Raw genomic sequence first — 72089 nt, forward strand, 5'->3', positions numbered from 1 at the left:
AGAGCAAATAGTTTTTCATTCCAGCAGTCTATTTCTACATAATCTGTATCTTGTCTTCTAAATTGAATTCCAAGTTGCTCTTTAAAACTTGCGTAACACCTATCTTCAATACCGACCCAAGGCTGTAAGGTGGAGTCTTTTTTGTTTCTTGTACATTCTAATGTTATTGCGATAGACTATGATATATCTATCATCATGGTAATTATGCTGCCTGGATCTATTATGCAAGTACACTATATAAATATTGAAGTTTTGAGTTGTGAGTCGAAGAGAATGATCCTGTTGTTTGCATAAGGTCAAATTCTCCTTTGCTTCCATGGTTTCAGAAGTTTTTTTTAACCTCTGTTACAAGGATGCTGTGACATAGGAGAGAATAGGGTTGATTCTGACCATGGACATACATCTTTTCACCCATATCCAAACACAGACAGTTCTGCCATGGCATGTTGGTGTGCAACAGATCATTTTTACACCACAGTGCTACAAATCCTTAGTTGTTAGCAGCATAAAAATAGTCTCAGGCTAGCCAGCAATGTTGTTGCTATTAGCAAGAAAAATTGGTGAGCTATTTGGAGTCTCATTTCATCAAAAGGCAACCCATATGCCCATGGTGAATTATGGGGCCTGTTTCACACATGCTTTAAATGTCAAGGGCAAAAATACATTAATTCTTAGAATGTTATAGCATTGAAACAGGCCATTCAACCCATCCTGTCACTACTAGTATTTTCTCCCATGAGTCACCTAGTCTAATTCCATTCTCCTGTTTGCTATCATACCCTTAAACATCCCTCTTTTTCAAGTAACTAATCTCCTTCCAAAATAATTAATGGAAAATAATAGCTTATAGCAGACACTCGACATTTTAACTACTCGGTATATTTATTTTGTCAGTTCCGATGAAGAGTCATTTGGACTCCAAATGTTAACTCTGTTTCTCTCTCCACAGGTGCTGCCAGACACACTGAGTTTTCCAGCATTTTCTGTTTTCATTTATTTTCTCTAACCGCTTTCATTTTTGTAATTCTCTTAACTTGAGCCCTCTTACTATCATTTGACCAACATGTGAAAATAATCCATCGCTGTTTACCTTTTCTTTTTGAAGGCTATTAGCTTCTCAACTCTAATGAAAAAGCTTTAACTTTGCAGGTAGTGCTTCATAAGTTTAATACAGATCCCTGCCAACATCTTAGTGAACCTCAGTGACAACTCTTCCATATTCTTCGTGCAATGGATTTCACAATATTCCAACTGTTGCTTATCCAAGATCTTATACAAGTTCAACATTACCATTTAACCGAAAAGATACATCTGAAGCATTTGTTTGTCTGCCCTCTACACTGACCTGCTGAGCAGTACCACCATTCCTTGCTTTCTTACATCACTTCCCTGTTTTCATATTCTATGGCCATGATTTAGCCCTCATCAGGCGGGCTCAGCAAGGCTGGGCAGGAGCCCACGATCAGGGCCCGACCACGATTTCACCCGGGCGGGCTAATTTAGGTCCACCCAGTGTGAATCGCGTGCTGCAGCACTCAGCACTGCCTGTGTTGGGAGTGCGGGGGAGGAGGGCGAGCAGGGAACTTCACGCATGCGCGTGGGTGAGCACAGTAAAAGCTCCCTGAGGCACACAGCTGCCTCAGGGAGCTGAAGATTTTGAAAAATAAAAAAGGAAGAATTTAAAAACGTTTAAAACATGTCGCCTGTGACTCTGTCTCATGAGCAGGGACATGTTAGAAATTAGTTTTAAAATTTTTTATTTTTTTAATGACAGATCGAAACCTCATCCCATCCGTGGATGAGGTTGCGCAAAAAATACAAAGGCCACTTGGCCTTTTCGAGTGCCCGCCAACCGCAAGGTTGGACGGGCAGCGAAAAATTTAATTAAATTAGATTTTTAATGGCCTTAATGGGACCTGACTCCCGTGTGCACCTGCCGACCGAAACATCGCGCGAGTGCACAATGATGTCAAGACGCTCGTCTGATGTCATCACGCATCATTTTATGTTCGTTCGGGTCGGGCGCGCGCCCGCCCGACAAGCAGAAAATTCTGCCCAATGCCTCGATACACAAAATCAAGCATTTATATTGCCTTTTATTAAGGTCTTATCTGTATGTTAATGATGGCCACCATTAATGATGGTAATTTCAGCACTCCAAAGTCCTTCTTCTCCTTTATTGTAAAATCTGCATGGCAAGGTAAGGGGAACTCCACAGTACTCCACAGCTGGCATTGGTGCCAATACACTGAGCAGCAGTTCAGGAACTTTCCGGTTCAGGGGAGGGGGGAACAATCAGTTACTGGAAGGGTTGGCCTAATTATGTACAGACTACTGCTGAAAATAGTTTGCTGCTAACTCATGAGGAGGAAGACTGGAATTCTTCAATAAACTTACTCATCCAGATTTGCTCCAGATGTCAGGTGAAATCCTATTGGCCAGGATTTTCTTGCTGGTTTGCAGATGGCCTTGAAGGTGATTCGGCGGGATTGGGGGGGAGGGGTCAATAAAAAATTGCGTGAGGTGGCGTTGGCATGGAATTCCGACATCAAAATGGCAGCGGACAGCAGGTCAAGTGGGAACAGTGAATAGTTTTGAGAAAAAAAGCAATTAAAAGTGTCACGAAAAGCCGATTACAGCCATAAATTACTTCTGGGCATATTGAACCTTTTAAGGAAGACTTGTGTGTTTTTAAAGAAATACAAGCAAGGGCACTGAGCAAAAGATGGCTGATAATGTAAAATGACCACTTTCTGGAAAATTCCCATGTGGATTATACTGGCAGACTGCCCTGAGAGAACATTGAATGTTGCACCTGAAAAGGTGCCATGGCCTTTTTCAAGCAGAAATGCTTAAAACGGAGATAGGAAAGATGCAAAAGACTGAACTTTAATCTCCTGTGGTTGTGGAGACAAAGGACTGATTTACCACATCTCAGCAGTCATCTAAAATCTACCTCTTGTTGATTTATATCTCGGAATGTGTAAAATGGTCGGAGATGAAAGAAAACAGACTTTGGGTGCAAGGCATTTTTTTTTCCTTTACAAGAATAGACAAGGAAAAACTGTTTAAAAAGCTCGCTGCAGAGTAGTGCAGCGTGTTCTTACTTATTCAGTCATGAGATGTGGGCTCCGCTGGCTAGGCCAGCATTTATTGCCCATCCCTAATTGCCCTTGAGAAGGTGGTGGTGAGCTGCTCTCATGAACCAATGCAGCCCACAGTGCTGTTAGGAAGGGACTTCCAGGATTTTGACCCAGCGACAGGGAAGAAACAGTGATATATTTCCAAATCAGGATGGTGAGTGACTTGGAAGGGAACTTCCAGGTGGTGGTGTTCCCATCTATCTGCTGCATTTGTCCTTCAAGATGGTAGTGGTCGTGGGTTTGGAAAGTACTGTATAAGGAGCCTTGGTGAATTCCTGCAGTGCATCTTGTAGATGGTGCACACTGCTGCTACTGTGTGTCAGTGGTGGAGAGAGTGAATGTTTGTGGATGTGGTGCCAATCAAGCAGGCTGCTTTGACCTGGACAGTGTCAAGCTTCTTGATTGTTGTGGAAGCTGCACTCATCCAGGCAAGTGGGGAGTATTCCACCACACTCCTGACTTCTTGTTTGTAGATGGTGGACAGGCTTTAGGGAGTCAGGAGGTGAGTTACTCATCGCAGGATTCCTAGCCTCTGACCTGCTCTTGTAGCCACAGTATTTATATGGCCAGTTCAGTTCAGTCCAACTAGTCACCTCTGCAGTTGCAGGAGAAGCCTCCCTCTCTCTCTCTCTCTCTGTTGCTGGAGGCAAGACTCAACAGAAGCCACAACCAAAAGGAAATAAGACAGGCTCTTCAGCTACCCTGCAGAACTAAATGTCTCTAAACCAACTGCGAAACTGCCAAAGTCAACTCTACTGAAACCACCCAACTTAACGGCTGCAACCTACCACCATCTATGCCTCACAGACAAGCCAAAGACTAATTTGTATATATTTTTAAACTATTATTTGGACTCGTTTCTGACCTGTGTATATGAGTGTTGCACTTTTATTATTTTCCCTCCTGTTTTAGTAACTAATAAACTCACTCTTTCTTTGACTCAACAAAGCCTGGTTAAATTGGATACTTCTAAAAAATAAATACATTTGGGCTGGGAAAAGGTATCCTTGGGGTGGGAGGGGTGGAAGGGATCCCTTTTAAATTAACCTTGTTGCAGCCAACTTAGAGGGTTGAATAAAGAATGGGAGCCAGCTCATTCCTCCTCACCCGGGAGCATAGCAAAACTGGGGTCCCATTCAGGAACTTAACAAACAGGGGGACCTCGCCTGAGGATCATTCGTAGCAAAAGTTAGTTAGGACGATTAAAGTGTCAATTGAATGGTATGTTCCAGACCCATTCCAGTTTGTAGAAAGTGTATGTGCCCACATGGCATCAAAGCCCTGGTAGGTATATCAGGGAAATGATAGGGTGGCAGCTGAGGTCATAACTGCATTCAGCAGCCATCAGGTGAAGCAGTTTGCTTTCTCAGGAAGGCTGGGGCAGTGTGGACAGAGTTTATTGCAGCAAAAAGGAGGAGGAATTCAAATGCTAGAGTTTTGGTGTCAATCCTCCATTGTGCCATCTGGCTGCTGCATGTGGCTGCATTGAAATGGGGCTGAAATAGAGTTGGGTGGGGCATTTGGGGGAAGGATTGCAGAGAGTGCCCCTTGAGGCTAGCTGTGCCCACCTACCATGGGCATCATCCTTCCAGGAGGTGGGTCTTACTGCAAGGAGGAGCACACCAGAAGGAGGGAGGTACAGCCACAGGAATCTAGACAGCAGCAACCTGCGGAGGCAAACTCAGGATAGGGAAGTGGCAGAAAGCCGCAGAGGGAACCGTGAGCAGGCACCAGTGCGGAGAAGAGAGCGCCATGCAACAAGGGTGTACAGGCAGAAGATGAGCCATCTCCAGATATTGGAGCGGCAGTATCACCAAAGACTGTGCCTCTCCTGAGAGGCGATCGCAGACCTTTGCGCCATGGTGGCAGACAGGCTGAGCCACATTGGCATTCATGGTCTCTCGATGCTGGTGCCAGTGAAGATCACCATGGCCTTTAATTTCTACACATCCTGTACATTCCAGGGGCCCACTAAAGACATGTGTGGCATTTCCCAATCAGGGGCGCATCATTGATTCAAGGTGGTGACCATTGCCCTCTTCAGAAAGGCCAGCCAATCCATCAATTATCGGATCAGTCGGGACATTCAGGCCAAGCCAACAAGACGATTCGGGCCATTGCTGAATGCCCGCACGTGTAAGGCGAGGTAGGCTGCACACAAGTGGCCATCAAGGCTCCCACAAATCAGCCAGCGGCCTTCATTAACAGGAAGAGGTACCACTCAATCAACATGAAACTGGTCTGTGACCATCACCAGCAGATCCTGAAGGGTATCTTCAGTATCCTGGAAGCAGCAATGACCCCTACATACCCAGCACTCCTAGGTGCTACAGCTTTTCACTACCCATGTGTGCTTTCAAGGTTAGAGTCTTGGTGACAGGGGCTACCCATTAAAAAGAAGGCTTCTGACTCCAATGAGAAACATGGAAGCAGAGGAGAAATACAACACCAGCCACACAGCAACTCAAGCCACCATCGAGCAGGTAATGGGTCTTCTTAAGATGTGATTCAGGTGCATTGTTCCTGTGAGGCACTTCAATATGCCCAGTGAGGGTCTTCTGGATTGTGGTGGTCTGTTATGCTCTGTACAACCTGGCACTGCAGAGCAGGTAGGCCAGGTGCACGCAATAACACCTTGTGCTGCAGTTAAAAAGATATCCATAAATACAATGGTCCCTCCCAAACAGTCCTTTGGGTGGGCCATGTTACTCCTGCACTTTCACAGGACCTCCAAAAATCAATGGAAATGTTGAGAAAAATAAATAACACCTTTATTACAAACATTTGTACACAAAACCAGTAACACCTTAGCTATCTATTCACCCATGAAGCCCAAGTGCAGCTAGTCTGTTTTCTTAATTATTTTATGAATGCTCCTATGTGGCGCTCCAGCTTCACTGTTAGCTGTGGTGGAGACAACTGCTGTTCTTGCTGCCCTGTAGCCAGGGGTGATCGTGACAGCTGCCCTCTGGCTGCCTGAGGCCTGATGGGCCATGACATGCTGAGTTGCTCATACACAGCTGCAGAACCCTCCACTGTTGTTGTGGCAACTTGAGACCCTAGAGTCATTGGCAGAGGGGCTGAAGAGCTACTGTCCATACCAGAAGTGCTCTGAGAGGAGCTCCCATATATGGAAGGCAGCCGCTCCTCCTCTTTCACAAGGTACACTTGTACCTCCTTGCTAACATGAGATGGACAAGGAGCTGGGGGAGACTCCAGGCATCTCGCTCCCTCTCACCTTGTCACTGCTCTATTGGGCTCATGCTCAATGGCATGCAGGTCTGTGCATATCTCCAGCATCAACTGACTGGTCTGCTGGATCAGTGTCTCCAGGAGAATAGCCAAGATCTTGATGGAGGACGCCATGTGCGCAGATGAGAGGGAAATGGCAGCACTCATGGCCTGGATGGGCTCCTCCAATGTCCAAGCCAGGATGCAAAAACCTCCGGGAGTTCTGCCAGAGCTTCACACACTTCATGCTGAACTTTTAGCATCTGCTGCCTTACAGACAATTCCAGAGGCATGTCATCAGCATGGACATGGCCTCCCACACTCTTTCAACTGTCAATGGCCTTGGCTGTCACAGCCTCCCACTGCTGGTCAGGTGTGATCTTGGATCTAAGTGTGAACACATACTCACCACTGAGACAGTATCTGTGCTGGTAGAGGGTGCAGGGAAATGATTTGATGCTGTACACCCTGAGGTCCCCTCCGGCACAGAGATGGAAGACTGTCCCACACCTGGAGATGGCAACTCTCTGTTCTTCTGATTGTTTTGCATAAGAGAACAGAAAGATAAAAGGGTTTTGCCCTTCCAAACATGAGCCAGCAGAATCGGCTTGTGTTCAGATCGAGCTATGTACAGTGGAGGGCACAGAACTCCATCCACTAAGCATGACCAAGACTTCCTTGAGCAAGTTGATGAAGCTACTGTCCCTCTTGCGGCTGGACTCCTGCCTCTGTGTCCATGATGGAGTGGCCGCCATGCTGTCCTGGCAGCTCAAGAACCTTGTTTTCCATTGGCATTAGGATCACTAGAAATTGGACCCTGCTGCTGCTCTGGACCCTTTCGTTGGGGCTGTGTACCCTCTTCTCCTGCAGGAACATGGAAGAGGAATGTCAGTCACACCACAAGAAATAGCTGTTCACCTTGGGGCCACTTGAATGCATGTCGCATTGAACCACTCTGGAGTGACCTTGCAAGGGCCACCACTAACAGACTCGTGCTCCTTGACCAAGATTCATCTATTCCTTCCATAGGTGATGCTGCAGCCTCACTCCATTGACAGGATGCAGTCTCCCTCCCCAGCTGACGCCCTCACACATATCCAGAACTGACCCCTAAGGGAACCAAGATGTGGTACTCAGCCTGCTGGAACAAAGAAGGTCATTCACACATATGGCACTGCAGCTGGGTCTCTGGATGACCCCACAGCTGTTGACCACCTCTGCAATCACTTCTCATCTTACCCTAGTAGCCAGAAGGAGAATGTTATGTATTTCCTGGGTTGCTGTAAATCTTATATACCTGGTTTATCTGAGAGCAATGTAGATTCAATTTAGTTCCAAATCTATAATAGATTTATTTACGATACTTCAAAGCATCTCAGAACTTACAGGATTTTCTAAACAATCATGGTCTCATTCAGAACCAGTCTTTTGTCTGGAAGCTTCTCTGTTTACTTAAGCTCTCTACCTTCACCCACAGGCCTAAACAATCAAGTATAGTTACATAGATCAGGGAGCTGACTGACATAGGGCGGAATTTTCCGTGTCTGATGGCGTCAGGCGTGTTCAGTGGCGTGAACAGACAATGTGGCGAGAAGGCCAAAAATCGGTTTCATGACATCATGAAACTAATTTGCAGTTGTCTGCTCTGCCTGTCAATGGTGGGCCATCTTTCCCTCTGTCAGACATTGGAAATATCATTGTAATACACCTGCATATCATTATAAGCTCAGCCGCCAGAGTCATCCCCCCATGCTGGATCATCCGAGTCATACCGGTGTGTTTCACAACAGTATATATAAGGAGTGCACACAGCGGGCTGTGCTTTGAGGGGAACTCGGAGGTGAGTGCACAGTAAGGCTGCGCAGCGCTTGCCAGGGCTGCATGTTGGACTTCAAGGTTGAAGCGACTTGGAGGGGGGTGCAAGGGCTGCACTACAGTTGAGGGGAGTTTGGGGGTGGTCAAGGGCTGCCCTGTAGTTGATTTGAGTTGAGCGGGCAAGGCCTGCACCGTGGTCAAGGCAAGTTTGGGGGGGAGCAAGGGCTGTACTGTGGTTGAGGCATGTTTGGGGAGGGGCAAGGGCTGCAATGTGGTTGAGGTGATTTGAGGGGGGTGAGCAAGGGCTGCACTGCATTTGATGGTAGTGCACAAGCACATGCGGGGGGTGGGGTAAGAGGGAAGCTGCCACACATCAGAGAAACCTTGTACAAAGTGACCATTACCCTGCAGCTGAGACAGTTCCGACGCAGACACATTGACATGCTTGGAGTCGGGCCCCTAGCTTGCCTGCCCACTCAAGCAACACAGAGGCATGAAAGTGCCACCAAGTGCTCCTGAAATTTTCACCGCTCAGGCACAGACTGCAAACTAATGAGCTTTTGAGTGGACTGCAGAACAATTGGACAACTGGGCACATTGTACAATCTCCTTGCTAAAGCTGGCCATGGAGCAGTCACTGGTGGAGGTGCTCACAGCCCCTTGTAATGTCATCATTCAGGTTTGGACCAATATCCCTCATGGTTCAAGCTAACAGCGCAGCCTTGCAGTGCGGGTTAGGAGAATGCCTGTGCCTGAGCTGAGAGCACAGCATGCAGTCCAATGGGCAAAGCTGCTGCCAATCTGTCAGGAGGGTGGGACAGAGTTGGGTGGGGTTTTGAGCAGCCATGCAGTGCACTAAACTCTAACCATCCAAGTGGTGGCCAGCACTCTCTGGCATACATTAAGGGGCCTTCAGACTAAACCAAGAGAGGTTCTTAGTACACTCGAGCAAACCCACGCATCTCTCTCTTTGATCCTGTAGGAGGAGTACATCAGGGGCATGGAGCCTGGTGAACCAGCTGTATGCCTCGTGGTGTACAGGGAGTGGAGAAAAGAGCAACAGAGGTGCCTGGCTGGGCAGAGGGAGGAGCAGCGTCCTCAGGAAGAAGGGGCAGCTGGGGCTCCCACACATGCTGCTGAAGAGCCACAGAGAGCCATCACTGGTCGGCGCCTAGCTAGACTTAGGGTTTGTAGTCGCCGCCTTTCATTCCTGCAGATGGCAGAGAATCAGTGTCGCCAAAGACTGCGCATGTCTAGGGAACTGGTTGGTCACATCTGCCAGCTAATGAAGGATTTGGTGCCTAGGGGACACGGAGGGCATCCCCTGCCAATGACTGTGGAAGTGACCGCAGGGCTCAATTATTATGCCAGTGGCTCCCTTCAGGGCTCCACAGGTGACCTGTGTGGGATTTCACAGGCCTCCACCCACAAATGCACCCATCATGCCACAGATGCCATCTTCATGAGGACACACAGCTTTGTACATTTCGCCGGGACCAGGAAAGCCAGGATGCAAGAGCACTGGGATTTGCCCAGATCTCAGGTTTCCCACAGGTGCAGGGTGACATCGACTGTACTCATACCTCTGTGGCAACAAGCGGTCAACAATGTTAACCCAAAGAGCTTTCACTCGCTGAATGTGCAGCTGGTGTGCGACCACCACAAACGCATCCTGCAGGTATGCACACAGTTCCCAGGGACAATCCATGACTCCTACATCCTTAGCAGGTCTCAGATCCCTGATGCCTTCCAGGGTTCACAGAGGCTGCAGAGTTGGCTCCTCGGGGAAAAGGGCCACCCGCAGAGGCTGTGGCTGATGGCACCTGGGCAGTGGCCTCAGACTGCAGCAGAGCGATGGTATAATGAGGCTCATGCTGCAACTTGCACCTTGATGGAGCAAACCATCGGGATGCTGAAAATGCTCCGGTGCCTGGACCGGTCTGGTGGAGCCCTGCAATACAGTCCACAGAGGGTGCCACGCATAGTCATCACCTGCTGTGCCCTATACAACCTGGCGCTGCAACGCAGAGGGGGGCTGGCTGAGGAGGATCTGTAAGTCTTCTCCGATGAGGAGGTCGTCGACGGGTGAGAGGGTGAGGAGGTCCTCGAAAGTGACAATTTTTAAAATTCATTCACAGGATGTGGGCTTCGTGGCTGGGCCAGCATTTATTGCCCATCCCTAGTTGCCCTTGAAAGGGTGGTGGTGAGCTGCCTTCTTGAACCGCTGCAGTCTATGTGGTGTAGGTATACCCACAGTGCTGTTAGAAAGGGAGTTCCAGGATTTTGACCCAGCGACAGTGAAGGAGCGGTGATATATTTCCAAGTCAGGATGGTGAGTGACTTGGAGAGCAGCCTCCAGGTGATGGTGTTCCCATCTATCTGCTGTCCTTGTCCTTCTAGATAGTAATGGTCGTGGGTTTGGAAGGTGCTGTCGAAGGAGCCTTGGTGAATTCCTGCAGTGTATTTTGTAGATGGTACACACTGCTGCTACTGTGCGTCGGTGGTGGAGGGAGTGAATGTTTGTGGCTGTGGTGCCAATCAAGCAGACTGCTTTGTCCTGGATGGTGTCAAGCTTCTTGAGTGTCATGGGTGCTGCACTCATCCAGGCAAGTGGGGAGTATTCCATCACACTCCTGACTTGTGCCTTATAGATGGCGGACAGGCTTTAGGGAGTCAGGAGGTGAGTTACTCGTCGCTCAATTCCTAGCCTCTGACCTGCTCTTGTAGCACAGTATTTATGTGGCTAGTCCAGTTCAGTTTCTGGTCAGTGGTAACACCCAGGGAGTTGATAGTGGGGGATTCAGTAATGGTAACGCCATTGAACATCAAGATGGTTGGATTCTCTCATGTTGGAGATGGTCATTGCCTGGCACTTGTGTGGCGCGAATGTTACTTGCCACTTGCCAGTCCAAGCCTGGATATTGTCCAGATCTTCCTGCATTTGGACATGGACTGCTTCAGTATCTGAGGAGTCACAAATGGTGCTGATATTACGCGATCATCAGTGAAGATCCCCACTTCTGACCTTATGATGGAAGGAAGGTCATTGATAAAGCGGCTGAAGATGGTTGGGCCTAGGCCACTACCCTGAGGAACTCCTGCAGTGATGTCCTGCAGCTGAGATGATTGACCTCCAACAACCACAGCCATCTCCCTTTGTGCAAGGTATGACTCCAACCAGTGGAGATTTTCCCCCCTGATTCCCATTCACTCCAGTTTTGCTAGGGCTCCTTGATGCCACACTCGGCCAATTGCTGCCTTGATGTCAAGGGCAGTCACTCTCACCTCACATTGGGAGTTCAGCTCTTTTGTCCATGTTTGATCCAAGGCTGTAATGAGGTCAGGAGCTGAGCGACCCTGGCGATTCCCAAACTGGGCATCAGTGAGCAGGTTACTGCTAAGCAAGTGCCGCTTGATAGCACTGTTGATGACCCCTTCCATTACTTTACTGATGATCAACAGAAGACTAGTGGTGTGATAATTGGCCGGGTTGGATTTGTCCTGCTTTTGTTTACAGAACATACCTGGGCAATTTTCCACATAGCCGGGTAGATGCCAGTGTTGTAGCTGTACTGGAACAACTTGCCTAGCGGCGCGGCAAGTTCTAAAGCACAAGTCTTCAGTACTATTGCTGGAATTTTGTCAGGGCCCATACCCTTGCAGTTTCCAGTGCCTTCAGCCGTTTCTTGAAATGACATGAATCAAATTGGCTGAAGACTTGCATCTGGGATGCTGGAGACCTCCGGAGGAGGCCGAGATGGATCATCCACTCGGCACTTCTGGCTGAAGATTGTTGCGAATGCTTCAGCCTTATCTTTTGCACTGCTGTGCTGGGCTCCTCCATCATTGAGGATGGGGACATTTGTGGAGCTTCTTCCTCCAGTGAGTTGTTTAATTGTCCACCACCATTCACAACTGGATGTGGCAGGACTGCAGGGCTTAGATCTGATCCATTGGTTGTGGGATCGCTCAGCCCTGTCTATCACTTGCTGCTTATGCTGTTTGGCACGCAAGTAGTCCTGTGTTATAGTTTCACTAGGTTGACACCTCATTTTTATGTATGCCTGGTGCTGCTCCTGGCATGCCCTCCTGCACTCTTCATTGAACCAGGGTTGATCCCCTGGCTTGATGGTAATGATAGAGTGGGGGATATGCCGGGCCATGAGGTTACAGATTGTGTTCGGGTACAATTCTGCTGCTGCTGATGGCCCACAGCACCTCATGGATGCCCAGTCTTGAGTTGCAAGGTCTGTTCGAAATCTATCCCATTTAGCACAGTGGCAGTGCCACATAACACGATGGAGGATATCCTCAATGTGAAGGTGGGACTTCGTCTCCACAATGAGTATGTGGTGGCCACTCCTACCAACACTGTCATGGACAGATGCATCTGCGGCAGGCAGCTTGGTGAGGATGAGGTAAAGTATGTTTTTCCCTCTTGTTGGTTCGCTCACCACCTGCCGCAGACCCAGTCTCATCTTTAGGACTCGGCCAGCTTGGTCAGTAGTGGTGCTACCGAGACGCTCTTGGTGATGGACTTTGAATTCCCCCACCTAGAGTACATTCTGCACCCTTGACACCCTCAGTGCTTCCTCCATGTGATGTTCAACATGGAGGAGCACTGATTTATCAGCTTGAGGGTGGGCGGTATGTTTTAATCAGCAGATTTCCTTGCCCATGTTTGACTTGATGCCACGAGACTTCATGGGGTCCAGAGTCAATGCTGAGGACACCCAGGGCAACTCCCTCCTGACTGTATGCCACTGTGCCGCTACCTCTGCTGGGTCTGTCCTGCCGGTGGGACAGGACATATCCAGGGACGGTAATGGTGGTGTCTGGGACATTACCTGTAAGGTCTGTTTCCGTGAGGATGACAATGTCAGGCTGTTGCTTGACTAGTCTGTGACACAGCTCTCCCACTTTTGGAACTAGCCCCCAGATGTTAGTAAGGAGGACCTTACAGGGTCAACAGGGCTGAGATTGCCATTGTCACTTCCGGTGCCTGGGTCGATGCCAGGTGGTCCGTATGTTTTCATTCTTTTTGGTGACTTTGTAGTGGTTAGTTACAACTGAGTGGCTTGCTAGGTCTTTTCAGAGGACATTTAAGAGTCAACCATATTGCTGTGGGTCTGGAGTCACATGTAGGCCAGACTAGGTAAGGACAGCAGATTTCCTCCCCTAAAGGGCATTAGTGAACCAGATGGTTTTTTACAACAATCGCCAATGGTTTCATGGTCATCGTTCGACTCTTAATTCCAGATTTTTTTTTTATTGAATTCAAATTCCAACATCTGCCCTGGCAGGATTTGAACCTGGGTCCCCAGTGCACTACCCTGGGTCTCCGGATTACTAGTCCAGCGTCAATACCACTGCCACCATCGTCTCCCTTGATGAAGGTGCTGAGGCCATTGCACTGGCCAGACGAGGCAGGTGTGCTCAGGAGGCCCTCATAACTGTTAGATTTGTGAAGGGTGATGACGACATGCAGTGAGGTGACATCATAGATCCTCACATTGCATCTGTGAATGTTTGACTCCAATCTGGCTGACGGCAGCTCACATACCCTCTGTGATAACGCTCCTGTCATGGAGACTCCTCCACCGTGCCTTGCAACCTGAGGAGTGCAGCGGTCATCCCTTCCTGATGTTCCTGAGTTCCCCTTTGCAGTTCCAGCAACTCAGGTATAACCAAGTCCAGAGGCTCGTCATCTGACTCAAACTCAGCAGATTTTTGGCCTCCAGTGGTCCTCCGGGTGCCGGAAACCTGGGAAGCCCCTGCTGTCACCATCATTAGACAGTGCGATGTGACAACCAGTTTGTGATCCCGAGGCTACACTGAAGCAAGGTCCCACCGAGGTGTGTGTGTCTGTTCTGGTGGGCGTGGGTGAGCGCTGTGATGGGTCTTTAATGAAGGTGCCTTTAGATTCCTCTTCAGAGGTTTATTTGGGTCTTGATTGGAGGCCCTGAGTCATGGACTCTGTCAGCTGTCTCCCAGATGTGCCTGTGAAAGCAAGGAGAGATAATTAGTGCATGGCAGGGAACTGCAGTACAGGGGAAGTGACTCACAGCATGATTGTTTGATGGATGTTGCACTGTTGGATCCTCATTTGGTAGAGCACCGCTGACCTCACCGTCAGCAGAGGGGCGGTCCAGATTCTCGCCAGCCAGATGAATGACTTAATTTTCAAAGTCCTCCATAGCATCCAAAAGGTGCTTGAGGGCCGTGTCACTGAATCGCCGGGCTGCAGTCTTCTTGCCTTTCGGGGCCATGTCTTCTGTGCAGCAGTCCTGGGCTGGGAACACTGAGAGGTGTGTGGGCAGCTGCATTTTAAATATGGTGACCAGCGTGATAAAGCAGCAAGGTGATGACATGGCGGGCGAATGAGAGCCATTGAAGCGGTGTGTTTCCCGGGAATACATGATTAATGAGACAGGATTGGGATGATATGTGCAAAAACCCGTCATTGTTGCCAGCAGGAAAACATTCTTGTTCCCGCCTGCTACCCCACTTAGTGCAAATCCGGGACAATTCCGACCATACTCAAACATAGGTCAATCAAATCATTGAACACTTCAGAGCACATGCAATGCATCATCACTGAGGTGTGGGGTCACCTGGGATCTTCCTTCTGCCATGCCAACAAGTGCTTCATTCCTCAGGCCTGCACCATGCCCATCTTGCTGACCTCTTGGCTTTCCTCAATGACAGGGCTGGAGATTTTGATGGGATGACTGGTTGGAGTGAAGCAAGTCATGATAAGGTGGCTGACTAGAGTGAAGCAGGTCTTGATGGGATGGCTAGCTAAACTGAAGGTACTTTGTGCTTAGAGTGCATTCTTGAGACTTCATCCTTTACTGTAGGAGTGGAACACATTTGCCCAGCAATTCTGATGCACTGCAGAGAGCCTTTCTCAGCATGGAAGTGCACAACCTCATGCTCTGTTAAAAATGTGTTTCAATTAAGCAAAAGAAAGGGAGAGGCATGATATTTAAAGGTTATAGAATGTTTAAAATAAATCTAGAATTTGACCTGCCTGTTATTTAGTGAAGGTTGTCATGGAGATGACTGTTTTCTGGTTTAGGGTGTGTGTTCTGGGTACCTCAATGAAGGTCAAGACATAATGTTCTTAATTGGTGAAAACTATCATGATGATTTATAAAGTTTACAATAGTCACAATTTCTCTGACCTGAAATTCTCTTACATTGTAAGTTTGTGGAATTCTTCAATTTTCACTCTCATCTGAATTGCTGCTCATTCTTCAACAAAGGGGCTTATATTGGCTACTCACAAGCCAACCTGCAGAATTTGCTCATCTAAGGCAGAATTTAAAATTGTGGTCAGTGCTTCTGCTACCTCCTCCATGATTCCCTTTGAATGTCTGGACCGAGTGATGCCAAGAACCAGTGACTTACCTACTTTGTGAGTTTTACCATTTTTTTCCCCCAAAGCAAAACCTTTCTCAGTTATCACTGATGATTGTTGCATATCCTCCTCCAATATGCCTTCCATCCCACTTCCACCATATTTAGAAACACGGACGCAAATTATTTATTTAACATTTCCCCCATTACCTTCATATGCCACAAATGGATTCTGCTTCTTCCTCAAACAACATCAATTTCTCTTTAATTATCCTTTTACTGTTAATAGGTTTATAAAACCATTACTATTTGCCTTTATAATAACAACTAGCCTTTTTCCAAATTGCCTTTTAGCTCTTCTAATCTGGTTTCTTACCTCCTCACCCCGCTTTCTTTTACAACCTTTCTTGTAAAGTAGCAAAAGGATGTTCAGTCGTATTTGAATGCCTCTGACATGAGTTAAATTCAACACCTTTTCAAATTCACTTCAGAAACAAATAGAAGTTTCAAGAATAAGCTTTGCTGTTTTCAAAATGAAGAAATACACTGCAATACTACCAAAACAAAAATGCACTGGCTGGGGGCTAAATTGGATTTGAAATCGGATGCAGGGATTGCAATCCTGTGTCCATTTAAAGTGATACAGGCAGCACACAAACTTCATACTGCCTGCTTATTATGATTATGGCATTCAGCCCAGCACCGAGCACGTTGCTAAGTGGCTGCATGCCTCATTAGGAGCCCGGGTTTGTGCGAGACTAGAATGATTTAAAGCTAACCTGCATTATTTAACGTAACACTGAACCTCTTAAAGGGAATGTGCACTCTGCTACAGCTACTTTAGGAAGAGTGGAAGACCAGGAGGAAGCCAAGGAAATGGCACAGCTCAGAAAACGTGGCCCGGAGTACTTGGATGCCATGCTGGAGGCCCTGCAGGAGATGAAAAGGGGGAGAGATGTTCTCTTCCCTCAGAAAGCCAGGAGGCCCTCCAGGCACATACTGAGAAGGCTGTGGGAGCAGGTAGTCACAGTGGTCAATGTCAGCAGTCTAGTTGAAAGCAGTGCCAAAAGAGGTTTACTGAGCTCACATGAGTGGTCAAGGTCAGTGAATAGATACACACATGCCATCTCCTACCGTCTGCACCAGTAGCCTTGCACACTGCTCAATTGACCACACCCCATTCACCCACTACCAACAATTTCCATCAACCATTCTCATTCATATGTTTCAGCTCACCCTCACACACTTAAACACTGTTGGAAGCCGCACATTCACATTTCTCACACACTGCCAGCTATTCATATGTGGCAGGCGCATAACCCAACCACATTGCACTGCATTCACTGACACACTTTCCTCTCTTTTGAAGTACAAGTTGGCCCATTAAAGACAACAGCATCAGCTCCCTATTTGGGGGTAGGGGCAGCAGCCACAGCTGGACGTACTGACCCACATGAGGAGAGGGTGCTGGGGATAATTGAAACAGCCATCACTGAGGCCTTGACCTGCCACTCCCCATGTCCCTTCATTCCCTGAGAGTTCAAAAATCTGTGTCTCAGCCTTGGATATCCTCAATGATGGAGCATCCACAACTCTCTCGGGCAGAGAATTCCAAAGATTCACAACCACCTGAGTGAAGAAATTTCTCCTCATTGCATTCCTAAATGATTGACCCCTTATTCTGGGACTAAACCCCCATGTATTAGATTCCCCAGCCAGCAGAAACAACTTCTAAGTGTCTACACTGGCAAACCTCTTCAGAATTGTGTATGTTTCAATGAGACCACCTCAAATCCAGACAATATAGGCCCAATTTACTTAGCCTCTCATTATAAGTCATCCCTGCCATCTCAGGAACCAACCTAGTGAACTTTTGCTGCATCAGTTCCAATGCAAGTAGATCTTTCCTTAGATATGGAGATGAAAAACCATGCACAATACTCCAGGTGTGGTCTCACCAAAGCCCTGTACAACTTGTAGCAAGATTTCCTTATTCCTGTACTCCAATCTCCTTGCAATAAAGACTAACTTGCCCTTTGCTTTGTGTTCCTTGTATGAGTTCCTCTCAATGTCATAAAGTGTCCGATGGCTGATATCTTAGCTTCTATTGCAGCAGAAGCAGAAACTGCCCATCAACCAAGTGTTGCAGTGGAAGGTGAGAGAGGTAATTACATTTCAACTCGCTGCCATGGAAACTCAGGCTGCTGCCAACCTGGCTGCAGATATTCAGTGTCAAAGGTTCTCAGAGCAGTCCAGTAACCTGCTCTGCGACAGATTACTTGGATAGCTGAGGGGAGTGAACATGTGAGCACAAACCTGCAGTCCTCTCTCAGGATGGCAGCACAGCCAGTGTCAGTGTCCTTGCTGTTGCCTGTCAACCAGCCAGCCCAGAATGCTGCCCATGCTGGTGTGCTATAGTCCAAAGTCAGACCTTCAAGGTCCAGAACTGCTGGAGAACATCCTGCAAGGCTATCTTTAGTCTCCCCGACTGAAAGTTAGCAGCCTTTCATCAGCCATGCTGTAAACAGTAGGGTAGCCCTACATAATACGAACATATGAATTAGGAGCAGGAGTAGGAGCACAAGGCCAAGCAAATTTAAATGTAAGGTAGTCATTCACCATCAGCTGTCTCTCCGTTAGAGGATGCTGTCTACACAGTATCGTGAGTTTCTGCCGTGAGTCTTAACGTGACTGAACAGGCCAGTTTTTGACTAACAGATCTTTGGGTACATGGGACAAGATATCCCACATGGTAGTGGGATCCAAAGTGTTTACTTCCTTTTCTTTCCTTCTCTACCGGCACTCTGCCTCATCATTAAGACATTGTGACTCATTGTGGTGCAGCTTGATGGACAAGTTGGTGCCATTCTGAATGACTGGTAGGAACTCCTGGTCATTAATATCAATGCTACCACACTTCAAGGAGAGCTTCAGGTGTCTTTGAAACATTTTCTTCATCCTCATTCGGAATGTTGGCCATTTCAGAGTTGAGAAATTCGGCCTGTCCTTGAATGTCAAAGTGGCAATACTCACATCAACCCGCACCTGGTCAGCCAAATATATCACCTCCCAATTACAAATAAATCCAATGGAGAATTCAAGATAAACTTCTTTATATACAGCATAGTTAGAATGTGGAACTCACTACTAGGGTGTATATATTCAGGAGAATAGCATAGATACATTTAATGGGAAGCTAGATAAACAAACGAGGGAGAAAGGAATAGAAGATTATATTGATGGAGTTAGATGAAGTATGATGGGAGGAACTTTGTATGGAGCATAAACACCAGCATTGATCTGTTGGGCCAAACAGCCTCTTTCTATGCTGTAAATGCTACGTAAATAAAATTTCCTGCCCTGAGCCATTAGCATGGCAGGAGCTTTCACTAGAGACCATAATGGTAATAAATGCCCCAGGTAGGATCAGCCAGGAGACCCTGAAGCATGAAAATCATAGTGGAGAAGAAAGAAGGATCTTATCTGCTGGCCTACCAGATCTTTGGGTTGAGGGGGATACTGGGTCCTGGTGCAATATGACTGCTAGCTTTTTGTAAGTTGCTTCAGGGTGTACTTGATAATGCATAGAGCACGATTGAAGAAGTGCATGTGCATGTAGAATTGAAGGAACTGCACCTACTGACCAAAGATTTAGTTCAAGCATTCTGTGAGGGGACTAAGACCTTACACAATATATTTTTATAAAATATATATCAGATCCCTCATGGCTATTTCTAAAACTTTAAAAACTGGACAAGGGCCTTTTAAAATGGCTGAAGCTAGGTCTGTTTGTGACCCTCAAACAAAAGGAGCTACCATTGCAGTATTGAAGAAACTTGCACCTCATCATCTCTGAAGAGACACTAACGAACCCTCCTTTGGGCTGCAAAGACCAAATTTAAAGAGAGCTATACAAAGCCCATTTGCATTTCATAACCCAGCCTGGCCAACCGAAGTCTCTTTGCCTGCTATGACAAAGTGCCCCGCAACCTTCCTTTCAATTCTTAATGGTTAGGACATTTAATAATCTTGGGGACCCAGATGAGGAATACACATCCATTGTCAAAGACAATGTGGAGAGGTGGGAGTCATGTGACATGGACCTATAAATTGTGTAACCAGTATTATTGCCTTGCCGCACTGCAAAATCTCAGTCTGCCATTTTACCATCTAACTAGCAGCATCACAGAAAATGGGGTCTGCCCAGAGTGAATACCTGGCCCCATCTATACTGCCATGTCCATACAAATCCACCCAGCATGCAATGCATGTTCCTCCAGGGTCCCGTTGCTGTAGGGCTCCAACATTTTCTGTTCCTCAGATGTTCGCGATGTGAGCAAGGCCCTGATGGTAAGTCCTGATTCTGTACTTCACATTTGTCAAGACATGTTCTGCTCTAGTGTGTTTTCCTGCTGACGTGGGCAGTAAATTTGATGTGGGGGGATGATTCCAGTGAGCTGGGCTTATAATGATATGCAGATATATTAAAATGAAGTTCCCAGCAAGCGGCAGAGGGAAACCGGCCACCATTAATGGGCAGAGTGGACGATTGCAAACTGGTTTCACGATGGCATGAAACCGATTTTTGGCCTTCCTGCCATATTGTCCGCTCACGCCCATCATGACGCCCAAAGCAACAGGCACAGAAAATTTTGCCTAGCAATTTTCTGGTCTCACACTGAGACGGTCTCTCTTCTCCTCTGACTGGCCTGGAGAAAAGCAGTTTCTTAAAACACAAAGAGGGTTAGTTTACACATCACATGATCTTCTCTCACAAATTGATCAGTTACTCAGACATGGCCATAACAAGCTGATTCCAGGTCCATTGTAGAAACAATTAGATTATGGAGGGTAGAGCTGCTTTTTCAGCTGCTCCCATTGACCAAAATGATTAAGTCTAATGGTTTGTTCCACACCCAGCTCAATACACAGGTGATGTCTGGATGCTTTGTCAATGTTTCAGGAGCTGGGTCATTCACACTCATCTAAGCTGACTATCGCTGGTGGGCTAACTCTAAACAGACTGACTCCATTCTAATGGCTTTGGAATTTGTAGGATACAGCTATGCAAATGTTTATCCATCTTAGAAGCTGCTGTTTTAAGTCATTTAAAATGCTGTTGTTCAGTCTTTATACTGATACAGTGATTTCAACCCACTCAATAAATAGTTATTTTCGATATAAACATGAGCTTAACAATGCTGTACATTCAAGCTTCATAAAGCACCACTAAGCTTAACATGAGATACTGTTTAGATGCAGTATACGGCATCTTGTAAGGTTAAGAAAATTTGACGCCACTTACCTTGGCAACCTTCTTATTCCAGCAGATTCTTTTCTCACTTATATCCAAGCTCAGGTGAGACAACATTGACATTAGAATGGAATCAGTCTGTTTAGAGTTAGCCCACCAGCGATAGTCAGCTTAGATGAGTGTGAATGACCCAACTCCTGAAACATTGCCAAAGTATCCAGACATCACCTGTGTATTGACACTCCCATCGAAATAAATAAGATCAATTTGATAGCCATTACAGAGACATGGCTGCAGGATGACATAGATTGGGACCTGAACATAGAAGGGTATTTGACATGTAGGAAGCACAGGAAGCTAGGAAAAGGTGAAGGGGTGGTTCTGTTAATTAATGATGGTATTAGCACATTAGAGAGGGATGACCTATGTTTAGGAAACCAGGCTGTAAAAACAGTTTGGGTAGAGATGAGGAATGATAAAGGCAAGAGATCACTTGTGGGAGTGGTGTACAGGCCCTCTAACAGTAGACATACAGTAGGACAGAGTACAAAGGAAGAAATAGTGGGAGCTTGTCAGAAAACTATGTCAATAATCATGGGGGATGTTAATGCAAATAGACTGGGAAAATCAATGGGCAAAGGTAGCCTAGATGAGGAGTTCATAGAATGTTTTCAGGATAATTTCTTAGAACGGCACATTCTGGCACCAACCAGAGAGCAGGCTATACTAGAATTGGTATTGTGCAATAATATGGGATTAATTAATGACTTCATAGTAAAGGCGCCCCTAGGTAGCAGCATTTTACATTCAGTTTGAGAGAAGAATGGGTCCAAGACTGGTAAATAAGGGCAATTATGAGGGCATGAAAGCACAGCTAGCTAATGTGAACTGGCAAATTAGGTTAAGCGATAGGTCAATAGAGATGCAGTCGCAGACATTTAAGGGGATATTTCAAGATACACAGAATAGATACTTTCCAACGAGAAAGGAAAATTCCAAGGGGAGGACCACCATTCGTGGTTAACTAAAAAAGTTAAATGTAGTATCAAACTTAAAGAAAAAGTATATACTTGTGCAAAGATGGGTGGCAGGTCAGAAGATTGGACAGAATATAAAAAACAGCAAAGAATGACCAAAAGATTGCTAAGGAAGGAAAAATTAGAGTATGAGAGAAAGCTTGCTAGAAATATAAAGACAGATAGTAAAAGTTTCTATAGATTTTTTTAAAAAAGCTTTAACAAAATGAGCATTGGTCCTATAGAAAGTGAGCCTGAGGAATGGATAATGGAAAATAAGGAGATGGCAGATGAATTAAACCGATATTTCGCACCGGTCTTCACTGTAGAGGATACAAGTAACATCCCAGAAATCAGGAAATGGAAGGAAGGGAGGAACTTGGGGAAATTATAATCACCAGGGAAAAGGTACTGAGAAAATTGTTGGAGTTGCGGGCGACAAGTCCTTGGGTCCTGATGGACTTCATCCTAGGGTCTTAAAAGAAGCGACTAGTGAGATAGTCGATGCATTGGTTTTAATTTTCCAAAATTCCCTCGATTCAGGGGCAGGCTCCATCAGATTGGAAAATAACTAATATAATTCCTTTATTCAAAAAAGGGGGAGACAGAAAGCAGGGAACTGCAGGCCAGCTAGCTTAATATCTGTCATAGGGAAAATGTTAGAAGTTATTATTAAGGATGTTATAGCAGGGCCCTTGGAAAAATTCTGGGTAACCACGCAGTGTCACCATGGTTTTATGAAAGGGAAATCATGTTTAACCAATTTATTGGAATTCTTTGAAGAAGTAACATGTGCGGTGGATAAAGAGGAACCAGTCAATGTACTGTACTTAGTTTTCCAGAAGGCATTGGCAAGGTGCCACATCAAAGGTTATTGTGGAAAATAAAAGCTTATGGTGTAGGAGGTAACATGTTGGCTAGGATAGAAGGTTGGTTAGCTAACAGGAAACAGAGGTTAGGCATAAATGGGACATTTTCTAGTTGGCAAGATGTAACAAGTGGTGTGCCACAGGGATCAGTGCTGGGGCCTCAACTTTTTACAATTTATATAAATGACTTGGATGAAGGGACCAAAGGTATGGTTGCTAAATTTGCTTATGATACAAAGATAGGTGTGAAGAGGACACAAGGAGGCTACAAAGGGATATAGATAGGTTAAGTGAGTGGGCAAAGACCTGGCAAATGGAGTATAATGTGGGAAAGTGTGAAATTTAAAAAAAGCATATTATCTAAATGGTGAGAGGTTGCAGAGCTCTGAAATTGAGAGGGGTCTAGGGGTCCTAGTGAATGAATCGCAAAAGGCTAATATGCAGGTACAGCAAGTAATTAGGAAAGCTAATAGAATGTTATCATTTATTGCAAGGGAAATTAAATGCAAAAGGAAGGAGGTTATGCTTCAGTTATACAGGGCGTTGGTGAGACCACATCTGTAGCACTGTGTACAGTATTGGACTCCTTATTTAAGGAAGGATGTAACTGAGTTGGAAGCAGTTCAGGGAAGGTTTACTAAACTAATACCTGCATTTGGCAGGTTGTCTTTTGACAAAAGGTTGGACAGGCTAGGCTTGTATCCACTGGAGTTTAGAAGGCAACTTGATTGAAGCATGTAAGTTCCTGAAGGGTCTTGACAGGGTCGATGTGGAGAGGATGCTTCCTCTAGTGGGAGAATCTACTCCTAGGGGCCACTGTTTAAAAATAAGGGGTCGCTCATTTAGGACAGAGATGAGAATTTTTTTCTTTCAGAGGGTTGTGAGACTTTGGCACTCTCTTCCTGAAAAGGTGGTGGAAGAAGAGTCTTTGAATATTTTTAAGGCAGAGCTAGATAGATTCTTGATAAGCAATGGAGTGAAAGGTTACCAGGGGTAGGCGGGAATGTGGAGTTGAGGCTGCAATCAGATCAGCAAGATGTCATTGAATGGTGGAGCAGGCTCGAAGGGCCGAGTGGCCAACTCCTGCTCCTAATTCGCATGTTTGTACTCTTAGTCACTTCTATTTAAACTGCTCCGGCACTGGTCTTGACAGCAGCGTGTCCCTCAGAACTCCTCCGAAACAGACTGCCAACAAATCTTCACAGAATGAAGCAATTTTATTTTATTTCAATGGCTGCTGCCGTCCCACCCCCACTCCCACCACTACCCCTCCACTTGCATTTTGTACGTTACTAGCAGCCCTTTAAGTGCTGTTGAGCCAAACAATCCTCCAATGACTGTAAGTGCTGTCAGAGACATTGGGTGAATGTAGTGTGGGTGGCAGGGGGCCCAACATCAGTCACCAAAACTGGCAGCACCCTCACCAACCCAATCTCCGGGAGCCCCAAGGGAATGATGTCCCTCATTGATAACAGGAATCATGCCACCAAGGCTCCCTACTCCATGGTTGAAACTTAATTTCAGGTCTTCCCCCAGTAAAGCATAAATCCCACCCCTGAGAGCTGCCAGCCAATCAGAGGCCAGAAGCTCTCCAATACTGGCAGCGCACGGGCCGCAGTGGCTGTTGTTGGTAATTCACCTAGGCCTTCATTAGGGTCAACTGTGGGATCCCTGGGGAAAGGTAAGTGGCAGCGGGATGGGGGATGTTGGGAGGGTGTCGTTGGCAAGGGGGGATGGAGGAAAGGGCAGAGGGGTGGCTTTCACTGGGCACTCCCCTTCCCAATGCCAGATCCCTCAATCAGAACGAAGGTCCCCCCAAACAAGGCTGCAGGCAAACCTGCATGGCAAGACCCCGCCTGCCACTGGTTGAATACCAGTGGTGGTGGGATGAGGCCCTTAAGAGGACATTAATTGCCCATTTAAGGGCCTCAATTGGTGTCCCGGGGGATGACCACCCACAAGCCGTCCCCGCCCCAGACTTAATCAGAACCCCAGACTTAATCGCACCCTCCCACTCGATCAAATGCCCCCCATCTCTGAACTTGCTTCATGGGGGGAGGGGATTGGGAGGTATTAAATTCTGCCAATTAGGTAAGATTATTGCTACTATATGGTAGTGTAATCCTTCATAGTCCATCAAAGCTGCTTTGGCCCCTAAAAGCAGAAGTGGTGAAAATTGCTTCTCTTCTCGTCTTGCAAACTTGACTTGACTTGAAAGGAAGTCAGTTGTCTATCCCCTGCCTACTGGTAATGAGGAAAGGGAAGGACAAGGAGGAGGAGAAAAGCCGCATTTACTTGTATCACTTACTTACATTCCTGAAGTAGAGCAAATATAAAAGCTAAAGTAGAGTTTATAGAATAGTCAGGTATTTTGACAATGCTGATCTTCAATATGAATTGAGATTATTTGGTTAGTTAGTTTTACCTGGGTAACAAACAAACAACAGTTTTTCCCCACTAGATTAAGAGACACATGGTTTTTATCAAGCCACTGTTTGAGCCCAGATAATCCATGTGTGATAATATTAATGTGATGTCAGAAAATGTTCCAGATAAAGTAGCAGCCTCAGCAGCATACATAAACCCTGTTTGCAAGCTTCAGGCAAATCATTATGAGCTGAGCAAATAAATGTAGACTCAAAATAGATCTTTGTTGGACATCTGCCAATATTCATCCAAGTGCAGTCCTAGGTCCATCTAAAATTATCCTTTTAAGTTGCCAGAATGATAAGGTTTAGCCAATAAAATACTGTCAGTTTGCAACTTAAGTACGCAATCTATGACCAACGCATAATATGGATAAAAAAATAAATGTCACTTTAAGACTGCTATTAAATGAGGAATAAATGTGTTCAGTAAATTCAATAAGATATCCAAGTGTCGAGTATTTTAATCTTAAGTGAGATTGATGATGTTCTGAATAAAACATAAAAACATAACAAATAGCAGCAGGTCACATGGCCTCTTATGCCTGCTCCACCAATCAATAAGATCAGATTGTTCTTCAACCCCAATTCCACTTTCTTGCCCAAACCCCATGTCCCTGGATTTCCTCAGAGTCAAAAGAAAATCGATTTCAGTCTTGAACTTTTTTTTATTTATTCATTCATGGGATGCAGGTGTCATGGGCTGGGCCAGCATTTGATGTCCATGGTGGCCTAGTGGTAATGTCACTGGGCTAGTGAAGGCCCAGGCAAATTCTCTGGGGACTTGTGTTCAAACCCTACCATGGCAGCTGGTAGAATTTAAATTCAGTTAATAAATCTGCAGTTGGAAGATTAATCTCGGTAATGGTGACAATGAAACAATCATCAATTTGGTAAAAACCCATCAGGTTCACTAATGCCCTTTAGGGAAGGAAATCTGCGATCCTTACCTAGTCTGGTCTACATGACACTCCAGATCCACAGCAATGTGGTTAATTGCCTTCTGAAATGACTGAGCAAGCCATTCAGTTCAAGGGCAATTAGAAATGGGCAACAAATGTGGTTGTTGCCAGTGACACTCACATCCCATGAAAGAATAAAGAAAATTGTTGTTGAGAAGATAGTGGTGAGCTGCCTTCTTGAACCGCTGCAGTCCATATGGTGTAGGTACACCCACAGTGCCGTTAGGGAGGGAGTTCCAGGATTTTGACCCAGCGACAGTGAAGGAAGGGGGATATATTTCCAAATCAGGATGGTGTGTGGATTTGGAGGGGAACTTGTAGATGGTGGTGTTCTCAATGCATAGTGACAAATTTTGATGTGCAGGATCTCTAAGAAAATGTGTTGGCCACATCATTTCTAAATCTACTATTATGTTGTTTTCCTGTGGGCAGAATTTTCCGCTCATCGGGCGGGCGCATGCCTGACACGTGATGACGTCGGGCGAGCGTCCCGAAGTCATCACACATGCGCCTGTCATTAATTGAGGCCAGTTAAGCTCCTTGACAACCTGATTGATGGCAATTTAACATTGCCTGTGTGATTTTTCGCTTGATGAACGGGCAAAATGGGCAGTTGGGCAGCCCACAATTTGCAAAACCTCATCCATGGGCAGGATAAATAGGGTCAGCAGCATTTCCAATGTGAGTAGTGAGGAATTTTGGAGACAGTTTGCAACTGGTTGCTTCTCGGTACTTGGCAGCTTCATCTTTGTTCGGGGTTTCATTCCTAGCATTTCCATGCGTCATTTCAGGACTCATTGCTGTCCGCCAGGCCCCCGGAGGATTCAGACCATGTGGACCCTTCCAGGTATCAAACAACCTTCCCTTACTCTGGTAATGAGGATTGTGGTTCTGCTGGAGCAACCTCCTCTGAGGAGGAAAAGAGGGGTTGAAGGGAGAGGAGGCCATGTATCCTAATGCAGCTTCCAGGGGAGGGACCTGTGGGAGAAGAGGCGCTGACACCAGGGGCGCAGGACCAGCAGGTAGTCCAAGGCGGAAGGGGCCGCAGAAAACGCCACTATCCTGCTGCCAGGGTTTAAAGGCAGCGATGCAGTTACCTCATGTCCAAAGTGCAATGCCGAAGGAGTCTCTGCCTCTCAAATGAGACAGTGACCTCCACTTGTCATATGAACAAGCCTGAGATCAGCTCCGACTGTGTGGGTCGACACCCCATGCCAGTGGCTCTGAAGGTCAAAGTGGCCCTCAACTTCTATGCCTCCGGCTCTTTCCAGGGGGGATCTTTGTGTAGTCTCCCAATCAGCTGTCCACAGTTACATCAAACTGGTGACAGAAGCTTTGTTCAGGTGGGTATTGACTTTCCTTCATTTCAGTATGGATGAGGTCAGCCAGGCTGAGTGACCCTGAAGCTTTGCAGTGATTGGTGGGATCCCCCGCGTCCAGGGTGCCATCGACTGCACACATGTGGCCATCAAGGCGCCAGCGGGTCAGCCGGGTGCCTTCGTTAACAGGAAGGGATTCCACTCCATGAACTTGCAGATAGTGTGTGACCACAAGATGCAGATCCTGCAAGGCTGTGCAAGGTACCCTGGCAGCTCCCATGACACGTAAATCCTCTGACACTCAGGTGCTGAGGTTCTTCAGTGCTACAGCCCGACTGGATGGCTGCTGAGTGACAAGGGCTATCCATTGAAAAGCTGGCTCATGATGCCTCTCCGCCACCCAAGAACAGAGACAGAGCAGCGGTACAACAGGAGCCAATCCTCCAGAAGGGCGGTGACAGAGAGGACCATAGGTCTTCTCAAGATGCGCTTCCAATGCCTGGACCATTCAGTGGGGTGCACTGCAATACTCCCCAGAGCGGGTGTCACTGATAGTGGTTGCATGTTGTGCTCTCCACAATCTGGCGCTGGCAAGGGGGGACCCACTGGAGGAAGAGGATCTTGATGCAGCTCCACAGGCCACAGCGGATGATTCCAGTAGTGAGTCAGAAGAGGAGCATGGTGAGGGCGTGGAGCTAGTCCTCGGTAACCTCCAGGGAGGCAGGGACACCAGGGACACCTTGATCCAACGCTCCTTAAACTAGGCTGCCAAAGAAGCGCTACCACCTCATGCCAATGCTGCCGCCACCATCCTGGATCTCAGAAATTACCCTTTCCCATGCCCCCAAGAAACACTCAGTGCCCGTGCAATAAAGTTTCAAGCCACCCACGTCCAGCATTATATGCTGGTGTACTCTGCACCTACAAAATAAATGAAGCATACTCAGGCCAATAACACAAAAATAAATGTAATGTAATGTTGGAATTCACAGATTAAGAACAGAACAATATCAGGTGTTGATGGTCACACCATTAAAAAAGGTAAGAAAAAAATGGGAGAACAAAAGATCACCCGGGACCAGTCCTTGTACTCAAGGTGCTTTGATCTTACGTTTACGGATGCTACGTCTAGGCACTCACCCCTTGCTGGCACAAGCATTGGAGACAGCCTGCTGACTCTGCTGTCTCGTTGGCCTTGATGACCTTGGCAGTCGTCCTCTGGCCAGTGGAGCCTGTGATGGCCCTGCCTGGGAGGGAGCGGCCAGTTCCACGGCTGGCATCTTCCCAGTCACCACAGCCTCATCAGATGCCATGGTCATTGGCAGAGGGGCAGAGGAGCTGCTGCCATCATCCAGAGCACCCTGAGAGGAGCCTGCAGAGATGACAAACATCTCGTGCGCCAACGTGAGGTCCTTGGGGAACTCCCTGCTCGCCATTGATGGATGGACACCTAGCTGGGATACTGGGTACCTCATCTATCTCACACACGGACACTGACCACCTGAAGGGAGTGCCTCTATGAGGGCTTGCAGGTCCAAGAACAACCCCTGGAAACCCTGATTCTGTTCCTGGAACAGCCTCTCCATGAGAGTCGCCACTGTCTCCATGGAGGAGGCATTGCTGTCAGCCATGAGGGTCAATGCAGTGCTGATGCTCTGCATGGACTCCTCTATCGCAGAGTCCATGGCATGCTTACCCCTCATGGATCTCCGCTAGACCCACCCGCACACCCCGCTGGGCATCTGCTGCCGAATGGACATCTCCAAAGTCTCATCATCTGTCTTTGACTGAGCATCGTCCTAGTCCCCAGCAGTCCTCCGACTGCCGGTGCCCTGGGCACTCTCTGCCTCTGCCTGCATCTCAAACGAGTGTGAAGTGCCCTCACCAATGTGCACCAAGATACTAGCCGCCAAACTAATGCCCACTGAGGTGCTGGCATCTGATCTGGTGCCTGGTTCAGAGATTGGGTATGACGCTGGTGCTTCTGGATCCGGGTGGTCCTTCGGTATCAGGGGCAGCTCCTGGAGATCCTGAGATTGGCTGCTTGGTGGCAGATCTAAGGGAGAAGAAGGACATTTCAGTAGTTTAAGTAATCACACTGTCACTGTGCATGCCAGGCACCCTGGTGAAACAATGGAGATCTGCAACATAGTGCCATCGTCTTTCAATGATCATTGGGGACTCCAGCCTGGAGGCTCCCATCAATGATGAGACTATACAAGAATACTTGCACCATCCGAAACTCTTACCTCTCTTCACTGCACTCTTAACTCTTCATATGACACCCCAGCCTCTCCACAAATGGTTGACTGAGGTGTGTGGTGCCTCTCGAGCTCCAAATCCTACTGGAGAAGATCTGGAGAGGATGAGAAGGTGTGGGGTTCCTCCGCCTGTCCGTGACCTCTCAATATTGTTATGGGTTGTCTTCTCCTGAAAGGACAGAGGAGCATTGATTACTGCACTCTCTACCTGCAGCGCCATTGCACATCTGAGTCGTGGCCCTCAAGCCACAAGGCACTCAGTCCAAGCAGCCAGGGCTCAGCCCCTTGGCCAGCTCCAGCGTCATTGACAGTTGGCACTCAGACTCTAAAACCCTGAGCTCCATGGGGAGCAAAATTCTGCCCTATGTGTTAATCATTTGAGACCTCAAAAATCATTAAACTACACTTTTTAAGTGAAAAATATTAGTGCCAGTAGGCAGTAGATATTTTGTTTTGAATTGTGTGGTATTTTGAACCACTAGTCTTCAGCATAGCTAGAATTTCATTATGCAACAGTTTAATTGTTTAATCAAGCCTATTAAGAACATGAATTACAAAAAACTTTACTTACTTCTGACTAGGGGTTGGTATAGAAAGGGACCACTGTTTTTCTTGATTTATATTAATAACCTAGACCTGGGTGTACAGGGCATGATTTCAAAATTTGAAAATAATTAAGACTTGCAAATATTGTGAACTGTGGGGAGGATAGTGATAGGCACCAAGAGAATATAGACAGGCCGGTGGAACGGCAGACACGTGGCAGATTAAGTTTAATGCAGAGAAGTGTGAAGTGATACATTTTGGTCAGAAGAACGAGGAGAGGTGGCATAAAAGAAAGGGCACTGTTCTAAACAGAAATGCAGGAGCAGAGGTAATTGGGTGTATATGTGCATAAATCATTGAAGGTGACAGGGCAGATTGGGAAAGCAGTTAATAAATTATATTGAATCCTGGGTTTTATAAATAGGAGCATAGGGTGCAAAAGCAAGTCAGTTATGAAGCTTCATAAAACACTGATTCAGCCTCAACGGGAAGGATGTGAAGGTTTTAGAAAGGGTGCAGAAAAGATTTACGAGAATGGTTCCGAGGATGACTTCAGTTATGTGGCTACATTAGCATAGGTAGGGCGGTTCTCCTTGGAGATGAGAAGGTTGAGATATTTTCTAGACATGTTCAAAATCATGAAGGAGCTAGATAAAATAAATGTGTAGAACTTGTTCTCATCGGCAGAAGGTCGTGAACCTTAAGGTGATTAACAAAAGAACCAGAGGTGACATGAGGCAAAACTTCTTTTTGCAACAAGTGGTTTGGATCTGGAATGCGCTGCTTGGACATGTGGTGGAGACAGATTCAATTGCGGTCTTCAAAAGGGAACTGGATAATTATCTGAAGAGAAAGTTTTACAGGGCTACAGGGAAAAGGTGGAGGAGTGGGATTAGCTGAGTTGCTGTTGCTGAGAACTGACGCAAAGACAATGTGCTGAATGGCCACCTTCTGTGCTGCAACCATTCTATGATTCTAGTATAGATACATTCAGGGAACTTGATAAAACACAAGAAAGCAAGAAGCTGAAGGTTACCCTGATAGAGTGATCAAGAATGGTGGGAGGAGGCTTGTGTGGAACATAAACTCACTAGTAAGCCTCTCGACAGAAAATGCTGGAAGCAACCAGCCTGTGATTGGATGAGCAGCTTCACAGCATTTTTCAAATATAAGTAAGTTAAATGTCTAACAAGTTGGGCAAGCCTGCTTTTAAATAGAAGGTGCTGGAGCAGGTGCGCTCCAGCAGCACTACACCCCTGGGTGTTCCCATGCATCTGCTGCCCTTGCCTTTCTAGGTGGTAGAGGCTGCGAGTTTGGAAACTGCTGTCGAAGGAGCGTTGGTCAGTTGCTGCAGTGCAGCTTGTAGATGGTACACACTGCTGTCACTGTGCATCGGTGGTGGAGAGAGTGAATGTTGAAGAAAGTGGATGGTGTGCCAATCAAATGGGTTGCTTTGTCCTTTATAGTTTTGAGCTTCTTGAGTGTTGTTGGAGTTGCACTCATCCAGGCAAGTGGAGAGTATTCCATCACACTCCTGACTTGCGCCTTGTAGATGGTGGACAGGCTTTGGGGAGTCAGGAGGTGAGTTACTCGCCACAGAATTCCCAGCTTCTGACCTGTTCTTGTAGCCATAGTGTTTATATGGCTGGCCCAGCTCAGTTTCTGGTCAATGGTAACCCCCAAGATGTTGATATATTCATCGACTGATTATCCACAACTCTCTGGAATAGAGAATTCCAAAGACTCACAATTCTCTAAGGGAAGTCCTAGTGGTTGACTCAGAACAACAATGGTAGAGGTTAACAGGATTTACTTATCTGCCAGTTCAGAAAAGGAATAGTATTAGTGGAAGAGAATCAGGAGGAAGCGAGAGATTTATGTAATATTTAATAGCACCAGCATGCAAAGTGCAAGAGTTTTAAAAACTGGTACTGCAGATTTCAATAGTTTTGAATCTAAACCTCAAGCCAAAATGGGGAACTTACTAGGACTGTTCTTCTTTTGCTATGTAGGGAGACAACTCTTTGAAGGCAGGGTTCTCACAGAATCCATTGTGCTTTTGTAAGAACTCTTAAAACTGACATTGTCTCCAGGGCTGGCGAGTCTCCAGGGAAGGAAAAAATAATCTCCAGGACACTGTGGTGTGCTACCCAAGAGGTCATGTGAAAGAACCTCTAGGAATATGTCTAATCACACTTAGCATTTGGGTAGGATTGCATTTCTGAGGTGAGAGGGCATAAGATCTCACACCGGTGACGCCTGATATGAGTGTGTTTGCAGGCCTTCCTTTAGTTGTGCCTGAACCAATTGTTGCAAACGAAACATTTAATATGGTTGTGTTACAACTCTATTTCTTTTGAACTTACTTATTTCAGTAGTTTCATAGGAGTTCTCATGAGTGGATTTTGTTTCCCACAATCCAAAAATTGTGGGATTATGTTGGTGAAATGGTAAAAACAGACACCGGGTGCTATGGTGATAAAATGTGTGAAAGAATGTTTTAGAACTTGATTTTGAAACTTGTTGATTGTAATTATGTTATAATCTTGCTTAGAGGTGCTCAACAGACACTTGCCGGTTTATCACTCAAGGGCTGATTAGAAGCCATTTCCATGGCAATGTGTATGGGAGTTCCAAGGATCCACTTCCACTGAAGGTGTGGAGCATTCCAAGGAGAGGGTGCACAAGTTCTCTAACCTAGCACTGGAGGTGCTGGAGCAGAAGGTTCTGAGGAGGAGGGATATCCTGAATGTGCAAGGGGGAAGGAGCCTGCCTCGTCCTCCTTTTGCTCTTTCTCCTACAGCAGCTGGTGCTGCTATGCCTGGCTTTGTGCCCCTCCCATTCCTCCTACAGGCTATGGAGGTACTCTGGCAAGATGTCCATGACCAAATACTTGATTTCTCCTGGTGACTCCTAATAAGATATCTGATATGACATAGTAGCACTTAGTCTTTTCAGGTGAATTCCTCAATAAATTTTCAAAATAATAGTTGACAGACTTTTTAAAATTCATTCACAGGATATCGGCTTCATTGGCTGGGCCAGCATTTATTGACCATCCCTAGTTTCCCTTGAGAAGGTGGTGGTGAGCTGCCTTCTTGAACCGCTGCAGTCCATGTGGTGTAGGTACACCCACAGTGCTATTGGGAAAGGAGTTCCAGGATTTTGACCCAGCGATAGTGAAGGAATGGCAATATATTTCCAAGTCAGGATGGTGAGTGACTTGGAGAGGACCCTCCAAGTGGTGGTGTTCCCATCTATCTGCTGCCCTTGTCCTTCTAGGTGGTAGTGATCGTGGGTTTGGAATGTGCTGTCTAAGGAGCCTTGGTGAATTCCTGCAGTGCATCTTGTGGATGGTACACACTGTTGCTACTGTGCGTCGGCGGTGGAGGGAGTGAATGTTTGTGGATGTGGTGCCAATCAAGCGGGTTGCTTTGTCCTGAACGGTGTCAAGCTTCTTGAGTGTTGTGGGAGCTGCACTCATCCAGGCAAGTAGGGTGTATTCCATCACTCTCCTGACTTGTGCCATGTAGATGATGGACAGGTTTTGGGGAGTCAGGAGGTGAGTTACTCGTCACTCAATTCCTACCCTCTACCTGCTCTTGTAGCCACAGTATTTATATGGCTAGTCCAGCTCAGTTTCTGGTCAATGGTAACCCCCCAGGTGTTGATAGTGGGGGATTCAGTGATGGTAATGCCATTGAACATCAAGGGGCGAAGGTTGGATTCTCTCATGTTGGAGATGGTCATTGCCTGGCACTTGTGTGGTGCGAATGTTACTTGCCACTCGTCAGTCCAAGTCTGGATATTGTCCAGGTCTTGCTGCATTTGGACATGGACTGCTTCAGTATCTGAGGAGTCGCGAATGGTGCTGAACATTGTGCAATCATCAGCGAAGATCCCCACTTCTGACCTTATGATAAAAGGAAGGTGATTGAAGAAGCAGCTGAAGATGGTTGGGCCCAGGACACTACCCTGAGGAACTCCTGCAGTGATGTCCTGGAGCTGAGATGACTGACCTCCAACAACCACAACCATCTTCCTTTGTGCTAGGTATGACTCCAACCAGTGGAGAGTTTCCCCCTGATTCCCATTGACGCCAGTTTTGATAGGGCTCCTTGATGCCACACTCAATCAAATGCCGCCTTGGTGTCAAGGGCAGTCACTCTCACCTCATGTCAGGAGTTCAGCTCTTTTGTCCATGTTTGAACCAAGGCTGTAATGAGGTCAGGAGTTAACTGGCCCTGGCAGAACCCAAACTGGGCATCAGTGAGCAGGTTATTGCTAAGCAAGTGCCGCTTGATAGCATTGTTGATGACACCTTCCATTACTTTACTGATGATTGAGAATAGACAGATGGGGCGGTAATTGGTTAGGTTGGATTTGTCCTGCTTTTTGTGTACAGGACATACCTGGGCAATTTTCCACATAGCCAGGTGGATGCCAGTGTTGTAGCTGTACTGGAACAGCTTGGCTAGGGGTAGCGCAAGTTCTGGAGCACAAGTCTTCAGTACTATTGCCGGAATATTGTCAGGGCTTATAGCTTTTGCAGTGTCCAGTGCCTTCAACAATTTCTTGATATGACATGGAGTAAATTGGCTGAAGACTGGCATCTGTGATGCTGGGGACCTTCGGAGGAGGCCGAGATGGATCATCCACTCGGCACTTCTAGCTGAAGATTGCTGTGAATGCTTCAGCCTTATTTTTTGCACTGCTGTGCTGGGCTCCTCCATCATTAGGGATGGGGATATTTGTGGTGAAGTCTTAACATACTCTTCCAGAAAGTCTCCTGGTATGTTTGAAAAGTCCTTTTCAAATCCCCAGCATTAAATGCACAGTAAAAGCTGAGCTTGCCTTTAAGTAGCAACCTGAAAACCTCAGCAACTTCTGGTTTATTCCTATTCAGCTGGTGTAAGGAGAGGATTTGGTTCAAGTGCTATCTGCTAAAATGCAGTGCATCCTCTTTAATGAGCACTAGCAGGCAACTTAAGTGGCAGTATACCCTCTAACCATCCTCCAGGCAGCTGTCCCTAGTGCACATTTTACTCCTTTACCAAGATGGTGTCTTACGTTAAATGTACGCTCAACCAACATTGCAGCTCAAGACCCCATCCTGACCACCTTGGACACTTTTTAGAGCCTAAGGTATTCAGGGAAAATTGCACCCTATATTTTTTTTGTAATCTCCCCTCTATGAGCTTTCCTCTATTGCCATTGCTTCCCAAGCCAACTTTTCAGGCAGAAATGAAAGAGTTGGCATCCTGTGCAATCCTAGTGCTGTGTTTCAAACTCTACAGCCAATGCACCACTAAGGCTGCTTAATTCCACCACCACAACAATGCCTGCCTCTGTTCCTACCTCAGCCCCACTGTTGCTAAAAGACTCTTTGTCACTTCTAGGCCCAATATTCCAGTGTCCACCCTAGAATCGCTATGAGTATAAGTTGGTCAGCTTTTTGTCAAATTAATGATTGTCTTAAGTATTGTATCCAGGCCTGCTTGAAATTGGGTTGACACTGTCACATCTAATGGACACCTCTTTTTCAATTAATTCCTACAGTCTCTGAATATTTTCCTTGTATCACTGAAAGATAGTGTTCAAGATGTCAAATGTGCAGAAAGTTCAAGCACTGGTAATGGAAACAGAAATTGAAGCATCGAAATGTTTTTAAAATATGATATGACAATTATGAAAGCATTTCTCTTCTCACATCTGCTTCTTTTTAAACAGAGGGTGGCTCAGTTAAAGCAAGTACTAACAGCAACTATCACAATTATGAAACTGAAACATGAACTGACATTTGTTCAAGGAAAGACAGAATGCATAACACAACGACAAAAGGTAAGCTAATCCTGTCAGGAACTTCCAACACTGCAGCATTATCCACATCTGAGTCACTAGATTGTACATGGGTGCAGGGCTGGCTCTGCACAGGGACAGTTTACCATGAGTTCTTTCTTTCAGAGGTTGGAGTCATGCTGTGCAACATCAGTAAAAAAAGTATTAACTTACTTCTATCAAATTCATTTACCTGCTATTCTAACAAAGGCATAAACTAGTTCATTTTAAATAGATAAACACCTTTATTAAAATAAGCAACGTAGGGAATTTTATTTGATTATTAAGCTGTTCATTGCTAATTAGCACACTGCAATTTCAATCCCCAAGAAATTATCAGTAAATTTTCACGAGTTTGCAACTCATTTATAACAATTATGTTTATCTAAACATAATAGATTGATTCACCAATATAAATGCTGGGGAAATTCTCTTTATTTCACAGTGTTACCGGAGAATAAAATGGTAAAAGGCAGAGATTGTCAATCTCCCCAAAACAGACACTGAAAAAAGCAGAAAATAATGGCTTATGTATGGTATTTCTTAAAATTATATAATACTTACTGTACTTGGGCATAGCAGAAACAATAACTTGGACAGCCTGTATCATATTACATGATAAAGATGTCACCTTTATTATTACTGGTAGGAAAGAACACACATGAGCATTATAACCAAGTAAAAGAGACTGTGTAAATCACTTATCCTGTTGGCTGATGGTATTATAACCTTGTCTGGTCTACAGTATTTTTCTGGAATGATTTCCATGCAATCTATATATGATACAAAGTTGCCTGAAAAAAAAACATGAGCAGAAAAGTTTAGATGTGAGAACAGCAACAATACAACCACTATATTGTAAAAATGCAAGGAAAATCAAAAACTGTAAACCAATCAAGAATGAAATTCTAAATGATTACAGAGAATTACAGTAGGGAGAGTATCTGGGGAGTAAATAACAAAAGGAAAGGTCTGCAATAAGATAGAAGACAGGATTCGTTGAATGACAAAAGGAATGTTGGTCTTGAAGTCAAATTGGTTTGAAAACTATGGGTGGAAGTGTTCCAGACTTGCACTAAGTGTGGTAGCGGGCGTAAAACAACATTTTACTTACCAGCCGCGATGGCAGGTTTTCACGCTGTATAGTCCCAAACCCACCACATTATTTATGCATTCCTGGGAAACACGCCATTTCCACAACAGCCTGCCACACCATCACCTCGCTGCTTCATCGCACCAGGCACCACATTTAAAGTACAGCTGTGCTCAGTTCTTCCAGCCCAGGACTGCAGCAAAGAAGACATGGCCCCAAAAGACAAGAAGACTGCAGCCCTTGAACACCTTTTGGATGCCTTGGAGGCCTGCTGTGACGTCCTCTACCCCAACTCTGGCCACAGGAGGGGCAGCTATGTTACCACTATGGCTTGGAAGGCGGTGGCAGTGGTGATCAGTGCCAATGCTGCACAGAAAAGTTTGGCCATCCAATGCAGATAGAGGATGAATGATCTCAATCGTGCAGCTAGGGTATGGCAAGCATCTCATCACTCTAAACTCACACACTCAAGCCTATCACACATTTACTGGCATCTCATTCACTGCCAGCTCAAGGGACATCACCACCCATTCTCACACACATACCCTCACATGTCTATCTGGCCTCATCTCCTCTGGAGACTGCCACCTCAGGCATCACCATCTTGAAGCCGCTTGTACAGATCAACATGTGCCCCCCATGCACACCCTGAGTTACAATCCTTCCCCAGTTCAGCTCTCGTCCTGCAGCCTCTTCCTTTGCCTGAGGCCACTTCTACCCCTTCGCCAAGTAAGCCCTAGTCCTGTAGTCATTGAAAAGCCACCCACATATGGCTGATCTGGTGGGTAGAGACCTTCCGTGTGCCCCCCCTAAAAGTGATGTGGTGCTGTCTGTGAAGCCTGATGCTGATGGCTGCGAGTGCTGACCAAAGCAAGGTAGGCAAACAAACCTTGAAGTCCTGAGCGAAGTGCAGCTCGCCAAACGCATGTCGCTTATGTGCTGTTGTGAAACACGTTGGCGTGTTTTCCCGCCAACGTGGGCGGATGATCCAGCAGGGGGACGATTCCAGTGGGTTGGCCTAATAATGATATGCTGATGTACTGTAATGAGGTTCCCAATGTCCAATGGCAGAGCACACAGCCCGCCATCAGCGGGCTGAGTGGACGATCGCAAACTGGTTTCACGCCATCATGAAACTGATCACACCATATTGTCCGCTCACGCCACCGAACATGCCCAACGTCAGCGGGCACAGAAAATCCTGGCCTATGTATCAAAATAGTTCTTATAATGCAATGGTAAGCAATAGATATACATGTCATATGTATTCCATCGTATAAGCAGAGACCATTGAATGTAGAAATAATATATATATACAGTGGATGTGCAATAGAGAGATAGAGAGGTTAGAATGTAGGTGGAGGTCTCAATATTTTTGTTTGAGGTACTTGTTGACAAGCCCAGGCTAAACTATTTTCACTGTGCTTTTTCATATAAATGTGTTATTAAGTACAATCTGCAGTTATGTTTGCAGCACTGTAGGCAATAGAAACTACTTATCAAGAAATGAAAAGAGAAAGACCTTCATTTCTACAAATACTCACCATATATGCTAATCAATGCAAACCCATCCATTGCCCACCCAGCTGCAAGTAATGTTAACTTTCGGAAAATGCTATAAACTGAATTCTTTGGGCAGGATGCAGGCAACCATGATCCCCATGTGACATTGCTAACTCATACACACCCTGATACTTCCCAATGCTGTGCTCCATCAGGAATTAGACGTGTTCCTTCCTAAAAGATTGTAGCTTACCCATATAATCATTGGCAAATCTGTTCCAGGGGCAACAATCTTCTCAGAAAGGCAATGCCTTTCAGCACCTGGTCCATGCTTTTTTGAATCAGTACACCCTTTGACTTTCTCTATCCGTTTTGAATAAAGTATTCAAATCTACTGCATCTAATAATTCTGATATCAGATATCCTACAATCAGGTTCTGGCTGAGTCTACATTTCTCTGAAGTGATTAAAACTAATTCTCCAAGTTTGTCCTTATAATTAGGAGATCAAAGTTTAGGTATCATCTTTGTAATTCTCCTGTAGTTCAACATCCTATCTACAGCTTCATAACATCCTATCTACAGCTTCATCACCAGATCTATGGAACAAAACTAGCTGTAATACTGCATCTGAGGACATAACACATTTTTTATAGCCAACCATAATGATCCTAATTTTGTAATTTGTTGGCAACAGAACTCCCATGAACCTGGTTACGTTCCATAAATTTAATATTGCCGTATTAGCTATTAATAAATAAATTGCACAGTTTGAATAGGTGTAACCCTATTTTTGTGCTATCATGGTTACAAATGACAATTAAATGCATTCCTTTTCCTCCGTACTATCTCAAAGGCACTCAATTTTATTTGGACAATAGTTGCAAGGGTATGTGCAGCCATATTCAGTACCTTTGTTCCTTATGTGTGTGTCTATATATTAAGGCTGATTTTAAAAACATGTTAACAGTGATATGCCTCCCCCATCAAGAAATTGTGGGTGCCTTTCCACATTTCTTGTCCCCACAATTTTCAATCTTGCCTGTAGTTGAAATTTGTAAAATGCAACCTTATGAATTTGGGCACGCAATTTAACTGTGCAGGAAGCACAGCTAAGACCCAGTGGTGACTTCACCCAACAGGAACACATTTTCCATCAGTGTCTTGCATGTTGATCAGCAAACTGAACACTGGGATAAGCTTTCCTTTCCTGAGCTAGGGTTGCTAGGAGCATTTTGTAGCACCTCAAATGCTGTCCCAACCAAGATAACCTAACCCAACCCAGACCAGGAATCAAAACTTAGATCTTCTGCTCAGTGTGGTTACATACAGCATCAGATGATGCTTTCACCAATAAGAAATGGATCTTTGTTTCCTCTTCTGTAACTGCAGTCAGATATGGCATGGTTGGATATTTTTAACATTCCTTGACTTATTTTCTGCAACTTGTTTGCCAACTAGGCAGCATTTTCAGAATCTAACAAACTCATTACAAGGCCTCTCTCTGGGTGCTGTTGTTTTTCTCCCTCAGTATTAAAAATGCTATCTTCTCTTCTTTATTGAATATATCTTACTGTCTGTCTCTTCCCTCATCTATCCTTTTTTATCATTGTTCATTTTATGCCCTCATTCAGCTTTCCTTTATGATTTTTTTCTTTCCATTTGTCTTACTTTTAATTCTGCTTTGCTCAATTCTCCCTTTATTTCCTTGTCACTGCTGTTTTTTTTAATCTTTATTTTGCTTTCTTTCTATGTTACAGCTCTGGTAATCTACCAGCTGCATCTCTTGGCACATCCTGACTCTAATTACACAAACTTCCAGCTGCTTCCTTCCTTGTCTTTATGACTCTATCCCTGCTATGTCTCAGTGATTCCTTTTCCCACTTAAAGGTTCTGAATTTATGGTCTGCTGATTATGCCTGTTGCAGCCTCTAGGCCCTGTCATTTTCCCTCTGTCAGCTACAGGGTAGATATTCCATAATTGGCAGGAAGCAAAGCACGGGCCACCTGGCATCATGTTCTGCATGGACATTCCCACCCTAACTTCTGGATTTGGCCCTGATTCACTGAAAGCTCGTGCCTTTTCAGTCAGCTTCTTTGCGAGCTCACATGCAAAGAGACAGGATTTAGAGTACTGCTGCACCCACTTAAAGGGTTGCAACACCCAGTTGGCAGTAAGAGTCTGGCCTGAATTTTCATGAAGATGGAGCGGGTCTCCGGCTTAGCCAAAATGGCATCGGAGCCCAGAATCCGGAAGTCCCATCCCTGAATCCAGCACCTAACATTTTCTCCAGGGAGGGAATTGGGTCGTTTGTAATTTGTACATCCCTGGTTCAAACAAATCCAATTTTCCCTGGTGGGGTGTCCAAAACATAACTTGTGGGCTTGAGACCTTTCAGGAGAAAGTCTAAAGCTGCCAGAATTCTTTTTGTAGGTAGAGTGCCCTTTTGGATAGGTCCAGGGTCACCTTTGGGAAAGGTCAGGTGATCTTTGAAAGAGGTCAAGTTGTCTTTTGGGTTGTTAAAAGTGGACACGAGTATGTGTAAGAAGTGAATAAACTCATTGGACTGTCAAACTCATTGGAAGTGTTAAGCTGTCAAGGCATTTAAACCTCCTGCCTTTAAATGTTTTTTTAAAAGCCTAGAGTTTAAAAAGTAGTGCTTACTATTTCACACTTCCTGTTGACATAAGCTTGAGGGTTGTCATTATATGGGTTGTGCTGCGTAACTGATTTCACAATCTATCATTATCACGGTGGGGTCCCTGTCAGTTTACAGTTTGATTGACAGCTCCAAGTAGTTATAAAGTCTTCTAATGTGGGGCAATGAATACAAATGCGTGTTTTTATAAGGCACGAAGCACTTGAATGAAAAGCTTGTTTTTATAAGGGATTACGCATTTGAAATAATGTATATGCAGTGAATAGGTTTTTATGAATGAGTGCATTTAAAAAAAATATTGGTGATCAATGGGCACTTCGAATTTTGTTTTATTTCATCTCATCATGGGGTCTGCCAATGCTGGATACTGGGTGAGTTGGCATGGAGGGTGTAAAGGCAAAGGGTGTTCAGTGGAATGCATGGATTGGCATGTGTTGGCCCTAAGTTGGCATGGGACTATAACAGGCCAGGGGTTGGGTAGAGGGGCATTGGTTGGCATGGGAGCTATGAAGGGCCATGGGGGGGGAGGGAAGAGGGGAAAATGTTGATATAGAGGCTATAAATGGCCATTGGGGGATGGGTAGAGGGGCATAGGTTGGCAAAGAGGCTATAAAGGGCTCTGGGTTTGTGTCGAGGAGCATAGATTGGCATAGGGGCTATAAAGGGCCATGGAGGGGAGGGAAGTGGGCAAAACATTGGTATAAAGGCTATAAGTGGCCATTGGGAGGATGGGCAGGGGCTATAGGTGGCATGGAGGGTACAAGGGGCCATGTGGGTGGATGGGGGTCATGAGCTGGCATGCGTTGGCATGAATAAGGCATGAGGAGTGTGCAAGGAAGTGTGAGGGGTGAGGGATAGATGGCTTTTTTTTGTTTTATTACTTTTTTTCACAGCAGGAACGAAGTGCCTGAGCCCCAAGGTGGGCCTTTCGCACAGTCTGCCTCTGCACTGGCAGCACATGTGGCTGCCTCCGCACTGTTTCAGAGGGTTGCGGGCTCGACTCCTGTTAACAGTCATCTCCCACCACGCCACACCCCCTCCCTAAACCGCCCCACCGACCCGCACCTCCACCTCCCCACCCCACCTCCCCTCCACCTCCAGAACGAAAAGTAGACCACCTGGGATACTTTCTTCTGAGTCGAATTTCTGGAGCTGGTAATTTTCCTGACTTTATGCTCCCAAATCAACAGTGCAAATTCTGGCCTATGTATTTATGACACTCTAGGGTACCATCCCAAGAAGAAAGCAAGTCAGGCTGCCTGGGAGGTCACGCTACCCAAAGTTAATGCTTTCTCCAGTACCCGACTATGCTCTTGGTCACAGACCAGCTGCACAGTTTTGGAGAGAAGCTGTTCCTGTTCATGCAGCTGTGGCATTGGTTGGTCGCATGGACACCATTATTGACTACAGTACTTTAGGAAAATGTACTGCCGAACCTTACTTGCTTTTATTGGCCCTGTTCTACATTGTGTCAATCATCTGCTTCATGCATCTATTCCATGCTGTATTATATTGCAGATATTCCCTGTAATAGCCTGGGAGGAATTTGAATAATAAAAGTTGAGGCTGGTTGTGATATTTAGAATCATTGGCTGTGTCCCCCCCATCCCAATCTCCACCTGCTGAAGCATAGCCTATGAAGACAGTTCTAGTATGTGACTTTCAGGTAGCTGTGTCTGGGCCCAGTTCCTCAAGCAACATCTGATATGACCATTCTATTTCAAGTTAAAGCAAAACTATCTAGTATATTTTCTTTGATTGCCTTCTTTCTCTTCGATCAACTCAAGTAGGTGGGAGCACTAAAAATAGCATGCACAAAAATTGCATATCCTTAAAAAATTACTCATGATTTCATCGCATCATCATTGGTGACCATGTCTTGAGTTGCCAATGCCATAGACTCTGGAATTTCCTCTCACTATCTCTGTCTTTCTACCTCTCTCTCCTTTTTTAAAACGCTCCTTAAGCCTGTCTCCCTGACAGGTCCTAATATCTTTTATCCCCTTATGTGGCTCAGTGTCAAATTTTGTTTGTTCCTGCTCCTGCCTTGGGGTCCATTGCCAAATTAAACGTGCAACATAAATGTAACTTGTCATATTGTTCTCGTAAATTATACTGCCGCTCATGGAATGAGTGCCAGTGAGATTTTCTGCTCGAGATGTATAAAATGGAGAGCTTCATAGCAATGTTCTCCTTTATGTATGATTAATGAATTCTGTGTGGAGACATGGAATAGGAAATGGGATGGTGCACATTATGAGCAGGACCCAGTGGCTTCAATAAGTCTCAATAATTTTCTGATTCCTGCTCACATGATAACCATAAATGGAACTGTTTCCCTTGGCCTGTTCCAGCTGATTATCACGGATGCACTACATCAATTTCCTGATACTATTGGCATGCCCAGAATAGCTGCTACTGGATCAGCCAAGTCGATTTGAAATATTACTCACTGTGCCAGAATGACTCCAGAACTAATAAATCAACATCTACATTTTGTTTTTATTTATCTGTACTGAGCTAAGTTTTGAAGACAAATCTTTACTAAATATGTCTATCATTTAAAATAATTGTAGATGGAGTGGGAGAAGTTCAGAGCTGAATGCCTATTGACATAAGCGTATTGATTTATATGCAATACAGGCTGATAAAGCAGTGATATTCAGCTAGATCTGGTAAAAGAAGATAAGTGTACTGGTTTATTATTCCCTTTAATGATGTTCAGTACACCATCTGGAAAGATAGCCAGCGATACCTGAATAGCATGCCTGCACAAATAACAGGGGCACAAAGATATAAAGCAGAAGTTTGATCTCGTAAAGCATATATAATAGCTTAAAATTACAGACTAGCATTATACAGAATAAGTTCTCATTATATAAAATTCTAACTAAATGAATCAGATATGTGCACACATGAAAAAGATCCTGCATTTGGCACATTACATTTTTCTGCTGTGGAGTTTTCAGCTGTAGTATTTTGCTTAGGAAAAGTCATCTGTGCGTATAAAGGGCAATGTGAATTTGTAATGAGTTCAAAAATTTTATCGGAAAATCACACAAGTGTTAAATGTTGCTAAAGAAATAAAAATTTGCACATGTGTAACACAGCAGCAGCCAAACCAGCATATCTTGAGCTGCATAAAGCTCTTGTGAGGTTGAAATGTGAAATAGGTAGCTGCCTCATTAGTAAATGCAAAATGTGGTCCCCATGACATGATTAGGACTCTGAAGCAATTTTAACTGTGCGAATCAAAGGTGACGAATCTACTGAGTAAAGCTTTATGAGATTGGTTTCACAAACTGACCAACATGACTGGAAACTGAATTTAAAGGGGCACTCACCTGCAGGCACTCAAATTGTTTGAGTGGTGTGCTTATAGTAATTAATATATTTCCAAGATTTTGGATGTTGCTTCTATCAGGTATTTCCTTTTACTAATGCTTGATAAGTACTCACTATTTATCATGGACGCTGTTCTTGCTTCATTTCTTTGGATGGAGGAACAGTGGCGGATAGGGTTGCCAACCCCCCCCTCCCAGAATGGCTGTGAGCCTACCGGATTTGTCATCATTCTCCTAGTGGCTATTAAAGGCAATCCAAGACACTTTCAAATGATTTTTCAAGCAAATAATGCTCATAATGCATACATAGTCTCTGGCCAGCCATCATTCATCGAAAATGGTGAATTGATTGCATTTGTCTTGTCGTGACATAAAACGTAAACTGACAGGCACACATACTATGCTCATGAATGCTGCTGTGCTGCCTGTTTTCCTGTTGGCACTGAGCCACGACCTGGAGGAGAGGAGGAGGTAAAATTAGGAGCAAGCGCTGCTGCAGGAGCACCCTAGTGTTATAGGGTTGGTATGTGTCTGATTGATTTTTCTATCGGGGCGTTAGGGTTGCCAACTGCGAATAAATGTATTCCTGAAGGTCATATAACTTGCCCCCAAGTTCCAGCTATTGGTCGGTCAACACATCCATCCTTGTGACATACTGCCTTCCTAGGCCAACTGGAAAGCAAAAAATCTCATTTCCCAGTTGGATGATGCTTGACTATCAGCCAAACAACACTTTTCCGCCCCTGTTTTCAATATTTTTATGTCCGGTAGAGAAATGTTCAAAGAAAATGACAAAAGAGAACAATTTTTTTTTACTGCCCCAATGAGTTTTCTCCAGGGTTACAAACAACAGTGTCCTGGAAACTGATCTTCAATTCCTAGAGACTCCAGGTCAATCCTGGAGGGTTGGAAACCCTATTGAGTGTCCTGGCTTTAACAGTGTGAGAAAATATCCTAAAAGTTAAACTTGATTCACTGACAAGGAAAGTTTACAGCATTTGTCACTAGTTTCTGTTTGTTTTTACCTCCGTGTGTAGGGTTGGGGGTGGGGATGGGGGCGGGAGCTCCTCAGTCTCTGCCCCCTACAATCCTCACAGGGCAGAGCTGGGTGCTGAGCCATGGATGGTGCTGGAGAATGGGGACATTGATTCCGGGACATCGCCCCCTCCTTTTGCTCACTGTCCATGGCTCACTGCAATTCAGCCTTTGGGGCTGAGGCTCTGAGTTAATGCCGGTGGTCCCAGGATGGAGATAGGATAGAAGTTAATCCTATTGGGTTTTGTTTTTGGGATGGGGGAAAAAGAGCCTGATTCTAATGGGATTTTTGGGGAGAAACCTGTTCTATCGATGCTGCAGATTTATATTGATCCCCTGAGGGCAGAGAGCACTGTGGGGGCATCTTCAATGGTTTCAATGAGTGTCTGTCCTTGGGGAATTGATGTAAGTTGGCAGTGCTGGTAGAATGTGTTTCTCCCTGTTTATCTTTTAGGTGGAATCTGATCCTAATGGGATTTTATTTTGAGGGGAGGAAAATATTGATCTTCATGGGATTTTAATCCAGACAGAAATTGATAGCATTTATTTGTTTTTCAAATTTCTACTTTAGGACAAGCCTCAGGGCAGTTCATTGAAATCCTGCTTTATTGCAAATTTACACAAAGCTGCAGTGGTTGGACAATGTTGAATTCACAAGTCTGCTCTGTATAAAAGGGACATGTTTACCACTCAGTACAAACAGGGATGTTTGCAACAGGGATCTTTCTTCACTGATTCGTTTTCCTCTCTTACAATCCCTTCGAACTCCCTTGTGCCACACTGCTGGCTTTCCATGATGTCACTCCGGCTGACATCTCCTGGAATATGTCCAGCCAGAGTTGGCAACCCGATGGGAGAAAGTGAAGCAGCAGCAGCCTCAACAACCAGGACAAGCAACATTCTTTTATGAAGTAGTGGAGAGGGTTGATGACATTAGTTGATGTTGTGTATATGAACTTACAAAGGAGAGGAATGCAGGAAACTGCGTCAGGTTAAGATGGCGGGTAGAAGTCTTACAAAAGCAAAATACTGCAGATGTTGGAAATATGAAAGAGAACCGAAGATGTTGGAAATACTCAGTAGGCCTGGCAGAATCTATGGTGAGAGAAATAGAGTTAACATTTCATGTCAATGACCTTTCATCAGAACTGGCAAGTGCAAGTCTTACCCTGACTATGTACAAACTGGAAAGGGAAAAGCTACCTGCAAGACACTAGTATAAATACCAAAGAAAAGAAGGCAAAGACCTCTCTTGGCATCCCATCAAGACCAATAACAACAACTTGCCATATATAGTACCTTGAACACAGTAAAACTTCTCAAGGTGCTTCACAGGAGCATTTTCAAAGAAAATTTGACACTGAGCCACTTAAGACGATATTAAGTCATGTGACCAAAAGTTGGGTCAAAAAGGTAGTTTTTAAAGAGTGTCTAATAGGAGGAAAGAGAGGTAGAATATTGGAGAAGCTTAGGGAGAGAATTCCAGAGCTTAGGGCTGAGGCAGCTGAAGGCTTGGCTTCCAATGGTGAAGCGATTAAAAATGGGGATGCTCTAGAACTCATAACCAAAGAACTGCAGCTATCCTAGAGGGTTGTAGTGTTAGAGGAGGTTACAGAGATAGGGAGAGACATAGCTATGGAGAAATTTAAAAAAGGAATGAAAGTTTTGAAACTGAAACTTTGACAGACAGGGAGCTATTGCAGGGCAGTGAGCACAGAGCTGATGGGGGAACTGGGGCTTGGTGCAACTTAGGATGCAGTCAGCAAAGATTTGGATGACCTTAAGTCTTTGGGAGCAGAAAAATGTGAGGCCTGCAAGGAGTGTGTTGGAATAGTCAAGTCTAGAGGTAACAAAGGCATGAATGAAGGTTTCAACAGCAGCTGAGCTAGGGCAGGGTTGAAGGTAGGCAATGTAACTGAAGTGGAAATAGATGATCTTAGTGATGGTGTGGATATGTGGTTAAAAGTTCAAACAGAGTCAAATAAAAATGCCAAGGCCAGGATTTTCCTGTCAGTGAGTGGGGGGGCGGGGGGAGGGGGGGGCGATGCTGGCTCACCGGCATGTAAAATGACACGCAGTGACATCGGGGGGAAACTCCAGATGTCACCTCGTCCCATTTAAATTTTCAGGTAGGTGGGGGCTCAGCAAAATCAGCTGTGCGCCCGCCGACCTGTCAATGGCCAATTGAGGCCATTGACAGAGTCTTTTAAGTAATTAATGGACCTGCCCGTCCAGCCTTAAGGTGGCGGGCAGGCCAGGAGCCCTGGCGGGCATTAGAATAAGCATGAAACCTCATCACGGGCGGCATGAGGTTTCATGTAGGTTTTAAAAAATGTAATTAAAGTGTATTTAAAAGTGATGAACATGTCCAAACTCATGTGACAATGTCACATGAGGGGACATGTCAGGTAATTTTTTTTTCTATTTTTCAGATTTTTTATTGTAGAGCCGATCTCCCTGAGGCAGCGCCTAGCCTCAGGGAGATGAGTGCGCTCTTTCGTGCACATGTGCGAAAGAGCTCACTCTCGGCTCAGGGAATCCCCCTCCCCCGCCCACACAGGGAGCGCATAGCGCTTCTTTGCAGACATCACGCTGGGTGGGCCTTAATTGGCCGGCCCACATAAAATGGCAGCACTTCCCTGATCGGGCGCACCAATTGGAGGCGTGCCCGCTCCTAAACTTCCCCCCCCCACCCCAATGGGGGGAAAATTCTGCCTAATGTTTCCGCCCAAGAAGTGACTGCAGATCAACTCTATCACTAATAGTACAACTTGGCCACCCTACAACAGATGAAATCTACTCACAGCTATTACCAAGGGCAACAGCCTATACCCAATGCCTGTAAATGTAATGTTTCTTACCATCTTTACACTGTTACTATTTATGAAGTGTTGTAATGAAACACGATTCTAACAAAGAGTAGTTGAAGCCATACACAACTGTGAGGTGGAATTTCATTCTAGTTGGTGCTAATTGAGTGACAGTGAACCAGCAGCCCATTTTGCATTCAGTCTGATTTTCTTTTTCAATGAAGAAAATTAGTCTAGCATTCAAGCAAATTTCTAGCCATAACATAAGAACACAGAAATAAAAGCTGGAGTAGGGTCATTTGGACCTTTGAGCCTGCTCCACCATTCATCATGGATGATTCTCTACCTCAGCTGCACCGATCGACACTATCCCCATGTTCCTTAGTTTCCTTAAGTACTCAAAAATCTATTGATCTCTGTCTTGAATATATTGAACGACTGGGCATGCAGAACTTACTGGAATAGAGAATTCCAAAGATTCACAATCCGTTAAATGAAGAAATTTCTCCTCATCTCAGTCCTAAATGGTCGACACCTTATTTGGAGATTATGACCCTGTGCTCTAGATTCCCCAGCCAGGAGAAACATTTTCTCAGCATTTACCCTGCCAAGCTCCTTAAGAACTTTATATGTTTCATTTAGGTCACCTCTCATTCTTCTAAATTCCAGAGAATATAGGCCTAGTATACTCAATCTAACAAATAAATAACTTGAATTATTTCCTTTTGTTTGCTAATTTTCTGACATTCCTCCTTTCCTGCTGAAGTTGACCCCTTGTTGGGATATGACTCTGATGCTGCTGATGGTCCATGAGTACCTTATCCAAATTGCCATTAGTAACACATAAATCTCTCAGTGAGTGTTGTCAGGTCATTCAAATGCAGGGCCATCACAGTGTACCGCAATTATGACCTCACTTCCACTCAGAAATCTGGGCCAGTTTCCTCCCTCCAAACTCAAGGGTATTGTGCAACCAATTTTAGCAACCTACCCCTCCCTGACCAAGATTAGTTTAATGTTTCACGACATAAAAGATTATGCAAACATTTTCCTATTGCCATCTTAAATAACATAATCCAACTGTTCAAAGTTCATAATTATTGGCCTGCAATCCAATTTTTTTAGGAGAGCATTTTGATTTGAATATTATTTTCCTGTGTATTGCTTATGCACAAAGGATCAGCCAAGGTTTTGGAGGCGAAATCATTCAAGCACAGGAGGTGATAATGTGACTACAGACAGATGGAAAACTGCTGTTGCAATTTATAAATATACAGAAATTATGGGAAAAAAACTTCCCACACATAACATGGTACAATGAAAATTAGAACCATACTCTCTAACCAACACAAAGTACTTTAGCTAGTACCATCTGAAACAGAGCTGAGTTATAACCCATTCCACATTAAGTATTAGCTTGTCTCAGCGATAGTGTACAAAGCAGTCTATTTCCAGCCTCACTCACACTCTCCTGCCTCAGCAACTAGATTACTGTTGGGCCACTGGTGGCTAGTAGCCTGGCAGATCTTCTTTAAATGAGCTGCCTCTGAAGGCATGAAAGACTTGGGTAGCTCACCCAAATAATATTAATGAGGCCTGAGGGCCAATTTTGTACTGGTTTTGGGCCTCCTGTTCGGAGGTTTGCTTTCTTTGCTTTCTATTTGGTTTCTTTACAAGCCAGGGTCATAACAGAGTTGGCCTTTATATTTATATTTGTTGTCTGCTGAAAATCTAGGTAAATTTTCTGCTTGGAGATTTAAATGAAATAATAATCAGTTTCTTAAAACACAGACCTTATTGTATCCATGGGGAGGATTTTGCCCTCGTCGAGCGGGCTCGGCAGGGCTGGGCGGGAGTGGTCGGGAAGCCGACCACAGCCCGCGATCGGGCTGGACTGCCATTTCACACTGGCGGGCCAATTAAGGCCTACCCAGCGTGAAACATGTGTGGCAGCGCTCAGAGCTGCCTGTGTGTTGGGGGGGGTTGCGGGGGGGTGGGGGAGGCGGGGGAGGGGGGTGGGTGGGAGGAGGTCGAGAGCACAAGTTTGCACATGCATGTGGGTGTGCACTTGAAAAGCTCCCTGAGGCACAGAGCTGCCTTGGGGAGATGAAGAATTTAAAGCATTAAAAATAAAGATTTTAAAAATGTTATGAAACATCTCCCCTCATGTCACTCTGTCACATGAACAGGAACATGTTATTAATGAAATGAAAATGGACACAGGGAGTATCAAGAAAGTTTTCAGTAAAGGAAACAGGCTGAAAAGCTGTACTGTCCCTCTCTCTCTCTTTTGGAAAAAGTGTGTGTCACCCGGTTCGAGAAGTCAACTATCAGAAACCCACCAGCAAACTGACACCTCGTAAAAATTGCAACATCTTCTACATCTGACCCCATCCATGAAACCAGTTATCCCAAATCAGCCGCAAAATTTAAAAATCTACACCTCCAGGACAATCAAAGGACACAACCGTATATTCTTCTAACCTGTTTTTTATTTGACTTTAACTAGTCAACACCTCTAACTAGGTGGGCGAGGGAAGCGACCACGCATTCGGGAAACCTGTATAAAGTGACCATTCCTTTGCAGCTGAGACAGTTCAGATGCAGCCACATTAATATGATTGGAGTCGGGCTTCTAGCTTATCTGCCCACCCAAGCAACACAGGGTCATCAAAGTGCCACCAAGTGCTTTAAAGCTTTTAACCCCACCACCGGCACAGGCTGCAAAGTCCTGAGCGTTTTAGTGGACTATAGAATAGTTGGACGACTGCACATGTTGTACAATCTCCTTGCTAAAGCTGGCCATAGAGCAGCCACTGGTGGAGACACTCACAGCCCCTTGCAATGACATCATACCGGTTTGGGCCAGTCTCCCTGATGGTTCAAGTTAACAGTGCAACCTTGTAGTGCGAGTTAGTTTGCTCAGAGCGCAACATGCAGTCCAATGGGCAAAGCTGCTGCCAATCAGTCAGGTGGAGTGGGGTGGAGGTGGTGGGGTTTCGGGCAGCCAGGCAGCACAATAATCTCTGGACATCCAAGTGGTGGTCAGCACTCTCCAGGATGCGTTAAGGGGTCATCACACTTAACTAGGACAGGTTCTTAGCACACCCATGCTAACCACATGTCTCTCTCTTTTATCCTGCAGGAGAAGTACATCAGGATCATGGAGTCTGGTGAACTAGCTATATGCCTGATGGCCTACAGAGAGCGAAGACGACGGAGGAGAGAGCAACTGAGGCTCCTGGCTATGCAGAGGCAGGAACAGCAACCTCAGGAAGAAGGGATGGCTGGGACTCCTGAACGTGCTGCCAAACAGTCACAGCAAGTTGTTGGAGGCCGGTGCCTAGCGATACCCAGGATCTATAGACGCTGCCTTTCATTCCTACAGATGACTGAGAAACAGCCGAAGACTGCGCATGTCTAGGGAACTAGTCGGTCACATCTGCCAGCTACTGCAGGACATGGAGCCACTGGGATATGGAGGGCATCCATTGCCAGTAGCTGTGAAAGTGACTGCGGTACTCAATTTCTACACTAGTGGCTCCTTTAAGGCTCCACAGGTGACCTCTGTGGGATCTCACAAGCCTCCACCCACAAATACATCCATGAGGTCACAGTTGCCATCTTTGTGAGGGCACACAACTTTGTGCATTTCGCCTGGGACCAGGAAAGCCAGGATGCAAGAGTGATTGGATTCGCCCAGATCTCGGGTTTCCCACAGGTGCAGGGTGTGATCAACTGCACTCATGTGGCGCTCAGATCTCCATCACAACACACAGTGAACTACATCAACTGCAAGGGGTTCCATTTGCTGAACATGCAGCTAGCGTGCGACCACCACAAACACATCCTGCAGTTGTGCGCATCATTTCCAGGGAGTGTGCAGGACTCCTACATCCTCAGTCAGTCACAGGCCTCTGACATCTTCCAGGATCCACAGAAGCTGCAGGGATGGCTCCTCGGGGACAAAGGCCACCCGCAGAGGCCATTGCTGGTGACACCCGTGCGGCAGCCTCAGACTGCAGCAGAGCGACGCTATAATGAAGCTCATGCTGCAGCTTGCAACATGGTGGAGCAGACCATTGGGATGCTGAAGATGCAGTTCCAGTGCATGGACCGGTCTGGTGGAGCCCTGCAATACAGTTCGCAGGGGATGTCATGCATTGTTGTTGTCTGCTGCGCCCTTTACAACCTGGCGCTGCAATGGGGAGAGGAGCTGGCTGAGGAGGAGGTGGAGGAGCTGGAGGCCTCCTCCGATGAAGAGGACGCCAATGGAGATGAGGGTGAGGAGGTCCTCAAAGACGACAATGATGGGGATGAGATCCTCACACAGGCCAGATGAGGCAGGCACGCTCGGGAGGCCTTCATAGCTGCTAGATTTGTGGAGGATGATGACGACATGCAGTGAGATGACCCCATAGATCCTCACATTGCATCTTTGAATGTTTGACTCCAGTCTGGCTTATGGCAGCACGAATACCCTCTGTGATAATGCTCCTGTCATGGAGACGCAGTGGAGGCCCTAATAGTCCTTCGATTGTAGGAGGATGATGACAACATACAATTAGAACACTCCATAGATCTTCACATAGGCCCTGAAAATGTCTGACTCCTGTCTGGCCAAGGGTAGCTCGCTTGCGCTCTCTGATCGGGGTCATAACATGGAGATGCAGGGTCATAACATAGAGACGCAGCCATGAAACTTTGAAACATCTGATCTTTTGTCTGCCTTCAGCACCTGACCCCTTCAGGCGCACAGAATCACTGGTCACAGATGCTGAAGAGATGGGGGTCAGCCCCACCTTAAAGGTGCTGAGAGCACAATGACAGAATGAAGGATCTCTGTAACACCTGCCCACTACATTCTGGCAGCAATGACAAGCACCCCCAAAGTGCAGGCATCAGTAATGTTTCCAGGGAGTATGAGGCTGGACCATCACTTTGGTCTGAAGGCTGCACAGAGCACAGGGAAGAGGTCCTAGACTGAAACACCTGGCTTTATTTTGTGCAGAAAGGTTTCACATCTGCGTGACAAGAACACTGCTCATCAGAACAAGGAGCCATAGGCAGGGAGACATTCTTGGGAGTTTATTGACAATAGTGAACGGTATGTACAAGTGATTAACACCCGTGTCCAGGCTGTGCAACTAATTATTCTTAACCTTCCTAACCCTGCCACTATGTCTTGGTGCTCCCCGGACATCCACAATGGAGGTGGAGGCAGCCTGCTGACTGTGACGCCCTGTCTGTGATAATCATGACGGGCGGCCTCTGGATGGTTGAGACTTGGAGGGCCCTGGCCTGCTTTCGGGGTCCTGCTGTGTGGCAGTGGCACCCTCCTTGGCCTGTGGAGCTGGAGCTCCTGAGGTCACAGGAAGAGGGGATTCGGAAGACCGGACATTCACAGAGTCACCTGGATGGATGGCCCCAAGGTGCACCAGCTGATCCTCCTCCCTATGGGTGCCTGAGTGCCCCAAGCTGGTTCCTTGAGGAAAGGGGGGAGCTGGAGTGAGATTGAGCTGCCTGGCACCTCTCTCGTGTACGTGCCGTTGGAGGCCAACCAGGGCATCAGCGATGGAGTTGAGCCCACGCAGCAGTGCAGGAGTGAAGTCCTGGACCAAGGTCTCCATGGCGGCTGCCATCCTACCAGGGTTGACCTCACTGCATTGGCATTTCAGCGCTATCACCTCCGAGTGAAGGCGCACGGACTCCTCTATCGTGCCTTGCAATCTGAGGAGTGCAGTGGACATCCCTTCCTGATGTTCCTGAGCTTGCCTTTACAGCTCCAGCAACTGTGACATGACCGAGTCCAGAGGCTCGTCACCTGACTCGAATCCAGTAATGTTCTGGCTTCCAGCAGTCCTCCAAGTGGCGGGGACCTCGGAAGTCCCTGCCACCACCTGCTGTGGATCAGAAAGTGTGATGTGCTCACCAGATTGTGATCCCAAAGCTACTCTAAAGCTAGTTCCCACTGAGGTGTGTGTCTCTGCGCTGGTGGAGGGTGTGGGTGAGCGCTGTGACGGCTGTTCAAGAAGGGTGCCTCCAGATTCCTCTTCAGAGGTTTCTTTGGGGCTTGACTGGAGGGTCTGGGTCATGGACTCCATTGGCTGTTTCCCAGATGTACCTGAGGAAGCAAGGGGAGATAATTAGTGCATGGCAGTGGCCTGTGAAAGAGGACACATCACACACGGAATGGTTGTCTGATGGATGTCGCATTGCTGGACCCTCACTTGGTAGAGCACCTCCGACCTCACCGTCAGCACAGGAATGGTCCAGATCGTCGCCAGCCAGTTGGATGGCTCTGTTTTCAGTGTCTGTGAGGCCCTTGTTATCAGGCATTCCTCCACCAGTCTGTGACCTCTCCCTCTTGTTGTGTGCCAGCTTGTCCTGCATGAATAGAGATGGAGAGGGTGTAAGCAGGATGCCTGCCAAGCCAGATGATAAGTGTGCCTGGCAAGTGTGGGTGGTGAGCGGTCCCCTGGATGGGATGAGGATAAAGAAGATGTGTGTGAGAGAGTGAATGGTGATGTCCCTTGAACTGGCAGTGAGTGAGGGCCCTGTGGATGTGTGATGGGCTTGTGAGTGTGTGAGTTGAGAGTGATGAGAAGAGTGACTTACTTTGGTGGAACGGAGGAGGTCATTCATGCTCTTGTGGCACTGGATGGCTGTCCTCTTTTGAAGGTGGTTGGCGCAGACCACCGCTGCCACTGCCTCCCAAGCCTGGTTGTTCATGCCACTGCCCATCCTGCGGCCAGAGTGGGGGTACAGGACATCCCAGCGGGACTCCATGATGTCCAAAAGGTGTTCCAGTGACGTGTTGCTAAACCTGGGGGCTGCAGTCTTTTTGCCTTTTGTGGGCATCTTCTCTGCAGCAGTCGTGGGTTGGAAGCACTGAGATGTGAGCGCGCGGCTGGATTTTAAAAATGGTGGCCTGCGGGATGAAGTGGCGCGGTGATGGCTGGCGGGCGAATGAGAGCCCGCCTGCCATGGAAACATCATATTTCCTGGGAATGCATGTGATGGGTTCGGGATATGGAGTGAAAACCCGCCTTCACAGCTGGCGGGTAAAATATCCTTTTACTCGCCAGCTACTGCACTTAGTGCAAACCTGCCCAGTGAGTCGCTCTTCCAGATAGCCGCATGGACAGAATGGGCCGAATGGGCTCCTTCTGTGTTATAACCATTCTGTTATTCTATGATTCCATATCAGATCAATTGATAAAATGTGAACATGGAAACAAATATGTAATTAATGCATCCGGTATTTTTCAATACTCCAACAGATTTAAAGCAAACAGCAAATTATTTGAAATACAGTAAGACACAAAACATGTCAGAAACAAGGGCCTGAATAAACCTGAAATACTGGTATACAGAGAAAGGATCAGTATTTGTGTTCCAATGAAAAGCGGGATTCTCACCATAATCGCTTCCTTTGTAAAACTAATGCTCAGTCTGGTTTGGAGTTCAGGGCATTCAGTTTACGCCTCACTTCCCAGTACCCCCAAGATTATTAATGATATGGCACAAGTAAATCCTGGAAATTACTTTAAATTAAATTGTGAAAATAGAAAAAGAAAGGGGGCTTGCACTTGGATAACCTTTCATGACCTCAGGGCTTGACTGATGTCTGTTTTCCCAGGCTTATGAATCCCATAGTCTCAGGATAAGGGGTCAACCATCTAGGACTGAGATGAGATGAGATGAAATTTCTTTACAAAGAGGGTTGAATCTTTAGGGCTATGACTAAGTCATTTGGTTTTTTCAAGGCTGTGATTGATAGATTTTTGGGAACGAAGGGAATCAAGGGATATGGAGATAGGGCTGGAAAGTAAAGTTAGTGTAGAAGATCAGCCATGAACGTATTGAATGGTAGAGCAAATTTGAAGGGCACTATGGCCTTTGCTTGCTCCTATTTCTTAAGTTGTTATGCTCTCAGGACATTCCAACACATTTTACAGCCAATGAAGTCATTCTGAAGCATAGTCCTGTGAAAAAAAAACACAACAGCCAATTTACACAGGGCAAGGTCCCACATACAGGAATTTAATAATGACCAAACAAAAACAGAATTATCTGGAAAAACTCAGCAGGTCTGGCAGCATCGGTGGAGAAGAAATGAGTTGACGTTTCGAGTCCAACATGACCCTTCAACAGAACTGAAGTATAGTTAAGAGAGGGGTGAAATATAAGCTGGTTTAAGGTGGGGGGGCGGGGGGAGAGAGAAGTTGAGGGTGGGGTGGTTGTGGGGACAAGCAAGCAGTGATAGGAGCAGATAACTATACTTCAGTTCTGTTGAAGGGTCATGTTGGACTCAAAACGTCAACTCTTTTCTTCTCCACCGATGCTGCCAGACCTGCTGAGTTTTTCCAGGTAATTCTGTTTTTGTTTTGGATTTCCAGCATCCGCAGTAGCTTTTTGTTTTTATCTCTGTTTTCGTGATGTTGGCTGAGGGATAAAAAAAAAAATGAGAATAACTCCCTTTCTCTTCTTTGAAATAGAGCCATGGGATCTTTCACAATTATCTGAGAGGGTAGACAGGACCTTCATTTAACATCTCATCCCAAAGACAGCGGCCAGCCGGACTTTTTTGTCCCCGCTATAGTGGGGCCTGCTGCGGTTGATGTGGCAGCCCAGCCCTAAAAGTCCATTGACTTTCAGTGGGACCAGACGATTCCGATGGCGGGTGGGGCTGGAAAATCCCGCCCAGCATCTCTGGTAGTGCAGCATTCCCTCAGTATTGCACTGAACATCTAGCCTGGATTTTGTGCTAAAATCTTTGGCACAGGATGTGAATCTATAATCTCCTGCCTTAGAGGGAAATGTGCTATTCACTGAGGCACAGCTAACACCATAATAAGGGATCACTGATTTAAACCAGTGAAAGTACAATTTAGGGCTTATATCAGGAAGTTCTTCTTCATGCAAAAAGCAAGCTGCAGATTTAAGGAGCTTCCAGAATAGTGAAAGCAGAAATTTTGGAACCAATAACAACTTGCATTTATATAGTGCCTTTATAATAGAAAAACTTCCCAAGGTGCTTCAAAGAGGCAGAAGAAAAAAAGTGGACTCTGAGTCAAAGGACTTATTAGAGTGATGAACAAAACTTTGGCCAAAGGTGTGGGTTTTAAAGAAATATTAACTATTTGAGAGCCAGCTTGATGCTGCAAGGAGGAGACTGTAGGGCATTTCTGGGTAGATAAACTGGACCAAATGGACTTCCTCACCTGTAATTGTCCTATGATCTTGAGGTTCATTTTCTATGACATACAGAGTTACTGAGCTATGTGTAAGGGTCAGAAAGTGATGTTTATGAGGCTTATTGATGTTGAATTTGGTCATGGAGATTGGAATCTGTCATGACAAATGACATCCTGTTCAAGCACCGAACTTTGGAAATTTAACTCCCTAAGCAGTGCTGCAGCATTAACAAGACTACAAGACCACCATGAGAAGTGATGGGAAAAAAATATCTTTATGATCGCTTGAGAAAAATGAAGGGATTGGGCAGTGACAAAGAGCAAATAGAAAAATGTTTACTTCCAAATTTAGGAAATATTGCAAATCCGCTGTTGCATAGTAAAGAAAAACAATATACATCTGCTCACATAGTTGTCCGAGGAGAGAAGCACAAAGCTGGTTGCATCTTAGGCAAGTTATGTGCAGCAGTAGGCAAAGTTATCTCAAACATTTTATCTGCGCTTTCAGATATCAGCAAATTATGTAATAATTTAAACTCATCAATCATGTGATATATTTTACTAAAACCATGGATGAAGTACTGTCAGATATATGTTGCATTGGGATTGTGTTAAACATCAGAAATTACATTTCAAGTTCAGTAAGCAACATTACAAATAATTTAGCGATTAATTTTAATCCTGATGCATGAATCATTAATTACAAAGCTGTAAATGTAACAAAGGGCAGTAACAATAATAATAAAAAAGGGTTTTTAAAGCACAGCTGTTTTAACAACGGGTTTTCTCTCAGACGTATGAAAACATAACTGAGCAGTTGTTACCTAGTTAATATAATTACACATGCCCCTGTTTATGGGACATGATATTAAAAATAGCATTCAAATTATTAAAACAAAAATAAGATGACATTAATTAAAAGCAGAACACATCCATCAGATTATATTACTAAACAAGAATAAAGAAGTATTGTTACAATTGTATGGCGCTTTAGTGAGAGCACACCTTGAATACTGTGCGCAATTTTGGTCTCCATATTTGTTGGATCCTAGTCACCAGTTTGTTGGGACTTATGGATCCTGGTTACACGCTTGTTGTGGGATGGCCAAGTTGTTACAATAGATAGAGTTGATCAGCAGACACTTCTTAGGTGGGATGCATTCTGTTTATTTACAAAGGTACTCAACAGCTACACTTGTGTGCTTTCAACTCAAACCCTATCTCCATACTACTGACTATTAACTACAGACTACTGACTACAGAGGTAGCCCGTGCTACTCCCCTATTGGTTACATAAGATCATGTGATCTTCCTTTCTAACATCCTTCTTAAAGGTATACTACACATTACATAAAACCATAATTACCACAATATTAAAGGAAGGATAGACTTGCATTGACAGCAGTACAGCAAAGGTTCACTAATTGGTCCATGCAATGAGAGGGTTGTCTTATAATGAGAGGCTGAGTCAACTGGGTATATATTGTCTGAAGTTTAGAAGAATGAGAGGTGATTGAATATATTTAAGGCTGAGCTAGACAGATTTTTGGTCTCTCGGGAATCAAGGGATGTGGAGAGAGGCCAGGAAAGTGTAGTCAAAGTCCGAGATCAGCCACATTGAATGGGAGAGAGGCTCAATGGGCCATATGGACATCTCCTGCTCCCATTTCTTATGTTCTTATGCTCTTAAGTACCATTGAAGTATTATAGATTCTGCACTTGCTTAAGACATGGTACTAAGTATAAAGGAAGCACAAGCATGCAAAACAGTTCCAGGAACCATGGTACTGTGAAGACTGAGTTGTCACATCCATTTCCAAAGTACTGCCAAGTTTGAGCTGTCATACTCCCCTACTATCTACAGTGCCACCAACAATTTGTTTGTGAAAAACAGATTCAATTACTTGTTCTGTTATGAACATTTTCTATTTTTTATGTAAAAGGAAAACCTGATTTGATAACTTCAGAGTAACTGTCGTACTGAACATTTTTAGTTGTGAAAAATCTTAATAAAGCAGCAATCTATTATTTTGATCTCCCTCTCTGGTAATTTTCCTGCACTATTCCTCAGCTGAGACACCAGTTCTGTGACTTGCTTCAAGGCCTGTGGGTCAGTTGGCAGTTCAGGAAGGGGCTGGGGGTTGGATTGGTGCGTGGGGTTGGGGAGGGGGGTGCGGTGGGTGTGGAGAGTGTAGTGTGGAAGTAATGACCAGTAGGAAAGGTCCACATTTCCTTTGTTGGGGTTCAGAGGAGCACTCCTGTTTCTCATAGTCTGACAACAAAAAGTTTTAAATGTGCCATACGGAAAAAATCAGTACCATTGGTGCTGCCTTCACTACAAACCCTTTTATAATTTTTTATAAAAGTGTATCTACCATGAGGAGTTGATGAAATCCATTGTATCCTGCACTTTGCTTATCAGCTGCTTAATCTTTGCTGTCAGAGCAACTCCCCCAGCCAAGACATAAAGCTGGTATTTGATGTCTTGCTTCACCAACACACGACACATTTGAGGGCAATCAGTAGCCCCAACAAAACTGTCTTATTTTGGCATCTGGGCAATAGGTAAGGATCAGATTTCCATGACACCTGCAATTAGTTATGTGGGGCAAAATGTTTTAAAATCAAGGTTACAAACAATGGGCTGAATTTTCAGTTTGGTGGGCGGGTGTGGTCAGTGGGAACAGGACCGGCTGGGAAATGTCTGTCCTGTGTTGTCTTGATCGGGTCAAGTGCAGCTGGAGATGCCAGGTCAGGTGGGAACTCTGCACCCCCCCCACCCTGAACCCACCCCTGGCCCCGCTTTTATGATGAGTGCCTCGCTGTCCTCCTGGAGGAGGTGGCTGCCTGGAGGAGGGACATCCTTATCCCCAGAGATGGGAGGAGAGGAGGCCACAACATCTCACAATGAGGGCATGGGAGGAGGTGGCAGCCCTGGTGAGCAGCCATGACGTGGTGCAGTACACATGGGTGCAGTGCCAGAAGCGGTTCAATGACCTGCTGCTCAGGAAGAGTGAGTAACATGTTGCATGGGTCAGTGTGCAGAAGTGTTAAGGTATGGCTGTCCCCCCCCAACTCCCGTGGACCTCAGGGATGTTAGAGTCTGAGTGCAAACTGTCAATGATGGCGGAGCTGGCCAAGGGGGTGAGCTTGAGCTGAGTGACTTGTGGTTCGAGGGCTGCAACTCGGATGTGCCCTGCGAGGTGCTTCTCCGGTGGGGGTTGGCCAGGCTGCAATGGTGCTGCAGTTAGAGAGTGGACGAATCAATGCTCCTCTGTCCGTTCAGGAGAAGACAAGCCATAACCAAGCCGAGAGGGCACATACAGGTGGAGGCCCATCCAACCTGCTGCTGCTCAGCAGTTTCAAGCAGGACGCCCTTCAGCTTGAGAGCCGGCACGGTCCCCGTGCAATTGGGTGTGGAGAGGCAGGGATGCCAGATGAAGGTAAGAGCGCAGTGCACAGAGGTGAGGCTTTCAGATTGTGCAACCATTCTAGTGTAGTCTCTTCATTGATGTGAGCCTCGAACCTGGAGTCCCCATTGAGCATTGGAAGACGATGGCACCCTGATGCAGATTCCCATTGTCTCACCAGGCCTGACATGCACAGTGACAGTGTGATGACTTTAACTAAAGACATGTCTTTGTTCTCCCTTTTAGGTTCACCAGCACGCACCCCTCTCTGGACCCCAAATGGCCACCCCTGACGCCGGAGGACCACCAGGCTTCACTTGCACCTGTGTCACACCCGCTCTCTGAAGCAGGCACCAGCGTAGATACCAGCATCTCGGCAGCTAGAATGTCGGTGCACAGCGGTGGGGGTACTTCACACTCACTTGAGGTGCAGGCAGAGGCGGAGGGTGCCCTGGGTGCCGGCAGTCGGAGGGCTGCTGGGGACCAGGACAATGCTCAGTTGAAGGCTGATGATGAGCCTCTGGATTCGTCCATTAGGCAGCAGATGCTGGATGTCTAGCGGGAGGTGCAGGAGGATTTGGCGGAGATCCATGAGGGTATGCATACCACGGTCTCTCTTATGAGCATGAGCACTGCGTTGACCCTCATGGCCGAGCGCACTGTCTCCTCCACTAAGAGAGTGGCGACACTCATGGAGAGGCAGCTCCAGGAACAGAATCAGGGGTTCCTGGGTTTATGCTCGGACCTGCAAGCACTCACACAGGCAATGATGTCAGGCGGTCAGTGTCAGTGTGGGAGATGGATGAGGCACCCAGTATCCCAGCTAGATGCCCGTCCATCAATGGCGAGCAGGGAGATGCAGAGTGACTTTGCGTTGGCGCACAAGCTGCTTGTCATCTCTGCGGGCTCCTCTCAGGGCGCTCTGGATGATGGCAGCAGCTCCTCCACTCCTCTGCCAGTGACAACCTCATCTGATGTGGCTGCAATGACTGGGGAGATGCCAGCCATAGCATTGGCCGCTCTCTCCCAGGCGGAGCCATCACAGGCTCCACTGGCCATAGGACGACCGCCAAGGTCATCAAGGCCGACAGGACACCAGAGTCAGCAGGCTGTCTCCAAAGCTGGAGCCAATGAGGGGGTTGTGGGGGAGGACACCTAGACGGAGTGCTCGTAAACTTAAGTCTAAGGCACCTTGAGCATGAGGCAGACAGTTCATGGGTGATTTTCTGTTCATTTATGTTTGGTTTATATATCTACTGGTGTGGACATCAACACCAGTAATTGTAATGTCATAATGATTTTAATGTGACAATAACATTAAATTTGCTTTTGTTCTGCTGGCCTCAGTATGCATCACACTTTTTTCTTTCTTGTGCAGGGTACGCCAGTATGTAGTGCTGGACATGAGTGGCTGGATAGATTATTGCATAGGCACTGAGTGGACTTTGGGTGCAAATGAAATGGTTATTTCAGACATCCGGGATGGAGGCAGCAGCCCTGGTGTGAGGTTGAAGCTGAGCTTTGGTAGCTTAGCTGAAGGAATGTTTGATCAAGGCACCCCTGGTGTCCCTGCCTCCCTGAAGGATACAGAGGTCTGCCTCCCTACTATCAGCATTCTCCTCACCGTGCTCCTCTTCTGACTCACCACTGGATTCTTCCTCTGTGGCCTGTGGAGTTGCATCAAGATCCTCTTCCTCCAATGGGTCCCCCCTTGCAAGTGCCAGATTGTGGAGAGCGCAGCATGCAACCAATATCAGTGACACCCGCTCTGGGGGGTATGCTAGTGCACCCTCTTAATGGTTCAGGCATCGAAAGCATATCTTGAGGAGACCTATGGTCCTCTCTATCACCGCGTTTGTGGAGGCATGACTCATATTGTAACACTGCTCTGCCTCTGTTCTTAGGTGGCGGAGAGGCATCATGAGTCACCTTTCCATGGAGAGCCCTTGCCACCCAGCAGCCATCCATCCAGTCGGGTTGGAGCGCTGAAGAGCCTCAGCACCTGAGAGTGTCTGAGGATGTAAGCGTTGTGGGAGCTGCCTGGGTACCTTGCACAGATTTGCAGGATCTGCATCCTGTGATCACACACTATCTGCACGTTCATGGAGTGGAATACCTTCCTGTTGATGAAGGCTCCCGCTGACCCACTGGCACCTTGATAGCCACATGTGTGCAATTGATTGCACCTTGAAGCGGGGGAATCCAGCAAGCGCTGCAAAGCCTCTGCTCAATCAGCCTGGCTGGCCTCGTCCATATGGTAAAGAATAAAGGTCAGTACCTGTCTGAACAGAGCCTCTGCCACCAGGTTAACGCAACTGTGGACAGCTGATTGGGAGACTCCACACAGATCTCCCACTGAGCCCTGGAAATAGAGGTTGAGGGCCATTGTGACCTTCAGAGCCACTGGCACGAGGTGTCCACCCACACAGTCGGAGTTGATCTCAGGCCCAATCATCCGATAATTGGAGGTCACTGTCTCCCCTGAGAGGCGGAGCCTCCTTCGGCATTGCACCTCAGACATATTGAGGTAGCTGCATCACCGCGTGTAAACACTGGAAGCAGGATAATGGCATCTTCTGCAGCTGCTAACACCTTGGGCTGCCAGCTGGCCCTGCGCACCCTGTCCTGTGCCTCTCCTCCCATAGGTCCATCCCCTGGAAGCCACGTAGGGACAACTGGCCGCCCCTCCCTTCTGCCCCTTCTTCCTCCTCAGAGGAAGTGCCACCAGCAGAGACCACAATCCCCAATACCAGGGTAACAGAAGGCTGTCTGAGACCTGGAAGGGTCCATATGGTCTGAATCTTCCAGGGGCCTTGGAGACACCAAGGAGTCCTGAAATAAAGCCTGGAAATGCTAACAATGAAGCCCTGAACAGAGATGAAGCTGCCAAATACCAATAAGTCACCAGCAGCAAACTATGTAACAAACTCCCACTACTCACACTGGCAATGCTACTCATCCCTTTTATCCTGCCCTTGGATGAGGTTTTTGAAATTTTTGGCTGGCCGCCTGCCCATTTTGCCTGTGTGACGGGTGTGAAATCACACAGGCAACAAGAAATCACTGTCAATTGGCTTTTTAATGGCCTTAAGTGGCCTCTTAATTAATGGCAGGTGCTGCTCTGGCACCCGCTCGTGTCTGCTGACCGAAATATCGCGTGAGTGCGAGGTGATGTCGGGATGCTCATCTGACAGCATTGCATGCTATTTTACACCCAATCGGGTCAGGCACGTACCCGCCCAGGGGACGTAAAATTCTGCCCAATATCTACCATTTAACTCAGAATTTTCTCACCCTTGGATACTTCTATAGATTTTAAGTCAATGATCTTCAATTTATTCACTACTCCTGTTAAACATTAATCGCTTGCACTTCCAAATCTGCAGGCTTAAATTTGCTTTTAAGTTTCTGAAGAGCTCAGTTTGATCAGTTACCATTGACAGAGGGAAGAGCTGATTCATCACTGATGCTACAGTGTCTTCAATTTATTCATGTGCCTGTGTAGTGGCTCTAGCCTAATGAGTCATTTTTTTGCAGAGGAAGAGAGTACAGAATATGGTGCTAGTTTATACATTTGTACTTTCCGCACAGAACTGTGCCCACAGCAACCATAAGGACAGCTGATGTCAGAAATGAGAATCTCATATTAGCACAGTATGGGTGCCCTTCTAATTCTGGAGCTAGGGCACAGAAATAATGGTAGAGAAATTGTTAACTCTGCACAGATAGGTAACACTTGAGTTGAGAATGCTTGATGCTGACATTGAGCATCCGAAATAATGAAGTGTTTAATTCCCCATAAATGACAACAGCCATCTCGATCAGACCAGACATGTAACTAAAATGGTCTCAAAACACACCAAAACCAGACACAGACAAACAGAAGAAACCTCTCAGCTGATATTGTTTACTTTGATTGTGGCACAGCTAGGGAAAATGCAAGTCTGAACATTACCATTTCAGTAATTCACTGGCCACCAATTCCTTCTTTATACTGATAAGACATTGGAGTAGAATTTGACATTATGTGAAAGTGTAAAATGCACTGATAGCGAATCAGAAACCTATTTTACATCTCTCCCAAACATTGACTTCAATGGATAAATTTATTCTGGTCAAGGTAAAACAATTTTAAGATTAAGTTATTGTTTGGACCACTTGCTATTTTCCCTATTGACATTAGTTTTTATACATCAATATGTTTGCAGAACATTTCAGACAGATTCTGTGAGCAGTACATTTGTGTCAGGGACTAAGACCTCACCCTGTATATATATATATTTTATAAAATATATATAGAGATATACTCATTATGATTTTTTTTAAATTTCAAACTGGACAAAGACCTAAAATGGCTGAATCTATGTCTATCTGTGATCCCCAACAGAAGAAGCTGGCAGTACTAGGGAAACTCGCATATCGCTATCCCTGAAGAGCCACTAACAATCCCCGTGGGCTACACAGACCAAATTCAAAGAGAGCTATACAAAGGCTATGTGAATTTCATAACCCAGGCTGGCCAACAGGAGTCTGCTTGTCTGCTAAGACAAAGGGCCCACAACCTTCCTTTCAATTCTTAATGGTTGAGACATTTAACAATCTTGGGGACCCAGACAAGGGGTACATGTCCTTTGTCAAAGAGAGTGTGAAGAGGTGGAAGTCATGTGATGTGGGCCTCTGGCTTGTGGAAACACTGATATTGCCTTGCTGAACTGCAAAGTCCCAGTCTGCTTTTTTATCATCTGACTGGCAGCATTACAGACAAAGGAGCTCTGGCCCACGTTAGACACCTGGCCCCATCTACACTGCTTCTGCTGGAAATTCTGCACCATCACCTACAAGACTGATTCATCTCTGAATGCTTATCTCATCATGTGAAGTCATTACCACTCAAAAAGTGAATTATCCAGTATTAGGCGGGATAAGAAACATTTTTTACACATTGTTAGGTGTTTTTAATAAACAATTTTTGAGTTGTTGCTATCTGGAGGCATCGATGAAGGAATATCTCATTGGACTTTGATTCAGGACTCTGGAACACGTGCAACAATATTTCTTTTCTCTGGGTCTTTGCACTGTAAATCTTTCCTTTCTCTGTCCCTCTTTTAATATCTGAATGCAAAGGAGGCAATGTTGTGAACCTCTGCCTGTGTTCTGAGTGTGTGTAAATAAACCTTTGAGTTCATCTTATCTCGAGTTTGTTGTGGGGTTATTAATAGAGAAAATTGGATCACACCAAAACCAAGGGGTTGGGAAATATGCCACCACATATAAAGGGGGAAGCAAATGAAAAACATCTTTCTGTTTACGGAGGGGTGATGAGAGCAGAAATTAGAGCTGTTTAAATTAAACCCCCTCCTGTCCGTAACATTTGAAAAAATAAAGAAGAAGGCAAAGTTAATAAACATTAATTACCATTTGCTGAAATCACATCAGGATGCTGAGATAATCTATTTAATTGTAGAACTGCTTGTGAAGTGATTAAAATAGATTCTTGCTTTATGAGGTACCTTAGTATAATGCACAGTTTGGCACATTCCCAACAGTGTGTTATTATGATGTCCACTAGTTCTTATTTATCAGTAATTCTACAAAGTTCTATTTTCCAAGGTCAGTATAACTTTACTGAGGTTCAGTGGCCAAAACTGAATGTGGTACTCCAAATGGGGACAGTAGTATAAGTGGTTATGTGTGTTCCATTTCCCAGTGACAGCATCCCTTACTTTGATATACCCAAACTTAAAAAGGAGGAGTGGGTACAGTGTAGGAGGTATCTCCAATGCCATAAGTAATTTTTCTCACTTGAAACATGGACTGCTCTGATTAAGATTGTGCTTTATAGTTTACTAAATCCGTTATATGGAAGTCAGTGCTTGAATCAGGTCTGGATCAAAAACTGTTAATGCCAGCTGAATAGCCAACAGCAATAACCTGTTCACAGCTTTTTCAAGCTTAGTGTCTTCAAAGCAGTATCCTTGTGGTCCAAAACACCAACTTCTGCAGGATGAATTATAATAATCCAAGAAATCTGCAAATCACCCCTTTAACTCAAACCATGAGAGCAAGTCTGAGTGCAAAACACAAAACCAACTCAATGGGAAGAAAAATGAAGCAGAATTAATTATCGGGTTAAAGTTGTTCCCTGCAAGGTAAGACATATTTTCAATTTTCTGTGCTATTTTTAAAATAATGTGTACATCTGCACTGAAAATGGCCTGATTGGAGTTTCCTAATCCTAATAATGTAAGTACAGGCTAGAAAAAAAATCAGCTGATGCTAAATAGTTCAGAATGTAGATTCAAGCTCTGTATCTTCCTCTTCTCTCCACTTTCTCATACACACGAGGTTGAATTTTACGCATAGAAACTAGGACTGCTGCAGTCCCATGCATGGCTAAAATCCAGGGTGATACTGTTGGGTAGCCAACCCAACATCAACATGTTGGTTTCCCATAATGCAGAAGCCGGGCAGGCTCCGAAATCAGAAGCCTGCCTGCCATTTTTAAAAAACGCATTAAAGGGCAATTGAGCTTGTTAACAAGGCAATGGACCCAAATAATGCATTGCCCATGCCACAGGAAACACGTTTGGTGGGAGTTACATTTTTCAATGGGAAGTGCTGCAATGGTGTATATAAAGGTCACAAGCAGGACTGTGGCTGACTTTACCAGAATAGGTTAAGGAGACTTTGGTATTGCGGTTGCAGTTCATTTTCTTTCAATTTAAAACTCCATTAAGCCATTTCCTGAGGGAAGGGGAACAGCCAGGAAGTGTTGCAGGCAAAATTGTGGACTGCAGCATTTCTGGTGAACATCGCTGTAGCCAATGGAATAATCCATTCTGTGGAAGGTTCCTCCTCTAGTGAGGAGAGGAGGAGGAGAAGGAAGTGGAGGGCAACTGGCCAAAGACAGGTGCGCCCTGTGGTCCATCAAGCTGGCTTACCTGATGCTGAGCAAGGGCCTGTGGAGTGAAGGCAACAGCAGCTGCCAGGCTGGCAGAGGAGAAGGCAATATCCAGCCAAGAGATTTTACAGGCCAAAGCTCACATTCTAGCAAATAACAGAGCGCTAGTGACTTCAAAAACACTGACTGTCCAGGGAGACAGTCACAGCAATCTGTGACATGCTGGCTGTGACATTGCATCTAATTGTGTAGGTGGGAACCCAATACTTGTGGCCTTGAAGGTAACAGTGGCCCTGAGTTTTCTCATCATAGGATCCTTCCGGACGTTATCTGGGGACCTGTGTGGAATCTCACAGCCAGCTGCACACCACTGCCATCAAGGTTTGATAGATGCCCTATTCAGGCAAGCCCATGGATTTATTTTATTTACTGACGGCCACGTCAGTCAGGCTGAAAGGCCCAGAGGCTTCAGGGATATTGCCAGTTTTCCAAATGTGCAGGTCATAAAAGGCTATATGCATGTGGCCATTAAAGCACCTTCCAGGCATCCTGAGGCATTCGTAAACAGGAAGGGATATCATTCTCTTAACATGCAGCTGGTATGTGACCACTGGCAATGTATCATGCAGGTCTGTGCACATTATCCAGGCATCAGCCACTATGCCTACATATTGAGGCATTCCCAGGTGCCAGGGATGTTCAACAGGTTGCAATCTTTGGATGGCTGGCTTCCAATGGACAAAAGGAGATGGTTTATGACGTTGGTATGGAGCCCATGGACTGAGCCTGAGAGGAGGTACAATGAAAGACAGTCATCCACCAGGGCCCTCGTTGAGCAGACCATCAGTCTGCTCAAAATGCGATCCGATGTCTTGACAGATCAGGTGGCGCTCTGCAATATGCACCTGTTACGTATGGTCGTGGTATGCTGTGCATTGCACAACCTAGCCCCCAGGGGAAGCCCTGGCAGTGGAGGATTTGATGGAGATAGCGCGAACTCTGATGATGACACTGATGAAGAGGGGGGTAAACCATGCCAGCCAGGTGTGCATGCGAGAGGGTCTGGATGCCATGAGACAAGAAATTCACTTAAAATGAGGAGATTCCATTAGCAATATGTCTGCAACAAAAGACCTTCTTGGCTCTTGCCACCTCCTTGTGTTTTCACCCTCTATGAACTGGGAGGTGTCTGCTAATGGATTTCTAGAGTTAACAAATAAAGCTGTGCAGGGGGACCCAAATGAACACAAACTCCCTTAACACCATCTAGTCCATCCAAATCAAAAGCATCACATCACACAGACATAATGTATCAATGCAGCTGGAACTTCATGCTCAAAGACCACTCATTTAATAAGATAATTAAAAAGCATTAATCAAAAATCACATATGAAAATTACTACTGAGAACCCACGTATATCTAATGTGATTTTTTGATTTGTTTCTGGGTGCCTCGTCTACACTTCCTCACGCCCTGCTTCTTGTGAGCACTTCATTCCATTTACCCAGTTTCCCCATCTCCGCCACATCAGTTCTGATGATGAATTTTTAAAAAAGGTTCCAAGGAAGGGTCATATTGGACTCGAAACATTAACTCTGTTTCTATCTTCACAGATGCTACCAGATCTGCTGAGTTTTTCCATTGAGAACTGTCAGCGTGACTTCGGCTGTCTTAATTTCACTGCTCCCCTCATCCACTCTAACCTACTTCTCTCTGAACTTGCTGCATTCTGTTCTCTCAGATCAAACCCTGACTTTGTTACCAAATATGCTGACAAGAGTGGTGCTGTTGTTGGCTGGTGTACTGACCTCTATTTCACAGAGGCTGATTGCCAATTCTCAGATACTTCTTCCTATCTCTCTCCGGACTATGACCCCATCACCAAACATCAAGTCATTGGTTCCAGGCCTGTCACTCACCTCTTCTCCGCTGGAGATTTTCCCTACACAGTTTCCCACCTTATAGTCCCCCAATCCCAAACAGCCTGCTTCTATCTCCTTCCCAAAATCCACTAGCAGGGCGGTCCTCGTAGACCCATCATTTCAGCCTGTTCTGCCCCACTGAACTTATTTCTTCCTAGCTTTACTCTATTTTTTTTTTCCCCAGTCCAATCACTCCCCACTTACATTTGTGATTCTTCTGATGCCGTATATCATTTCAACAATTATCATTTCTGGGCCCTAACCCCTGGCTCTTCACTATGGATGTCCAATCCCTTTACACTCCATCCCCCACCAGAATGGTCTGAGTCCTTCAATGGAGGCCCGAATAGTTACCATCCACCATCACCCTCCTCCACCTGGCTGAACTAGCTCTCTCAATGAACAATTTCTCCTTTAACTTGTCTCGCTTCCTCCAAATAAAAAGTGTGGCTACGGGTGCCCACTTGGGCCCTAGCTATGTCTGTCTTTTTGTGAGGTATTTGGAATATTCCTTGTTCCAGTCCATTAGGTCCCCTCCTGGAATTCTTTTTCTGGTGCATCGATGATTGTATTGGTGCTTCCATCCAGAACTGGAAAAATTTGTCAACTTTGCTTCCAATTTCCACCCTTCTCTCACCTTCACATGGACCATCTCCGACACCTCCTTACTTTGCCTTCTCTGTCACCATTTCGGGGGATAGACTGTCTACTAATGTTCATTATAAGCCCACTGACTCCCACAGCTACCTCGACTATACTTCCTCACTCCTTGCTTCCTATAAAGACTCCATTCCATTCTCTCAGTTTCTCAGTCTCCGTTGCATCTGTTCAGAAGATAAATTTATAAAAAGGATTCCGAAGAAGAGTCATACTGGACTCGAAACTTTCACTTTGTTTCTCTCTTCACAGATGCTGCCAGACCTGCTGAGTTTTTCTAACACTTTCTGTTTTTTATTTCAGATTTCCAGCATCTGCAGTATTTTGCTTTTATTTGAGAGTTTGCCCCCTGATTCCTATTTTCAATTCTGCTAGGGCTCCTTGATGCCACACTCGGTCAAAAGCTGCCGTGATTTCAAAGACAGTCACTCTCATCTCACCTCTGGACTTCAGCTCTTTTGTTCATGTTTGGACTCAGATTGTAATGAAGTCAGGAGCCGAGTGGCCCTGGCGGAGCCCAAACAATGCAGAGCATTGGTGATCAGGTTATTACCGAGTAAGTGTTGCTTGGTAGCACTGTCAATGACACCTTCCATTACTTTAATGGTGGTCATTGGTTGGATTGTCTTGTCCTGCTTTTTGTGGACAGGAAAAACCTCAGTGCAATTTTCCACATTGTTGGGTAGATGCCAGTCTTGTAGCTGTACTGGAACAGCTTGGAGGAGGTTCCAGAAATAGGGAGTAACAAAGCCACAGAGGAATTTGAAAATTTGGTTGAGAATTTTAAAATGAAGACTTTGATGGACAGGAAGCCAATGTAGGTCAGCGTGCACAGGGGTAATGGGTGAACAGGTCTTGGTGCAGGTTTTGAATACATTCATATTTATGAAGGGTGGAAGATGGGAGCTCTGCTAGGATAGTATTGGAATAGTTAAGTCTAGTGGTAACAAAGACAGGGTTGAGGGTTTCAGCAGCAGATGAGCTGACACGCGTGGTGATGCACCATGCTACAGAGGTGAAAATAAGCAGTCTTCGTGATGTAATGGATATGTGTTCAGAAGTCAGGGTCAAGTCAGATATCAAAGTTGTGATCAGAGAGTGACCATAGAGAGAGATTGAATTGGTGGCTGGGAAACAGAGTTTGTTGAAAGAGAATGAGATAAAAACTTGTTGCGTGGTTCCTAGACCTTGTTCATAGACTTTGTGATTCGCCACAGACAGACATCACCGTGAGCCGTTTCCTGTACAGCATTCCTCATCAATATCATTCAAGAAACCTAAGTCTGACCCTGGGGAATCCATGTGGTCTATGTATAACTGCTCTGAAGTGGCACTTCCTGATCAAATTTTTAGCCCACTGGCTTTAATTTTCCAATTATCTAACATTAAAACATGATCAGATCTGTTATTCTTTAAAACCTATGAAATTTGGGGATGAGGAAAGAATCATTATATTTTCAATTATGGCTGTTTGATTCGTGGCAGGTTTCCTGATGGACAGACAGCAAATTC

The sequence above is a fragment of the Cetorhinus maximus genome, chromosome 10 (genome assembly GCF_964194155.1).
Source record: "Cetorhinus maximus chromosome 10, sCetMax3.hap1.1, whole genome shotgun sequence".
In the NCBI taxonomy this organism is placed as follows: domain Eukaryota; kingdom Metazoa; phylum Chordata; class Chondrichthyes; order Lamniformes; family Cetorhinidae; genus Cetorhinus; species Cetorhinus maximus.